Source organism: Conger conger, chromosome 12 (assembly GCF_963514075.1).
Source record: "Conger conger chromosome 12, fConCon1.1, whole genome shotgun sequence".
NCBI classification, from domain to species: domain Eukaryota; kingdom Metazoa; phylum Chordata; class Actinopteri; order Anguilliformes; family Congridae; genus Conger; species Conger conger.
In genome coordinates this window covers 44,156,680-44,228,768 of record NC_083771.1, presented here as the reverse complement: position 1 = coordinate 44,228,768, position 72,089 = coordinate 44,156,680, and the positions used below count along the sequence as shown (strand labels likewise).

General features: G+C 40.4%; 1 protein-coding gene across 1 annotated transcript; it reads right to left on the bottom strand.

Moving 5' to 3' along the window:
• Window positions 1–24,087: 24,087 nt before the first annotated feature.
• Window positions 24,088–63,182, bottom strand: LOC133141599 (uncharacterized). The gene is made up of 15 exons (XM_061262165.1): window positions 63,153–63,182; window positions 61,983–62,072; window positions 61,549–61,635; window positions 60,124–60,192; window positions 56,812–56,916; window positions 56,336–56,413; window positions 55,530–55,631; window positions 54,709–54,780; window positions 36,762–37,100; window positions 36,103–36,336; window positions 28,877–28,993; window positions 26,962–27,063; window positions 25,240–25,311; window positions 24,902–24,994; window positions 24,088–24,236 (listed from the first exon to the last, which is right to left on the bottom strand). The coding sequence occupies exons 3-15, from the start codon at window positions 61,592–61,594 to the stop codon at window positions 24,088–24,090; spliced, it is 1,578 nt and encodes a 525-aa protein (XP_061118149.1). The 5' UTR covers window positions 61,595–61,635; window positions 61,983–62,072; window positions 63,153–63,182.
• Between the last annotated feature and the right edge of the window lie 8,907 nt (window positions 63,183–72,089).

Genomic DNA, 72,089 nt, shown 5'->3' with positions numbered 1-72,089 from the left:
GTTTGAGATATCAAAAATCCTTTCGTCATTTAGGGTCAGGACTATTCTAAGATCATGATGACTACATTTGGTGTGAATGTGATGAATACCTTAGCAGGAACGCATACAAACATGATAAAAACCTCACGTCCGTTGCCAGATGGTGGCGCTATAACATTGATTTCTTTTTGGTATATGGATGTGATTACACTCTAACAGTGAACATATTTGTAAAATATCAGCCAGATAAGACAATGTAGACCATGAATTTATGGCAACTTCCTGTTGGCGCGGCGTGACATGAAAATTGTACGCCTCGCCATGACCATACCGTTTGAGATATCAAAAATATCCTTTGGAATTAGTATCAAGACTATCCTGAGACCACTTTGACCACATTTCGTGTGAATGCAATGAACCCCCTAGGAGGAGTACTTAAAAGTGTAGTACGTGTAAAATGCACAAAATTCAAAATGGCTGACTTCCTGTTCACATATTTGATTCGATGCGAATGAGAAATGTGTTTGTCCAGAGGAGCCCCACATGCATACCAAATTAGGTGAAGGTAGCTCAAAGTGCCTGTCCACAATAAAAGACAAAGCATTAGGGGGCGCTGTGGAGTCCCTTGGCCACGCCCAGGTCTGAGCATCTGATACATTCTGACAGCCAACACTTCTCATGTGTGTGCAAAATTCTGTGAGTTTCCATCCATGGCAAGCACCTCAAAAATGCAAAATACATTGAAAAAAAAGAGAATAATAATTATAGGGGGCGCTGTCTAGCCACGCCCCGATTGATATGTATATATCTGATATTGTACTGCTACAGTGAACATATTTGTAAAATATCAGCCAGATCGGACGATGTCGAAAAAAAAGTCATTTTTTTGCACGCAATATGTGTACTGTACGACTCGCCATTTCCATACCGTTTGAGATATCAAAAATCCCTTTACAACTTAGTGTAAGGACTATCTTACGATCATGCTGACCACATTTGGTGTGAATGTGCTGAATGCCCTAGCAGGAATGCATACAAATATGTTAAAGACCTCACTTCCTATTGCCAGATGGTGGCGCTATAACATTGACCTGTTCTTGGGATATGGATGTGATTACACTTCAACAATAAACAAATTTCTAAAATATCAGCCAGATCAGACAATGTAGACCATGAAATTATGGCCACTTCCTGTTGGCGCGGCGTGACATAAAAATTGTACTCCTCCCCATGACCGTCCCGTTTGAGCTATCAAAAATATCCTGGCAATTTAGCATCATGACTATCCTGAGACCATTCTGACCACAGTTGGTGTGAATGCGAGGAACCCCCTAGGAGGAGTACTTAAAAGTGTAGTACGTGTAAAACTCAGAAAATCCAAAATGGCTGACTTCCTGTTTGGATATTTGATTAGATCCAAATGAGAAATGTGTTTGGACCGAGGAGCGCTATTTGGCCACCAAATTAGGTGCAGGTAGCTCAAAGTGCCTGCCCACAATAGAAAACAATGCGATAGGGGGCGCTGTGGAGTCCCTCGGCCACGCCCAGGTCTGAGCATCTGAGAGCTCCTGACAGCAACCACTTCTGATGTGTGTGCAAAATGTCAAGACTTTTTACGCATGGCAAGGCCCTCAAAAAAGCCCATTTGCCTGAAGAAAAAGAATAATAATAATAATAATAATAATAATAATAATAATAATAATAATAATAATAATCCTTCCAATAACAATAGGGTCCTTCGCACCCTACGGTGCTTGGGCCCTAAATATAGCTGCAAGCAGCAATGAACGGGCCCAAGCACCATGGGCGCAACCGCCTTGGTGGCATAGTTGTGCCAATGACATGTTTCACAATATGTACACACTTTGGAAATAATCACCTTCCTGGACAACGTATAGTGTGCACAGGAATTCCCCTTTGATCAATGAAGATGTTTCTGCTGCTATTGGAATGCATCAATGATATAAGCCTCACTTCCTATTGCCAGATGGTGGCGCTATAATATTGAGCCGTGTATGGTTTATGGATTTGATTTCACTCCAATAATTAACATATTTGTATATTTTCAGCCAAATTGGAAGATGTCACGTAAAATTTAAGACACTTCCTGTTGCCAGATGGTGGTGGTATAATATTGAGCCGTGTATTGTTCATGGATTTGATTACACTCCAATAATTAACATATTTGTCCATTTTCAGCCTAATTGGAAGATGTCAAGTAAAATTAAAGCCACTTCCTGTTGCCAGATGGTGGCGCTATGCCATTGAGCCTTTCTTGGTATATGGATGAGATTACACTCCAAAAATGAACATGTGTGAAGTTTCTGCCACATCAGACAATGTAGAATGAAACAAAAATTACTTCTTGCTTGCACAGTGTAATAATATGCTCCAGTCCTGTATGGAGAGCAGAGATTAATTAATTTCAATAGATTTTACAGCGGGAGGCACAATTTACGCTTGAGAAGTCATTCGGTTATAAATATGCACTCAAAATAGAACCATTGGCGTAAAGAAACTATTCATCTTTATTGTGGCCGCACCGGGGATGGAACCGCGGACCTTGCATGTCTTAATCCACTGTCTGAACCATTAAGCTATGCTGCCCTCTTATACACGTGCGTTATCTATTGGCCAAAAGTTGTATGTTTCCTTTAATCCTGGTTAAATCATTTCTCTCCGAAGTGTCGGATAATATTGCATTAAACGTCGAGTTAGCCAGCATCATTCTTTTCCATTTCACCGGTAATTATGCTGCCTGAAACGCATTTGTTCAGCCAAATCTAAAGGAGATGCCAAGTCTCTGCCCTCAATCCGGTATTTTCATATTAAGTCAAAAATTCCTAGCGAAATTGTATGTTCTCTTAATTCGTGTTTAATGACAAGCAAAATAAACTAAAATATCTGGCGATTTAACTGAAAGTTTTCGATTCATGTAAACAAACGTAGCTGACCTGTTTTTTTGACTCACACAGACAGTGGACAGGCTGGCTGCTGTTAGCCAATGCGCGTCATCTCGCAACGACCTGCATGCCATACCTTTGTTGAACATAACGGTCTCATGTTAACACAGAGTTGGACCACAGCCATCTCAAACGTTAACGTTTCTTTTTGACTTTTGACTCTTTTAAATATATGCTACTCTCCTGCCAGTTAAAGACAGTCATTAAATGTCTTTAATATTTATTTCAGATATTCTATTCAAAAATGAAAATAGATGCAAAGAAACGTCGGGCTGGGTGTTGTCAATACATTTTGTCACGTAGGCTGCAGCTGTAAATCATACATCGTTATGCCTACTGGCTCGCTAGAAAAAAAACAAAAACCTATCGTTGAAAAATCACTTGAAGGAAGAAAAATATAAAAGTTCCACTTTCTGCCAATAAATGGAATCCCCGTATCAGAAATGGGGGGAAGTTACAGCGACGCAGTTAGTCTGTGAGTAGAATAGATTGTGTAGACAACTTCACTGTTTCCACAAAGGTGATGTGCTTTTTAACAGGACTTGGTCAGTGTAATGATATAAATGCTAGCATTCGATTATGGTCAACGGTACCGAAAATGCCCGTTGCACCAGCCATCATAACAAATGTCCCAATATAGGATCGATTTAAACCTCTATATATTTTTATTTCACGTTGACAGTGTAGGCTATTATGTGTATTCCGACGCGAATTACATTTAATTGGGTTACGGCATTCACTTCAACCGAATGAAGTCAAATAGAAACGGCTCGAATTCCTTAATAAGGCTTCTTGATTTTCAAGCTAACTTTCCGAACAGCTGTTTTGTATTGAGTCCTTAAAATGCTACAACACGGTTTTTTTTAAACCAAATAACATTGAACGTCATTGCAAGATATATGCAATACCAACTTTTGCCAGTAGATGGCAGTCGCGTATTAGAAATGGGAGAGTCATTTGCGACTTGCGTTGAAGTTTTAAGACTGGATATAATGAGTCTCCAGCGAAAATAGTGAACTATTATTGCTTAATGGATGTGATGACACTCCAACAATGAACATATGTGAAAAGTTGTAGCCTCAAAATCAGGCAATGTAGAATTTAATACCTTTATGAAATTATTTAATACATAATTGTATTAAAACATGAACTGTTTGGGCAGCATTTCAAGTTAATTTTAAGGCTGACCATAGCCATACCATTCCAAGATATTAAAAATCAGTTCATAGTTGTGTGTCAGGGCTATAATATCATGCTGACCACATTTTGTGTGAATGTGATGAACCCCCTAGGAAGAGTATTTCAAAGTTTGGTACGTGAAAAAACACTTAAAAACACACAAAATCCAAAATAGCTCACTTCCTGTTGGGAAAACTTAAGGGATGCAAATGAAAAATGTGTGTGTCTTGAGGAGACCCTTATGCCTACCAGACGTGGTGCATTTACCTGAAAGTATATGTCCACAATATTATAAAAAAGCCATAGGGGGCGCTGTGTAGCCACGCCCAGATGAATGTGGATATGGATGTGATTGCACTCCAAAAGTGAATATATTTGTAAAATATCAGCCCGATCAGATGATGTAGAACGGAATTAAGCCCACTTCCTGTTTTTGGGCGTAACGTGTGTATTATACGCCTCGCCATTGCCAAACCGTTTGAGATATCAAAAATCCTTTCGTCATTTAGGGTCGGAACTATTCTAAGATCATGATGACTACATTTGGTGTGAATGTGATGAATACCTTAGCAGGAACGCATACAAACATGATAAAAACCTCACTTCCGTTGCCAGATGGTGGCGCTATAACATTGATTTCTTCTTGGTATTTGGATGTGATTACACTCTAACAGTGAACATATTTGTAAAATATCAGCCAGATCAGACAATGTAGACCATGAATTTATGGCAACTTCCTTTTGGCGCGGCGTGACATGAAAATTGTACGCCTCGCCATGACCATACCGTTTGAGATATCAAAAATATCCTGTGGAATTAGTATCATGACTATCCTGAGACCACTTTGACCACATTTCGTGTGAATGCAATGAACCTCCTAGGAGGAGTACTTAAAAGTGTAGTACGTTTAAAATGCACAAAATTCAAAATGGCTGACTTCCTGTTTACATATTTGATTCGATGCGAATTAGAAATGTGTTTGTCCAGAGGAGGCCCACATGCATACCAAATTAGGTGAAGGTAGCTCAAAGTGCCTGTCCACAATAGAAGACAAAGCATTAGGGGGCGCTGTGGAGTCCCTCGGCCACGCCCAGGTCTGAGCATCTGACACATCCTGACAGCCAACACTTCTCATGTGTGTGCAAAATTCCATGAGTTTCCATCCATGGCAAGCACCTCAAAAATGCAAAATACATTGAAAAAAAAGAGAATAATAATTATAGGGGGCGCTGTCTAGCCACGCCCCGATTGATATGTATATATTTAATATTGTACTCCAACAGTGAACATATTTATAAAATATCAGCCAGATCGGACGATGTCGAAAAAAAAATCATTTTTTTGCACGCAATATGTGTACTGTACGACTCGCCATTTCCATACCGTTTGAGATATCAAAAATCCCTTCACAGCTTATGGTCATGACTATCCTAAGATCATGCTGACCACATTTCGTGTGAATGTGATGAATGCCCTAGCAGGAAGGCATACAAATATGATAAAGACCTCACTTCCTGTTGCCAGATGGTGGCGCTATAACATTGACCCGTTCTTGGGATATGGATGTGATTATACTCCAACAATAAACGTATTTCTAAAATATCAGCCAGATCAGACAATGTAGACCATGAAATTACGGCCACTTCCTGTTGGCGCCGCGTGACATAAAAATTCTACGCCTCCCTAGGACCGTCCCGTTTGAGCTATCAAAAATATCCTGGCAATTTAGCATCATGAATATCCTGAGACCATTCTGACCACAGGTGGTGTGAATGTGATGAACCCCCTAGGAGGAGTACTTAAAAGTGCAGTACGTGTAAAACGCACAAAATCCAAAATGGCTGACTTCCTGTTTGTATATTTGATTAGATGCGAATTAGAAATGTGTTTAGGCCGAGGAGTGCTATATGCGTACTAAATTTTGTGAAGGTAGCTCAAAGTGCCTGCCCACAATAGATGACAATGCGATAGGGGGCGCTGTGGAGTTCCTCAGCGACGCCCAGGTCTGAGCATCTGAGCGGTCCTGACAGCCACCACTTCTGATGTGTGTGCAAAATTCCGTGAGTTTTCATCTATGGCAAGCACCTCAAAAATGCACAAAACATTGAAAAAAAAAGAATAATAATAATAATAATAATAATCCTTCCAATAACAATAGGGTCCTTCGCACCCTACGGTGCTTGGGCCCTAATAATAATAATAATAATAATAATCCTTCCAATAACAATAGGGTCCTTCGCACCCTACGGTGCTTGGGCCCTAAATATAGCTGCAAGCAGCAATGAACGGGCCCAAGCACCATGGGCGCAACCGCCTTGGTGGCATAGTTGTGCCAATGACATGTTTAACAATATGTACGCACTTTGGAAATAATCAACTTCCTTGGCAACGTATAGTGTGCACAGGAATTCCCCTTTGATCAATGAAGATGTTGGTGTTGCTATTGGAATGCATCAATGATATAACACTCACTTCCTGTTTCCAGATGGTGGCGCTATAATATTGAGCCGTGTATGGTTTTTGAATTTGATTACACTCCAATAATAAACCTATTTCAAAATTTTCAGCCACATCGGAAGATGTTGAGTGATATTAAGTTTATTCAATGTTCAAGTTTCCAGATGGTGGCGCTATAACATTGAGTTGTTTTTGAAATATGGATTTAATTACACTCCAACAATATACATATTTCTAAATTTTCGGCCACTTCGGAAGATGTCGAGTAAAATTAAGGCCACTTCCTGTTGCCAGATGGTGGCGCGATAACATTGAGTCATTTTTGGGATATGGATGTGTTTACACTCCCACAACGAACATATCTGTGTAATATCAACCAGATCAGACCATCTAGAATGAAATTACGACCACTTCCTGTTGCCGCAGCGAGACCTCAAATTGTACGCCTCGCCATAGCCGTACCGTTTGACCTATCAGAAATATCCTTTCAATTTAGCATCAGGATTATCCTGAGACCATTCTCACCACATTTGGTGTGAATGTTATGAACCCCCTAGGAGGAGTATTTCAGAGTTTGGTACGTGTAAAAACACTTAAAAACACACAAAATCCAGAATAGCTCACTTCCTGTTTGGAAAAGTTAAGGGATGCAAATGAGAAATGTGTGTGTCTTGAGGAGACCCATATGCATACCATATTCGGTGAATTTACGTGAAAGTATATGTCCACAATATTAGAAAAGAACCATAGGGGGCGCTGCGTAGCCACGCCCAGATGTATGTGGATAAGGATGTGATTTTACTCCAAAAGTGAATATATCTGTAAAATATCAGCCCAATCAGACGATGTAGAACGGAATTAAGCCCACTTCCTGTTTTCGCTCGTAACGTGTGTATTGTACGCCTCGCCATTGCCAAACCGTTTGAGATATCAAAAATCCGTTTGGCTTTTAGGGTCAGGACTATCCTAAGATCATGCTGACTACATTTGGTGTGAATGTGATGAATACCCTAGCAGGAACACATACAAATATGATAAAAACCTCACTTTCTGTTGCCAGATGGTGGCGCTATAACATTGACTTCTTCCTGGGACATGGATGTGAGTATACTCACACAATGAACATATTTGTAAAATATCAGCCAGATCAGACCATGTAAATCACAAAATTATGGCCACTTCCTTTTGGCGCGGCGTGACATAAAAATTGTACGCCTCGCCATGACCATACCGTTTGAGATATCAAAAATATCCTGGCAATTTAGAATCATGATTATCTTGAGACCATTCTTACCACATTTGGTGTGAATGCGATGAACCGCCTAGGAGGAGTACTTAAAAGTGTAGTACATGTGAAAACGCACAAAATTCAAAATGGCTGACTTCCTGTTCGCATATTTGCGTCAATGGGAATGAGAAATGTGTTTCAATTGAGGAGTCACACATGCATTCCAAATTAGGTTCATGTAGCTCAAAGTGCCTGCCCACAATAGACAACAATGCGGGGGGGGGGGGGGGGGCAGCGCAATAGGGGGCGCTGTGGAGTCCCTCGGCCACACCCAGGTCTGAGCATCTGATAGATCCTGACGGCCACCACTTCTGATGTGTCTGCAAAATTCCAAGACTTTTTAGCAATGGCAAGGCCCTCAAAAATGCCCATTTGACGGAAGAGAAAGAATAATAATAATAATAATAATAATAATAATAATAATCTTTACAATAACAATAGGGTCCTTCGCACCCTACGGTGCTTGGGCCCTAATAATAATAATAATAATAATAATAATAATCCTTCCAATAACAATAGGGTCCTTCGCACCCTACGGTGCTTGGGCCCTAATAAACAATATAACATGACATGGCAAGACTAAAATGGTAACAAGAATTAAACATGAAACATGACATGACAATGAAACGTAACAAGAAATAAAATATAAAAACGTGGCGAGGCTAGACTAACATAATGTGTGACATGACAATAACGTAACTAAGACAATGACTAAACATAAAACATGACAGGACAAACATGAAACGTGACAATGTGAGCTGCTTGATAAATATGTTTTACCGACCACTTCCAAGCTGAGAGTGATTACACAGTAGCTACACTCCTAAGAGGTTTATTACGTCTCATTCTCCAGATGTTTGATACATACGGCCCAGGGCTCGATGAGTTTGAAAGAGGGTGGTTGTGGGAAGTTTTTCAGGAGATTCAGTGCTGAATAGCATACAGCTCGATTTACGGCGGTGTCATGGGGAAAAGTGTCTACGGCTGGCATTGAGCTGCCAGGGAAAGACATGAAAGGGCAGGTGTGGTGAGAAGCACCGGCGTCGTTAGGGTTCAGCTTTCCGGGCTAAACCCCCGAATGTTTTGAGCCTAGATCCCCGAATATCTTAGGTCTGAAAAAAAAAAAACGTTGGCTGGAGTTTAACTTTAAAGGCATGCGCTGGAAGCGAAGGAGATGTCTGCCAATAAATTTATTAACGGTTTCAATCATCTCATTTAACGGATTTGTCCGGTCCATTGTCTTTATTGGGCAGTTTACGTTCCAGTCGAGCCAATATCCACGATATACGCACAGCTAAATCTTTTAATATTACTCCGCGTTTGTAGATCATCGTGATGTACTTTGTAACCGAAATGAACGTAACTTAACGTTGTCATCCTCATCCTACCGCTAGTAGCTTACAAAAGCAAAACAAAATGAGTGATTTTAAAGTGTCCTTTGACCTTCTCAGGGATTTGGAAGGGAAAAGGAAGAACGAAAAAACATCCTCGGATTGAAATACCAGGAAGACCTCCGAAGCCCGGCGAAGCAAATGATGACTCATAACGACGCTATGAGTTATTTCAATAACTGCACGTTATCTGGCAGTGTCCAGTGGGGATAGCTACCATAAAACATTGTGCCATTAAAAATACATTCAATAATGTTTGTCTTGTCCTTTGAGACATTTTGAAAGATAAATGTGGTAAGCAGAAAAACTCGATTAACAAGTGACAATATATTAGAATAGTGTCCGGGATGTAACGTCTTCGGCACAAAACGTTGCTAACTTGAGTGTGGAAATGCGTAACTGGCTCTTGCTCTATAACGTTTTCAGTCCGCTGACAGTATTCACATAGGCTATTGGGCTTTATTTAGGATGGCAGACTGAGTGGTAACTAGTTTAAATACGTTTGATTGGCTCTTTATGCTAGTTCGAGCAACTAGGACTAACGTCAGGTTTTGAAATCGCGCGCTTCCACAGGTACTTTACCAAAATAATACAGTCCAGACTTTTTGGCTTGAATTGAAAGTTAGCACCCAAGTCCTTGGTCTGCCGTTCTACGTTTCATCCCTGGTCTTTTAGAATGTTTGTTTGTCTTCAGGTTTCTTGAGCATTTCGGAAGGAAACAGGCTGGGGTTTGGTATGTTCTTCCATTGATTTCCTTTGTGACTGTTATTTATAAAAGGTAAGGCTGGCATGGAGCTGTGAAGGAACGACATGAAAGGGCAGGTGTGGTCAGAAGCGCATCCTCCCGAACCCTACACTGAATTTCCGTGCATTCCGTGTCCCAATGATTTTGAACAAACCATAATCAGTGACACGCGGAAATAAGTCACACAATGTTTAATTGAGTTATTTCTTGTCTTCACAATCTGATTCATGCTATGAAGGCAAGGAAACAAAGGTAGCAGAAGTGGTTTCTTAACATTCAATGATTCCATTTTGGATTTCTTCATTGTACAGTGTACACACACACACACACACACACACACACACACACACACACACATTTCTTGCATGCCTACGCAGGCAGATGAGCAGGAAGTAAAGCTTGGTGTATACTTGATAAAAATTCAGCCAAAGTTAAGCCAGCCAAAGATGGGGCAGCATATAAAAAAAATGGTTGGCATTTATATAGCGCCTTTATCCAAAGCGCTGTACAATTGATGCTTCTCATTCACCCATTCATACATACACACACACACACACACCAACGGCAATTGGCTGCCATGCAAGGCGCTGACCAGCTCGTCAGCATTTGGGGGTTAGGTGTCTTGCTCAGGGACACAGGCCTTTATCCAAAGCACTGTACAATTGATGCTTCTCATTCACACACACACACACACACACACACACACACACACACACACACACGCGCACTGACGGTGATTGGCTGCCATGCAAGGTGCCAACCAGCTCATCAGGAGCATTTGGGGGTTAGGTGTCTTGCTCAGGGACACTTTGACACAGCCCGGGCGGGGGATCGAACCGGCAACCCTCCGACTGCCAGACGGCTGCTCTTACTTCCTGAGCCATGTATATACACAGACCTGTATAAGAACAGTACAACAATACAAGACTGAAAAGTTCACTTTAGAGTCTGGATTTAAGGACCAAATATTTCTGCTTCTAATGGGAACAGAGAGAGACACTGCAAGCTTGGAGCTCTATAGCTGAAGACAACCCGCTGGGTTTAGGTTTTTGACATTCCATAACATTTGTGTCCATGACAGACACTTTTATCCAAAGTGATGTACAATCAGCCCCGGTTCTAGACTGCTGTGATTGGGGGAGGGATCGATCAAAGCAATTGATTATTTTAAGTCAATGGTCAAAGTTTTGGGGGGGCACGGCCCCCTCTGGCTCCCCCCTAGATCCGGCCCTGTGTACAATAAGTGCACACCGAACAACTGGAATAACTAGGGAACATAGATCAGATAAGGTGCCATTTTAGCATCGGCATAAGCATAGGCCAAGTCAGTAAAGTTGTCATCGGCATGTCATGAACTAGAAGTGAGGCATGATTAGACTATCATTTAAATAATAGAATGTGTTATTTATCTGGTGCTTTTATCCAAAACGATTTAGAGTCAATTACATTTAGTGGGGGCCAATCCCCCTTGGAGAAATGTGGGGTTGGGGGCCTTGCTCTTTTTTCATTTAAATTTTTTTATTGTGCAATAAAGTGCAATACAGGGCCACAAAATAATCAGATATTCAAAACAGAAAAGAACCAAACAAACAAAATAAAACAAACCAGCAAACAACCAGAGAGAGAGGATGAAAAAAAATTATAATAAGGAAATTCAATGTAATAAAGATAATGATAACAACGGTGTGCATGTTTATTATGGATGGTGGACAGGCAAACATACATATATATATAAAATGAAAAAGAAACATGAAAAAGTTCAAGTCTGCAGACTAAGATGACAACATTAATTTGCAACATTTATTTGTCATCCAGTGAACTATTTCTTGTTTGATAAATAAGTTTGCCTAGGATTTTCTTATTTTTATCTTGTTGTGGCCCAGATTGAGATTCTTGTTCTTTGATCAACAACATCAAAATTATACAAGAATGATGTCACTTTAACACAGCACAACACAACATAAGAGCTTCATGTTGGAAACCACATGACATTCAGGAAACAGTGGTGACAGCTGAATATTCAAACAGGTCCACAGACTTAGTCATTATCAAGATTTTCTCATGTATTTCTGTTTTAATTTGTAACCATAAACCCTCTCTCTGCTGCACCATGTCTGTTTTCTTGATTAAGAATGAAAAATTTAAATTTATCGTAATAACACGAGGAGAGGTAATTTCCTGACACACCTGATTGTGCAGAGATGATGTAAGAGACCGGCCTTGTCTTCGGCTGCTCTGGACAAACATCCAGTCTCCTCTTATTATCAGTAAAAACAAAAAACAAATGTCATTGTTAGAACACACAGTGAAAGCTATTTAGAGATTGTCATAATTATTACCATCCATTTACAAGGTTTTATATGATCAATTAATTTCACTGCTCGGCTTAAAAATATCCTACAAGCAATTAATAGTAAAACATCGTTCCCATTTTGAAACATGACAACTTTCACATAGTATATTCTGAAATACTGCAATGAGTTATAATATGTTTAAAGGGATGTTATAGCTCATCATTTAGGCAGATGAATTTATTACAGCTAGTTTGTACTTACTTTTCTTTTTTTTGCACACCTCCATTCCAGAAAATAAAAAGATGGTCAATATTTTGTTAAATATGACTGTGCAAAGTCTGCATTAGCCTAATGTTCTTTTCAGCTTGAGTAATATTGAGTAATATGTGAGAAATATCAGACATACATGAAAATTAGGTTAGTAATATTTCCAAAGGATACTTACAGTATGTGTACACCTGCAAACCGAGCCAACAGGCCAAAAATAAAGATTCAGTGACAAAGCAATCACCCGAAGATCTTCCACAGTTCGCTCCCCTTTTTCTGTAAGTACATATTTACAAAAACCTTACAGAGAATCCCACAATTCGCTCCCATTTTTCTGTAAGTACATATTTACAAAAACCTTACAGAGAATCACACAGTTCGGCCTTTGGAGTTCCGGAGTGAGCTAAGGTACAATACATTTCTCAGAGACGGTCCCACTTAAAATTGATATTAAACACCTATGAATGAAATGGAAGTACAAAATACAACACAAATTAGGCAGTAGACTTAGATTTTAGATCAGAATACAGGAAGGGAACTATCAACACAGATGTAACAAGCATTTTCTCACCTGCTTTCAGAAACACTTCTGTTGCTAGAGCAACAGAATTAGGGACACTTAGGACAGCAGAACCAAACACGTACACTAGGATATGAGCTATATCTGAAAAGCAATGAGGGCAGTTTTAATAAATACAGTATGTTAGTTTTAGGTAAAAATACTTACTATGCCTGATTTTTAGAGGAAAGTGATTTTTCACTTGCATGAAAGTAATTAATTACACACATTGATTTATTCATTGTAGATGTCATTTTGAATTATTCGCCGTTTCGTTCCACGTTGTTGCGTTTTGTGTTCCCTCTGTTTTTCTGTTTCTACTCTGCAGGGGGCCAATCACAATTCCATCCGCTGCCCCACCTGTCCATCATCATTATCCTGGTCCCGCTTCCACCAATCACATCCCTCCTCCCCAAGATAAAAGCTGTGTGTTCACTCTCTCTCTGAGCTCTCATCTCCATCGGCTAGTGTGTGTGTGTATGAGTGTGTGTGTGTGTATATACGTGTGTGTGTGTGTGTGTGTATGTATCTATGTGTGTATGTGTGTATGTGTGTGTGTGTGTGTGTGTGTGTGTATGTGTGTGTATGTGCGTGTGTGTGTATATGTGTGTGTGTGTGTGTGTGTATGAGTATGTGTGTGTGTGTGTGTGTGTGTGTATGTGTGTGTGTGTGTGTGTGTGTGAGAGAGAGTGTGTGTGTGTGTGTGTATGTGTATGTGTGTGTGTGTGTATAAAAACTCCAGAACAAGCTAATCCCCTACTTGTGTGCATGTGTGGTTGTCTGTGTGTTTAGTCCAGGCCCTGGGGCAGGTAAGACAGAGGCCTCTATACACCATTGCTACACGTAGGCGGAATTCATGTTATGCATCTCCTCCCCCGGCACTGCGTCTCCCCCCCCCGCACTGCATCTCCTCCCCCCTGCACTGCGTCTCCTCCCCCCCACACTGCGTCTCCTCCCCCCGCACTGCATCTCCTCCCCCCCGCACTGCGTCTCCACCCCCACACTGCGTCTCCACCCCCACACTGCGTCTCCAACCCCCCGCACTGCGTCTCCTCCCCCCGCACTGCGTCCGCGCCGTTTTCCGTCGCGTTTTTCTCGTTACCCTCTGTTACCACGTAGTCTGTTTTCTGTCACAGTCATTTGCTTCCTTAAATATTTTTTGATTTGAAAAATGTGATATTTCCATTGATTCCACTGAATCATTAATAAAACATACTATTTTACGCACGTTGGAAAATAAAGCTTCAGTCAATAAGTATTGTATTTTGGTTTACAAAAACCTTTTGTGAAGCTTTATCGGGGGTGGCAATAATGCTGGAGCCCAATGTACAAGTGTACTGTATATCAATATATTTCATACGCTGCACATCAGGGGATTGTTATTTATCTGATTTGAATGGGTTTGAGCTTGACCTTTCCTATGGGGGTTCTCTGCATACAAAGTGCGTTGGTTTGTGGAGGGAATAATACAAATTGATATTCAGGCGAACATAATTTATACACAAATTATATATTGCAAAATTTGACTGATTAATAGAATGTGCTACATTTATCCAAAAACACTGCTTTCACACAAGAAAAACACACAACGCTATCACTCTCTGCCACAAAATGTTGCCAGACCAAATGTCAGAATGGGGAAGAAATTGTAGGGTCGGGGACTGGCGGAGAGCCAAGAGCGACTAAGGGTAATCCCTTAAAAGCGAACACGCGAACGTGTTCGCCACAAAACTCCGGAAGGTAAAATGAAACAGAAAAGGTCTGGAGACAACTCCGACCAAAATAAAAGGAACAGCCCTAAAAAACCGGCTACCAGAAAATAAAACAACCCTTGAAAACCAGGGCGAACAACCCAACGAAAAGGAGTGCTAAAACTGAGCACCGCAAAACCCCGGACCGGGGACAAAATAAAATAACAACCTAGTATAAAAGACTAGGCGAGAAAACAAAGAACCTTGAGTCGCAGCTCAGGAAAAACACAAACCAAAAATACAAATACCGGGGACAACGTCCCTCACCTGCAAGCTCACACGAGCTGAAAAGAAAAGAAAAGAAAACCTTACAGAAGGCGTCAGCCGTGCACACAGCACCAACTAGCTGAGCGTCCTCCTTACCCTATATATTTCCTTTCTTATTTCTTTCTTTCTTTTAAATCAGACCGTAAAACCAGAACTTGCACGATACCTGACTCATAACAGCTAGAGTCTTACCGCGTGCATACCGGCTTGGTATCAGAGCGCACAGTGAATACCAAAGCGCCGACGGAATGCCAGCAAGCGCTTTAAATACCCACCGGAGGTAGGCTCCCCTGGCACTAATGAGGGCCAGGTGAAAATAATAAGCCCCTGGTGGCCACACCCGGTGCTACCTCCCAACCCTGACAGAAATGTGATTTTAGTGACTTTGACCGTGAAATGATTGTAGTCACCAGACAGGGTATCTCAGAAACGAATGATCTCCTGGGTTTTTAACGCACAACAATCTCTAGTTTGCAGGGAATGTTGTGTAAAACAAAAAAACACCCATCGAGCAGCAGTTCTGTGTGAAGAAACGTGTTGTTAATGAAGGGCTGGACTGGTGGAAGCTGACAGGAAGGTGACAGTAACAAAAATAACCACACATTACAACAGTGGTGTGCAGAAGAGCATCTCTGTCACGTTAGACTCATTACCCTATAGCGCTACTGTGAGTGTAGGTACCATCTCAGCGCCGGTGCTGGTACCAGGCAATAGCGGGAGTCCAGTTACTTTCCTGGGTCATCTTCAGTCGTGCTCCTTTTATGTCAAAATAAGTTTCGAGCCATTTTGATACGATCTGATCTTCTCTGACAGGAATTGCACCAACAGGAAATGTGAAGTTTAGCCAACTTATCCTGTGTAGCCTATGGCGTGCATTAGCTCTCCCTGCTGAAAAACAGCTAAAGCTAGGTTTTGAAACTGCTGGTAGCTGGTTGACCAGTTTAGACCGGTAAACTTGACTTCTGTTGCTTCCAAACACTCTTCCCAAGCCCACGGATAGTCAGTGGGTGAGGTAACAGGCACTCGGTCCATATTTTTCAACAGTCGATTGATACAGACCAGCTCCATACTCAACATGGTTTGACCAGCTCAAGCTAGGTTTTGAAACACCTGGTAGCTGGTCATTTCAAGCTGGTCATAGCAGAATTTTACACAAGAAACACTATTATTAAATTATAAAGTGTAAAGCAAATGATTTCCCCAATATTCCGAAAACATACAATGTTTATGTCAATAACAACAGTAACATTATGCAAAGTGTTTTAATGAATTTAATTGAAATGTTTTAAGGTCGTTCTCATACAAAGCATTTTGCCATGAGCTCACCAGGGAGTGCTTGTAGCACCCTCAGCACCGCTAGTTGCCACACTCATGAGTACAAGCAGGTAACAAACGCATTCACACCGCAGTGTCACAATGCACTGCGTCTCCTAAATAAAGAATAAAGAAAATAAAGTGCCATTGAATTCAACAAAAATGGCCAAAAATTCAACATTTTCACAGCATTAACTAAAGCTCTGTTCGCTAGCTAGGCTTTCACCAGAATGTGAGAGAAATGTTCTTGAGAAACAAACAACCTGATTTCAAACAAAGCAGGAACATGTTTTCAGCATGGAGCAGTATTAGCAAAGGGAGAACTGATTTACAGATGAATGATGTCATAATTCAGTGTACCAATTAGCAAAGAACAATACTGCAAAGTGCATTGTGGGTACACATAATCTGGCCCTTAGACTGTGCCCTTGTGTCGACAACAAAGGATCCTTTACACGTCACTGAGACCATCTTCATAGTCCCTGTAAAACCACAGAGATAAAAAAAACCATTTCTAAAACAGTAACACAGATGACGAAGTTATGTGATAAACAGGATGACAGTATGTGAGCGTGGTGTGAACTCATCCCAGCCGTGGTGGGTTAGAGTTCAGTCTGATCAGTGCGCTGAACAATTAAATATTCAGTGATAATGAACTCTAACTGGCTCATATGAGGCCACACAATAAAAATATCCTCAGAGTTCATTTAACACTCAATGTTTCTGTGCACACATAATAATAACATATTCAACAATTACTTAATTTGGAATTAAGGGGTGACATTATGGGGGACATGGCTCAGGGAGTAAGAGCAGTCGTCTGGCAGTCGGAGGGTTGCCGGTTCGATCCCCCGCCCGGGCTGTGTCGAAGTGTCCCTTAGCAAGACACGTAACCCCCAAATGCTCCTGATGAGCTGGTTGGCACCTTGCATGGCAGCCAATCACCGTGTGTGTGTGTGTGTGTGTGTGTGTGTGTGTGTGTGTGTGAATGAGAAGCATCAATTGTACAGCGCTTTGGATAAAGGCGCTATATAAATGACAATTAAAAGGAAACACCCCGTCACAGGAATCATGCTGTGTGTATAATATACAGAGCACCACAATATTATTAATACCCTTGAAGATGAACAAGCCTATACAAATTAAATATCATGGGTACTGAACGTACTCTCATGTAACTCCATTTGGTGCTATAAATATTCACACCTTTTCAGTATTTTATATGGCTACCGAGGATAACACGACAGTCTTCTACAGTGTGTTATGAGATGGGTGAGTTTATTGGGGGATGTTTGACCACAGAATCTGTCAATTGGGTTTAAGTCGAGAGCATTTTCATGGTCAGTTAACAAAAATTTTCAGTCAGTCGACCATTTCTTGGTTGATTTTGAAATTTGCTTTGGATCATTGTCTTGCTTAAAAGATCCAATCATGGTAGATCTTGTTTTTTCACCCTTGATCCAGCTACACTCCATTCCGTTCTAAAAATATTAGATGATAAAATTAAGCTTACCTACACTACTGTATGGAACCATAGCAACTGGCCTGGGTAACATATTTCCAAGAATGATTCGTAAATGTAACTTCTTTGATGTGTTTCTACACTAGAATCTTCAGGACTGCAGCAAGGCCCCCTGGTGGACAGACTGGCTCACAGATAAATACCTCCTGCCTTTGTGCTGTACTCTGCTCAGGTGGAGAGAGGGTTCATCTCTAATGGTTCTGCTTGTCGTGTCTACAAAGAGAAACAATATTGAAATTATACCTGAAACTTCTGAACAAGAACAAGTTTGAAACCTAAATGTGCACTTGAAAGGATGAGTTGGAACATCTGAATATTTGAAAAATTGCAGATGCATGGATTTTAATTTGGGTTAGTGTCGCAGAATTCTAATTTTTTTTTTCATTTGAAACCATGAATGACTTTACCGTGTGTATAATAACATAATGAACTATAATGATAATTATAATGTTGATATCAAATTTTATTAGGTATTTGGTATTTGTTTTTTTAGACTACTACTGCAGTAGCCTGTCCACTTAGCATTATGATGTGTTGTATGTTCAAAGATGCTCTTCTGCACACAACGGTTGTAATGTGAGGTTATTTGAGTAACTGTCACCGTCCTTTTAGCTTTGACCAGTCTGGCCATTCTCCTCTGGTGTCTCTCATTAACAAGACATTACTGTCTGCAGAACTGCTGCTCACTGGAATTCTTTTGTTTTTTTTGCACCATCCTTTGCAAACTCTAGACACCAGTGTGTGTGAAAATCCCAGGAGATCAACAGTTTCTGAGATACTCAAACCACCCTGTCTGCCACCAACAATCATTCCATGGTCAAAGTAATTTTTTCCTCATTCTGATGGTTGATGTGAACATTAACTGAAGCTCCAGACCCGTATCTACATTGATGCATGCATTGCACTGCTGCCACACAATTGGCTGATTAGATAATCGCATGAATAAGTAGGTGTAATAAAGTAAACATTTTCCTAATAAAGTGCTCAGTGAGTGTATAATCAGCCAATCAAGTGGCAGCAGTGCAATGCATACACTCATGCAGATAGAGGTCAGGAGCTTCAGTTAATGTTCACATCAACCATCAGAATGGGGAAAAATGTGATCTCAGTGATTTTGACCGTGGCATGATTGTTGGGTGTTGGGATAAATAGTGCTATGGTTTCAGCGTGTTTGTTGCTGTGATTCCTCTCTGTTAGAAGTCTGAAATTACCTATTGTACCTTTAAATCAGTTAAATTCCTGGCTGATTTTGAGGTTTGTTTGGGATCTTGAGAGATCCAGTCATGGCCCAGATTGAGCTCGTTTTCCCCCCACCCCAGATCCCACTCGGTCTCTGACACCTGATCACGCCGAGATGACGCTGGAGATTGGACTCGTCTTCGGCAGCTCTGGGTAATGCGCATCAATTCATGTCTTATTCTAAGGACAAATCAAATGACAATATTGCAACAAACAGTGAAAGCAAATTAAAGATTCAGACACAAATAAATCCCCTAATTTAGAAGGGTTTACACTACATCTTGATTTTATATTTAACATCTAAGAATATACTTAGTCAACTAAAACATTTTTTAAAAAATTTTAAATGAAGATTTTTCACATGGTCTATTCTGAATATTGTAATAACCAAAAACAACATCAAAGAATATGCTCAAAATTATGTATACCAAATTATTGCACTCAATTGAGGCAAGTGAATTTATTACAAGTAGTTTGTACTTACTTTTCTCTTTTCCGCTTATCTACAGTCCAAAGTGACAAAAATGGTCAACATATAGCACAAAATGACAATATTGCATTAACACACGCAAGATGTTCTCTTCAATTTGAAGCAATTTTAGTAATATTGAGTAATATCTGAGAAATATCGGACATATATGAAGGGTACCAAATGTTAGCAATATTTCCAAAGGATACTTACAGTATGCATGCATCTGTAAACTAACCCAACAGGCCAAAAATAAAGATTCAAAAGGCAAGACGATCAACCAAAAATCCACAGTTCGCTCCCCTTTCTCTGTAAAGACATACATAATAAAAACCTTACAGAGAATCCCACAGTTCGGCCTTGTGATTTCCAGAGTCTGCACAAGTACAACACATTTCTCAGAGACGGTCACATTTACAATTAGTGTTTAACACTTTTGTGTCAGGGATCTTACTGGAGCTACACCGGGATTAGAACGACCGACCTTGAGGGCCCCAGTCATGTACCTTAACCACTACGCTAGAGGCCGCCCTTTCATATGGATAGGCGATTGGTCTTTTTGGTAGGATCCTATAGGTGACTGATGATTTTACTTTTATTTTAAGCAACACAGGTTTCTATAGAGCAGGGGTCTCTAACCCTGGTCCTGGAGAGCTACTGGGTCTGCTGGTTTTCATTCTTACCCTGCAATTAACTATAATCAACTGCTCTAATTTAATTAATTAACTCACCTCACCTGGTTACCTGGGTCTCAACAGGTGCTGATTTTAAGGTGAAAACAAAAACCAGCAGACCCAGTAGCTCTCCAGGACCAGGGTTGGAGACCCCTGCTACAGAGCCATTCCATGCCAACTCCAGGAGGCCGCACCACAGCACCTCTCAGTTCTTTCTCTTTTTCCGTGTGTTGGTAGATAATGGGCGGCACGGATGGTGCAGTGGGTAGCACTGCCGCCTCACAGCAAGGAGGTCCTGGGTTCGAATCCCCGTCGGCCGGGGCCTCTCTGTGCGGAGTTTGCATGTTCTCCCCATGTCTGCGTGGGTTTCCTCCGGGTACTCCGGTTTCCTCCCACAGTCTAAAGAAATGCAGGTTAGGCTGATTGGAGAGTCTAAATTTCCCATAGGTATGAGGGTATGAGGGTATGAGGGTATGAGTGTGTGAGTGTGTGAGTGTGTGAGTGAATGGTGTGTGTGCCCTGCGATGGACTGGTGACCTGTCCAGGGTTTATTCCTGCCTTTCGCCCAATGTATGCTGGGATAGGCTCCAGCCCCCCTGCAACCCTGTTCAGGATAAGCGGGTTAAGATAATGGATGGATGGATGGTAGATAATGATGAGATATAGAATTCCTGAACATTTGCTTCATATTCTGTTTGGTTTTGCCAGTAGAGCCATTTAAAGTCTGACGGGTGCCTCGACAAAAAACATGGCATGGCACGACATGATGTTTAGAGGTCCCTAACTTTGTAAGGAAAAGGGATCTAGGTGTAGTTATGGGTGTAGAATTCATATCGAGCATCAGAAAACATGCACCTACTTTCTATTATTTTGCCCTAAACATGCACTTTTGTCATTGGGGATCAATTCTGTAGGTAAAGATACTGTGGGGATAATTTTATACATTTTTAAATTTTATTTTATTATAAACATGTTACAAATTACATGTGGCTGATTTTACAGGGGGGCCTATCCCAGGACAGGTCGCCAGTCCATCACAGGGCACACACACCATTCACTCACTCACTCACTCACACTCCAATCAGCCTAACCTGCATATCTTTGGACTGTGGGAGGAAACCCACGCAGACATGGGGAGAACATGCAAACTCCACACAGAGAGGCCCTGGCCAACGGGGATTCGAACCCAGGACCTCCTTGCTGTGAGGCAGCAGTGCTACCCACTGCACCACCCGTGCCGCCCTAGGCTGAAATATGTGTAGCTCATTTATGTTCATCGGTTTGCCGTTATCACGTACATAGCCTGCACAGTAATCACACACGTGTTCTACTCCTAACCACAGCTAACTCTCCAAACTCCAATAATAACCACTAACGCACACTATACAAACACACCGTGTATTCTCCCCTCTCTTTGTCCAGAGACAAAATGAATTCTGGTACAATTACGCGCACACCCTCACCGACACACGCACACACACACACACACCTACATTCCTTGGTTAGCATCCCTTGTTAGCATTCATTAGATTAGATTATCCCTTGTGTACTTTCTTTGTAGCTTTGTTAAAAAATATATATATAATTTAAACCCAGTCTGTTTTGGTGTTGCGTGACATGAGAGCTGAGTTCCGAAGAACTCCAACCTTCAGATTATCTGTATATTTGTTATTTTAATTATTCATTAAAATACTAAATTTGTGATTAGATTAGATATTTCAGATAATGGTAATTTTATGACAGATTACTAATTGCAGTATACACTGCTTCCCGTACATACTGAGCGCCAACATGAGGACTGAAACGTAAACGTTTCAAATAGTCCTCCCCACTCATTCGTAGAACGTAAAAACCCTATAATTATCTACCAAAACACAGAAAAAGAAACAAGTCTGAGAGATGCTGTGGTCCAACCTCCTGGCATGGAATAACTCTATACATAGTTAGGTAAGGTAGCTCTGGCGAACATTAGATAGAACACAACTCTTAAAAAAAACCCTTGGATAGTGATTACAGTACTAGACAACAAAAAAATTTGGAAAATTGATGGATTTAATAAAATTATGAACAGTGGTTACATTTTTCAACTTAGTCACATTGCATTTAACATGTGTCCAAGGATGTATTGCTTTATTTATTTTTATGTAGATATCGGATAGTGAATGCTAAATTCAGTTTGCCGGTAGTTTGAATTTGCGTGTCAACAACAAGTTCTCCCAAAGCTCTGTTAATGTGACCCTTGGGTTCTTGGTCACCTCCCTGACCAAGGCCCTTCTTGCCCGGTTACTCAGTTGTCCTGGTGGTTCCAAATGTCTACCATTGTGCTCCTGGGAAGACTCAAATCATTAGAAATGGTTTCATACCCTTGCCCTGATCTATGCCTCGCCACAATTGTACTGCAGAGGTCGAGAGTTCCCAGGCCTTCATGGCTTGGTTTTGTTCTGACCTGCAGTCTGAATGTGTGTGCAGTGTACATAGGTGTGTGCCTTCCTAAACTATGTCAAATCAATTCAATTTGCCACAGGGGGACTACAGTCAAGTTCTAGACACAAGGATAAGGATAATTTGTAAGGTGGGGTTTGGGGTGTTAGGCCAAACGCAGACACCAGGGCTCCTAAAAGCTGTCCGCAAACAAACAACCACCAGATCTGCAAATCAGACTAAAGGGCAGGGAAACGAAAAGGTAAAAGGAGGAATAACCTTTAATGAAAACTACCCCACTGGGGAAGAAAAATTCTCACAAACAGAAGGATAAAGAAGGTGAATTTAAATTGATCCCAAAAAGTGAACTTGCAGGAGCAAATAAACTAACACAGTAGACTCCCACAAACACTATTCTCAAAGAAAAAAAAAGTATTCTAACAAAGGGAGAGTTAGACTCCAACAAACTCTTTTCTCAGAGACCCAGTGATAACGTTTACCAGCCGAAGCGTAACACAAATTACAGAGTGCTGTGAGAGGAGGGTTTATCGAGGGTGCGGCCTGACTGCACTGAAATGATTACACCTGTGAGTAAATAGGTTGACAAGTTTGTCAAATGACCAAACCACCCTCCAGTGGTCCAAACCTGTACTGCACACAATTAAAGCAAACAGGATGCACCTGACCACAATTTGGAATGCCATTATAGGTTATTGAGTGTAGATTGATGGGCAAACATTTATCAGTTGTTATCCATTTTTGGCAATTTTATCCATTTAAAACTATCTACAACACAAGAAAGTGTGCAAAAAGGGAATGCATACTTTGAATACTTTCTGAAGCCACTGTATCCACACACTTCTCACACACAAGGGGACAATCACCACAGATGTTTTCATTGAGATACAAAATGTTTTACTGCACTCACCTGCTTTCAGAAACACTTCTGTTGCTAGAGCAACTGAATTAATGACACTTAAAATAGAACCAAAAACGTACACAAGGATATGAGCTACATCTGAAAAGCAAGGAGGGAAGTTTCAGTATGCAAGTTAAGTAAAAATAACATGCTTGAGTTTCAGATGAAATCGGTTTCTTAAGTACGTTTATTTACTTGAATAAAAATGATTAATTACGTACACTGATGTGTTAAATGTAGTTGTCATTTTTAATTATGTCACTCTATCCTGGTTTTTACTAGTTGTACAGTTACTCCTGATACAGAAAAATAATTATAAAAACAATGACAAATAATTCAAATTGGTTGTTTATGTGGATAAAATAGGAATAAAAACCAGTCCAAATCTATCAAGCTCCACAATCAATGATAAAAAGGCATTTATCAAATGATACTGTACCCCATGCAACATCATCATAATCATCAGTGTTGTGCTGAAAGACCACTGTGGCAGTCTGGATGTAGAGGAATGCAAAGAAACACATCCATACAGGGAGTTCTGCAGTAACACACATATCAGCTCATTAAAGTTGTGAACAAAGCATTTTATTTTTATACTTTTTCTGCCCTATTTTTCATTATTTAGACAGGGAGAAAGCAGAGGATTTATCAGGAAGGAAGGTCGATAGGAAGGTAGGTGGTTGGGTAGGTAGGTAGGTAGGTAGTTAGGTTGATTGGTGTATTTATATAGCACTCAAAGCACTTTACAGTGGTAAAGGGGAACTGGTCTCAACCCCCACCAGTGTGCAGCTCCACCCAGAATGCTCTCCACACAACAGCTGAGGTGGAGAGGGAGAGGGCACATTTTTGGCCAATTAAATCAGACAGGTTGAATAAAAACCAGGGTTTGGAATTTAACCGGGACAAAGGGCAACTGCCTACTCTTTGCAAAGTGTGTCATGGGATCTCTAATGACCCCAGTGAGTCAGGACCTGGGTTTAACGTCTTGTCCGAAAGATGGCGTCTCCTACAACACAGTGTCCACGTCACTGCACTGGGGCATGGGGGTTGAAGACCAGGCCTACAGTCTGCTTATGTTGAATAATAATGTAATAATGGGGGTGAGAAGTCTCTTTATGAAAATGTGCAATACATCAGGGCAGACTAAGCTTAATCAACAGGACAAAAATTATTAAATATATCAACACAAACTAAATTCCATACCTTTATCGTTTTCCAAAGTGATGCCCAGAATTACAAAGCTCAATGCAATATCAAGAGTGAGCCAAAGCAGAAGGAAGACTTTCTGACGCAAATCTGAAAGAAAGCCAAAGAAATCCTGCAATCAGCATGAAATCAGCAATTCATGACAAGATGAGTCCTAAGAGCTGTGAAGAAAAACCCGAAAACAGCAGTCAGTGACATCACCAGCAGCCTCCATAGTGCAGAATGGGAATATCATAAGCCAGCATACACAAACGGCACTGCAAATTGTATGGATTCAACATCCTCATTACAAATGAAAAGCCCATCATCAGTACAATGTAGCAAGTTATACTTACATCCACATCTTTTCAGCAAGCATGACATTAAGTCTTGGGCAAAAAGCAGTGCAAATTTCACTGTAACCAACACTGAAAAACAGAAAGGAACACAATAAAGATGTGTTATTAACTGATGCTGGTGAATCCCTTTGATTTAGGATATACACTCAGTGAACACATTATTAGGTATTTTAGACTTATTTTTTTTACTTCTTTACTTCTACTGCTGTAGACTATCCATTTCATGTTATGATGCGTTGTGTGTTCAGAGATGCTCTTCTACCACTGTTGTAATATGTGCTTATTTGTTTTACTGTTACCTTCCTGTCAGCTTTGACCAGTCTGGCCATTCTCCTCTCACATCTCTCATTAACAAGATGTTTCTGTCTGCAGAACTGCTGCTCACTGGATTTTTAAAAGTTTTTTTGCACCATTCTTTGCAAACTCTAGAGATCAGAGGAGATCCGAGGAGATCAGCAGTTTCTGAGATACTCAAACCACCAACAATCATTCCATGGTCGAAATCACTTTGATCAAAACTTTCCCCATTCTGATGGTTGATTTGAACATGAACTGAAGCTCCTGACCTGTATCTACATGACTGCACTGCTGCCACACAATTGGCTGATAATCGCATGAATAAGTAGGTGTAATAAAGTAAAAATGTTCTGAATAAAGTGCTTGGTGAGTGTACATATCTTTTACATGTTAAATATAGTAAAACACCTCTATTACTGAGAGATCATCAGTTACACTAAGAATATCTATCAAATCCCCATACACCAGGTTTATGGTTTATATTCTTAAGGTTTATAATCTCAAACATGTCTGTGTTCATAGACCTTAACAACTTATAAGTGCAGTTAACACATTTTTGCTGTCCGTCATTTAATTAAAAAATTACATTGACAGATGTATGGATTGTTAAGAATTAAAAACCATGTTATAAATTGAAAAAACACATACTGTGATACCTTTCATATATCTGTGATGAAGAAAGACTAAAAACACTGTCCCCTATTCATGTGCAGATAGTGATCAAAATGTAAACAAATATAAGCCAATGAAATCAAGACTCTAGCAGTGTCTTCCATGGAAGTAAATCAACTTGTGCACACTCTGTTGTGACAGAATTTTGATATTCTTCGAGAATATGCCAGAAAAGCTCTGGAGACCGTGAAGGCTGTTATATATGGACAAATCCAGTGCCATGTGTCATGATCTGTATTTTCTATGTCTGTGGTTCTGTCCAAGTCCCCAGTGTTTCACCTTTTGTTTCCCTCTGTGCTTTCTGTAGTCTGTTCATTCATGTCATTCATTCGTGTCACCTGTGTCCCACTTCTTGATTATCATGCACACCTTATTTCTCGTTTCCCTTCGTTACCTGTCTATTTAAACCTGTCTGTTCTGTTCGTTCTTTGCCAGATTGTAATGTGCTCGTGCCATTCTCTCCAGCTGATTCTCTGTCTGATCTGCCTGTGCGTCAACCCGTTTTGTGTACCTCTACCACTGCCTTTTGGATTCTCCTTCTGTTCGTGTTTGACCCGCTGTGTTTGGACTTTGTTTGGATTCCCAGTTTGTGACTTTGGGTTTCGTTTTTGTTTATCTGCCTGTTTGGACTATCTACTTGTTACCAAACTTTTGCCTGTGACCGTGACTACGTTTTGGCTTTCCTTTGTCGGGTCTGTTAGCCCTGTATGTAGTAGGTTTTTTTTGTTATGAATTATAAGGTCAACTTACCCAGTGCAAGAAAAATTTGACTACTCATGAGGATCGTAATGCACACCAATTGGGCATTGATGGCGATTTGTAGCAACAGAACCATAAGGAGAGGTTCTGTCCCTGTAAGCACAGAAAAGAACGGTGTTTGACACTTCCGGTTACAAAAGCATGTGGACACACATCTCAGTCTTGCCCTTCTGCTGCACAAATTAACATCACTAGGTCAGATGTGCATTTGGTCATGCTGTATAGGGACAGGCGGAACAGTTATGTGCAGAAGCATAAACATGAGAAACAGATGGATATTAATGAGAAACACAGGATTCCACTCATACAATCCACCAAGACAACCAGATCTTTACCAATCGATTTCTTAATTTAATCACCCGACGAACTGAAAAAATAGATGATGCAAAACATTAAGCACTGTGCTACAGGACTGCATTGATAAAGTATAAACTGAATGTGATTCTGACATTTTCCAATTTAAAGGGACTATACAAACTAATTTCAAATAATGCATCATTTGCATTACTGTTCAATTGCCATACCATGCCTACCATAGTAATGCTTAACTTACCATGCCTACACTATAAACCTTTACCTTACCTATCCTATTTAGGGCCTGTTAAGCACAGCACTGAGGACTCTACGCAGACCATGGGATAATCCAAGACAACACCAAAAACAGCAAGCAAAAGAATAGTTGGGAAAACAAGCAAAGGGTCAAAATCCAAGTAATCAAAGGGCTAAGGTACAAAACCAGAGGGCAAGGCAAAACTCGAAAATCAAAACCAAAGCGGTGTCTTTTATGAATCTCAGAAATAGGCATACAAAAACTCAGCACGATCAATGATCAACGTTCTGACAATGGATGAAGCGGAGACTGAGGTTTAAATACATGAGGGAAGTGACAATCTAGGCGGGGCTCGGGAGAAGGTGGGCTGCTGAACAAATAGACAACAGGTGGGGAAACATAATAGGGTAATAACACCAAAACACGGGGAGATGAAAACGCGGACTGGATGCACTTTAACAAACAGGTAAAACATACGTCTCCGGATTAAGGAGTAGACATTTGCATAGAATGAAGACGTAGTGATAGTCAGAGACAGGTGCGGACACTTCGCTGAAACTAAGCGAGTAATCAGGGATAGCATAGGGAGGCGGAATTATAGAACAGTGTGGAAAAACTAAGAGATTGCGTTAGTGAGTTAGTTACGTGAATAATTCTAAACTACCCAATAAAAGTGACTGTTAGTTAGTCAGACAGACAGTAAGTGTATCAATCGGATTAGTACTGTACAATATCTAGATTAGTAGTAGATATTAGTAGTAATTAGTAAGAATAGTGCTTTGCAACATTTAACTACCGAGAGAAGCAGGAAGTAAGAACTGCGAGATTGGAAGGAATGTTCAAATCCCGAAAACTACCGTATAGTGGGACACGCAGACAGGGGAGTGACTAGGCTGGTAAACAATCAGACGCAGACATAACAGGGGATCACGAATGAAAAACTGTAATGGAAAACAATAACCAAGGATGTATGAAAAATGAATAAATAACGAGAATAAACACTAATACAAACAGGACGGACACAGAAACATTACAGGGCCTGATCGTCCTGCCTAATGCAGTGGCATGCTTTCACGGGAAGTTCAAGTTAATTATGATTGAAAAAAAGAAACAAACTTAAAACCACGCAAAACAAAATCCTTGTGCACGGATGTGGATCCCACGTGCGGAAATCTTGCCTATTCATAACACATAGCAAGTCAATTGTTTATAATAAACATACTTATTTAAGGCAAGGTATGCACTATTTCATAATGCTGCAAGATATCCCACTAGACATTTGCAGCCAATCACTGATAGTAAGAACATGTGTAACACATTTTGCAATATTGTGAAATGAAAAATGTATATTCTTACCAGAAGAGATCACTGCTGCGAATCCAAGTATTAATAGCAGCGTTCCAAGCATCATTCCACTGAGTACTTTATCTCCTGTTTTTACTGTAGGGTCTGTAAATAATGGCTGAAGAGCAACTGATTTGAAAAGAATTGAGAGATAATGAAATGGTGCACAGAACACTGACAGAACATTACAACAAAAGACAATGTAAAAAAGTTTGATTACCTTTCTTACACTGACCATAATGTCACAATTAAAATGAAAAAGTGCTCCATATACTCAGTATTTATTAACGTTTCCACCCTCAGGTTTTTGCTCAGGACAATAAGATCCTTGTTACAGACATTTCCGTAAAAAAATAAAAAAACAATTATTGGCAATTATTACATATTATACAATTATTCATTTATCATGTCAATTGTCGCCAATCAAGCATTTTAATAGAAGTTAAAATTAATAAGTGAATCATTCTTTGGTGAAAAGGCATATACTGGAATATACTGTACATTCTACACATTTGAACATTAGGGTCATCACAGCTGGGAAGCTGTATAAATATACAGTCTCTTCAAACTCCAGAAACCTTTATCGTCAGAACAATATTTATAATCACTTCACCTCCCCTCCAATACATTATTATCCAAAAGAACTATGGTGGTCTTTTTCAGCATTTTTACTGCGTTCACATGGATCACGGTAGGCAGCAAACCGGATGTTATTATAGTGGATGAGATCACCGTGGTACAATTTGATTCGGACAGCAAAGAACTCCATCCATGGCTATTGTAGGAATGTAGTCCTTTGTGAAGTAAAACTTATCGTCCAAAATTCAGTTCAATAACAATTCATTAATAGAGCAAAATAGTCTTGATTACAGTATGAAACATACCAAGTAAAAACAAGGCAGGGCAGTTACAACAAAGAAGTGTTGTGTGGCTACAAGCTTTATACCCCACAATGCAGGTTCCTGTCCCTGATTGGGTAACAGACATTGGAAACTGTTCATTGTCACCAAAGCATATCAGTAAACTCCCGTATGGTTGAGGTGTAAGGTGAGTATCCTAGAACACTGAAGCAGGACATTTATTCTTCCATCCATCCATCCATCCATCCATTATCTTAACCCAAACAGCTGTGACACAATGCAATTAGACCACACAAAACCTACAAGACGTGGAAATGTAAAATTACGAGGCCTTTTTTTCTCTCCGTGTCAAATCTGCCTGTATTATAGGACACATCACCATAGGAATGTACAGTACTGTGCAAAAGTCTCAGGCACCTGTTTAACATTCTGTACAGATAAGATTCTTTAAAAAAGAATTCAATGAAATAAACGTTCTACACAATTTACATTACATTTTTGTAATTTGGCAGAATAGTTAAAAACTGAATCAAATCAATATTTTTTGGGACCACCCTTTGGCGTTAAAACTGCATCACTTCTCTGAGATAGCCAACGCTGTCCAGGAGTTCTTTAAGACAATCAGCAGGGAGGTTGTTCCAAGCATGTAGTGGTTAAGGTACATGACTGGGACCCGCAAGGCTGGGGGTTCAAATCCAGGCATAGCTGCAATAAGATCCACACAACCATTGGGCCCTTGAGCAAGGCCCTTAACCTTGCATTGCTCCAGGGGGGGATTGTCGCCTGCTTAGTCTAATCAACGGTATGTCACTCTAGATGAGAGAGTCTGACAAATGCCATTCATGTAATGTAATGTTGGAGAACTTGCCACAGTTCTTCTGCCGACTTTGGTTGGCTCCTTGCTTCTGACAGCCTTGATAAAGTTTTTGTGTAAAAAGTAGTCAATTGCTTCCAGTAATATGTTACCTTTGAAAATTTAATACAAAAATGTCTCTGTAAAATTAAATCTTTTGGAAAATGAAAATCATGAAAATTTGGAAATCAAAAATGTGTTCTTTTATACTAACACACACACAAAAATTAACATATATATCATAAAGTATAGGGTGCCTAAGACTTCTGCACAGTACTGTATATATTATCCCACAGCTGGAGAGGGCCCTCAAAAATTCCAGTCGAATGGGGGACCCTAACAACAATCCTGCTACCATAATAATCTGGTCTACTTCAGCAAAGCCATACACAGCTGAAGGAATAATAAATTATTCAAATGTTAAAAATCATCCCGACAACTAAATCATGTCATATAATAAAGAAAATGCAACCCATGTTGTAAAGGCACTAAAATAATTGTATGCAGTATGTACTCACCAGAATTGAACCCTGCTGTAATGACAAACATCTCCAATGGCACAGCCAATTTCGAGACTCTAATGTGACATGGACCTGTAAAAAGAAACCAGTCATTTTAAAAGAGTAACATGGTGGTTTGAATGTGACATTTGCCAGTTGTCTTTAGGCAAAAATAACACAATACAATGCATACTTTTTTATTTTAAAACATATTTTTCTAAGCCTAAATTTCCCATAATAAAGGTTTACCCAACTGTCTTGGTGTGGAAACAAGAACGGTCAATTAGCTATGATTGACAGACTGTGCTCCCACTTTCCACACATTATTGTTTGTTACCATAGCTACCTCCATGATACACGCTTATCTTGGGAGACTGAATTTTCACAAGCTAGCTAACATAGTATATCAAGTATTAGTATGCGACATGGCTCAGGCAGTCAGAGCAGTCGTCTGGCAGTTGGAGGGTTGCCGGTTTGATCCCCCGCCCGGGCTGTGTCTAAGTGTCCCTGAGCAAGACACCTAACCCCCAAATTCTCCTGACGGGCTGGTCAGTGCCTTACATGGCAGCCAATTGCCGTGAGTGTGTGTATGAATGGGTGAATGTGAAGCATCAATTGTACAGCGCCTTGGATAAAGGCACACATAAATGCCAACCGTTTACCAAGTATTGATAGACAAGGTAAGAACGAATACTTATCCAATGATCATTTTTGCTAGATAACTCGACAAGTTAGGATAAAAGCACGACTATAATGTCCTTATGAAAACAACTAGCTAGCTAGATAATGCTACATGAATATAACCAGAAAAGGTCTACGGGTCCTTAAGTGAACCTAACCTTAGTCAAATATTTACATTGTCTTGCCTGGAGGCCAGCAGTGCAAACTGTGGGTCAGGAGTTATAGGGGAGGGATAAGGAGAGTGGTTATCCTCGTGACGCACTACAAGGAGCACATTCTGATTGACAATAGGACGATACATTTCAAAAGGCTTACTTCTCCAAAAAAGGGTTAGGTGATTGGTTCATCTCTGTACTTATTTCCAAATTGTAATCTTGCCTTCCATTGCATCTTGTGGTATAGTAGCTTCAAAATGGCTTGCTTTAATCCCAAAGACAGCTCTCTGGTCTTCATGCAGGTTTAAAATTAGCTCACTAAACAGAATGCCTCACTATGAAGGACTTTTGATAAGCCTTCATTTTTAAGCTAAGAAAAAAATATTGGATATGGACATAAAATCTTGTGATGTAGGAGGCAGAATTGTGTCATTATGATAATAAACTACTGCATTATGAAATAAAAACATACCAGGAGGTTTATATGGAGACATCTTAAATATCCTTAGGATCCTCATGAGATTCATAACAGAGCAAACATAAGCCTCTCGAAAGGAACCTGCAAAATAAAATGGACATCAGAACACAAGCAGTGCCAAGACTGCAGCTCTGTATTTCTTACTTATCAGTTTTATTCTTTTCACTTATTTTCTCGACAGTTTGGAATGGCTACTCCACGGGACCCTGCAGAAAGTATGGTAACGGTCAAGTGATTAGTGGTTTCTTATTAATCTGTGCATTCACACTGATGCTGCAATCTCTGCAGCTGATGCAGGGGAGTCTGTGGTGTTAAAATAATCAGGCGGGTGTTTTGGGGAGGATTGCATGTCTACACTCTCCATAGTCAAGGATCACAACATGAACACTGTTAGAAATAACTGCACAAAGCAAAGCAGGCAGACTTACCTTCAATTGTACCCCATAAGGCGAATGCGATGGATATCAGGATGCATGGAACTGAGACGTGGATGTAATATAGCAACAGAGCCCTGTTGCTTTCATCTAAGAAGTAAGAAAAAGTCAGAATGAACACACATGTACTTGCACACATTATTTGAGATATGGAACAATATTTTTATTAATCATGTGCTGGGTCATAACAGTGCTAAGATAAGTATTTAGGGAATATGAGGAATTCCCTAAAATATAAAATGTATTTTCTTTTATGAATTTATTTCAGATCTTTCCCCTTTTCTCCCAATTTTGTTGGCAATTGTACCCTATCTATATCAATTACGCATGTTATCCAGGATATACCGCACACATACGACCACGTCCCCCGGCAGCACGAACGGATCTAACGATCCGGAGAGCGACACGCCTTCTACTCCAGGCCGCATCGTCTCCATGTGACTGTGACTCCGAGGCGATCGGGGCTGTTGTTGTATGTGGTGAGCCTCCCCCCGCTGAGTCCTCCCTCCTCCCTCGGAGCGGCGAGCCAATTATGCCGCTCCCCGTGACCCGGCCAAACTCATCCTTTTGGCCGTGCGGTGTGCAACTGCAATGAACTGAACCGCAACAGCAAGGTTCGCTGCATCTTAGCCTGTTGCGCCACCGCGGCTTAAAATGTATTTTATAACCAATATGTCCGGTTGTTTATATTCTCAGAGGCTGGGTTACCTTCTCTTTGTAGAATGTCTCAAGAACGTACAAGGTTTGTTTGATTAAAATTAGATCATACGTCAAAGTAGATCTAATTGGCCCAAATGCAAAAAAAATAATCTGAAGGCAATAGAAAGTCAAATTCCCTATTTTATCCCAAAATTGTGCTCTTAAGATTCTGAAAAATTGCTTGTTTGTGTCAATCTTTTAAATATCATCACAAATAAGTGCACTCACAGTTCCCTTGCCTCAAGCTCCCGTAATTCATTGCAGGCACTATACACTCACTTAATAGCACTTTATTAGGAACATTTTTACTTTTTTACACCTACTTATTCATGCGATCTAATCAGCCAATTTTGTGGCAGCAGTGCAATCATGTTGATACAGGTCAGGAGCTTCAGTTAATGTTCAAATCAACCATCAGAAAATGTTTTACTTGGACCGTGGAATGATTGTTGGTGGCAGACATGGTGGTTTAAGTATCTCAGAAACTGCTGATCGCCTGGGATTTTCACAGAATGTGAATTCACAGGTTTGCAAAGAATGGTGCAAAAAACTAAAAACTAAATCCACTGACAGAAATGCCCTGTTAATGAGTGATGTCAGAGGAGAATGGCCAGACTGGTCAAAGCTGACAGCAAGGTTACAGTAACGCAAATAACCACACATTACAACAGTGGTATGCAGAAGAGCAGCTCTGAACACACAACGCATCATAACTCTGAGTGGATGGGCTACAGCAGTAGAAATAGAAAAAATAAGTCTAATAAATACCTGATGAAGTGCTCACTGAGTGTAAATTCATAAAAATGAAATAAGCTATTCGATAAGACTACTACCACAATAATGGTAAATAACAATATGTGGATTTGACTAGGTGCAGATTATTCTTCCATCAATTCCCAGTCCATTTGTGCATATTTAAATATACTGTATATATGTATATATTTCATGAAAAATATAGCAAAATACAGCAAGAGCTGTATTTTATCATACCTTCAGTTAGAAATTATATGAAGTGAGTTCACACCTACCTTGATTTCGTATACATCGAAGAACAGGAATGCAGATAAAAACTGCAAAAACTGCAGCAGCCATAGATAAAACCAGGGTGCAAATTTGCCAATTGGTAAAACCTGTGACAAAGAGTTCAATGAATCAAAGGCTGAACAGAAGAACGTCAGGTGGCATTGTTGGAAAAGGCATGATTTTGTCCTATTTCTTCTTCCTCTGTAAGGAAAATGTATTTTTACAACAACTTTTTATTGCCAAACCGGCAATGTAGCATGAGACTGAGTAAGATATGCTCATTATATCCAGTGGTTATAATGTCAAGACAGGAGTCTGTTAACAGTGTATAGTTATGAAAAATGGGAGTGGCTAAATTACTATTTACAGATTGCATTTGTATGTTTCTTGACTTTTTCCCCGACTGTGAGAAGATATGAGGTTGTGTGCTCAAAACTCAATTACAAGAGCTTGTCACAGAGGAATAGTCAAGTGAACAACATCCTGAAGTCTGATATACCAGCCTTTCTTCCATATGTTGGCAGACCTTGGATCTATACAAGTTGTAATTGAGCGGTAGAGACAGCCCTCCAGGTAATGTTTTGTGTTGGATGGTTTCTAGTTTCATTTTGGGATGTTTGCCTTTCCAAATAAAATTTTACATCAAAGTATCTCTAGGGGGGAGAGAGAGAGAGAGAGAGAGAGAGAGAGAGAGAGAGAGAGAGAGAGAGAGAGAGAGAGAGAGAGAGAGAGAGAGAGAGAGAGAGAGAGAGAGAGAGAGAGAGAGAGAGAGAGAGAGAGAGAGAGAGACTGTTCCAAGACTGAATTTCATTCAGTTAGAAATTAGAAATAGATAAGTTTAGGGTCCTATTTTTTGTTTTCCTTTGGGTTGGTTAGCTCCTGAGAACCTTCCCTAGTTTTGTTTCTTGGTTCCGCCTCTGTTTTGAAGGCTGTTTTCTTGACCATTTTAGTTCTAGTCACATTTTCGGTTGGCAGATCGCCGGGGAGTTTTATTCCCTTTTTCTGTTATTTTCCTCATCTATTTTAGTGGTTATCCAACTTATTGTTGGTAACTTTGTGATCCCTTCCCGGTCGCTCTTGGTCTCCCACCCCTGCTCAATCACACAATGATCTTTGAACAAATTTCAGACTGAGGTATAGGCCTATGGTTTTATAACTTGAACATCTGCATACATCACCAAAGCATTGCTTCATGAAGATCTTTCATGCTCAGTACACTGCAATATTGTTGTATGGTTTATGGATGGCTGACATTATTTACCTAACTTTTTTGCTTGACTGAAATGTTTTAATGATTAGTATTTTAATGTTAGACAGTAATGACAAAACATACAGGATGAGAAATATGCTTATTTCACTATTAAAACATTACACTCTATGTTGTTCCCCCTTTTCTGGTAAATGTAATATTTGGAATTAATTAGTATGTGATCACATTCCTTACCCACTTCTACGTTTGCCGTTGCACTGACTGATTCTCTGTCTGTATGGACTGTGCACATAAATTGTGCAGTGTCTTCAGTTTTTAGATCCTTCAGTTTCATTGAGAAGTTGCCTTTGGGAATCTCCTCACTGAAGAACTCAGCACGCCCTCTGAATCTTTCAGGCTGTGACTCCGGTCTGTACCGCCCCTCCATAAACAGCAGCACCTGGATTTCTTCATTTGTCTTCATCCACTCGACTTCTAACTCTCCGAGAGGAACATGTGTGTCCACTGAGCAGTTCAGAATCACATCTTCACCAGTATATGCAAATACGGGCACGTCTGCACCAGTCACCACCAGCCGTTCTGAAAAACACAAGTAACTTTTCTTTGCTATTTATTTTTAACAGGGTGTGGCAAATTTCACCTTCATGCTCCATTATGCATGTAAAATAATACTTCCTGTTCATTTTATTTTCAGCAAAATGGCAAATTCAATCCAATAAATTGAATGCACCATTGAAATAAGTAGCCTGTAGCCTAATGCCTAAGGTACGTGACTGGGCGCTGGAAGGTTGATGGTTCAAGTCCCGGTGTAGCCACAATAAGATCCACGCAGCTGTTGGGCACTTGAGCAAGGCCCTAACCCCGCATTGCTACAGGGGGCATTGTCCTCTGCTTAGTCAACTGTAAGTTGCTTTGGATAAAAATGTCAGCTAAATAACAAATTATTATTATTATACTTCTCTAAATGTTAGACCGCATGTATAAAAGGTGGTGGGGCTACTTACCAGTATCTATTGTCACATTTGTTTCACTAGACTCGCGGTCAGTGTGAACTACACACTTGTACATCCCTTTGTCTTCAGTGGTTGCATTCCTAAGCAGCAGAGAGAAGTTTCCTTTGGAGATTTCTTCAGTGAAAAACTCGGCCCTGCCACTGTACGCTGGGCTCTGTGATTCTGGCCGACTCTCTCCTCCCAGGAACAGATGCACCAGGCTTCCAGAATCCCTCATCCACTGCACCTCCAGCTCATGCAGAGGTATTGGGGTATCCACAGAGCAGGGCAACGTCACAGACGCCCCCAACTGGACAAGTAGTGGCATCGCAGGACCTCGCACGGAAAAACCTGAGACCAGAACAGATCACTTTGAAATTCCGTCAGAATATGTGCACTGCAAAAACCTCGAAATTCCTTGGTATTCGTTTTATTTCAAGAGCACGTTATGAAACGAAACATAATTTAGAATATATGTCACACAGCAATAGGCTATATTTGTTCTGTTAATTGAGGAATAAACAAACAGGAAAATAATGAAAAATGAAACTGAATTAATAATGTCGGAATCTAAACGTTTTTTAACAGGTTAAGGTTAATACTCTGTCGACATACAGAGATGATTAATTCCAGAAAACCCGAAAAAAATCGTTTAAATCTTATATGACATTTTTTGTATGAAACACCAGATTTCGCCGTACTATGACATGTCAATTACCTTCAGTCCTGATGGCGCAAATCAACGACACAAACCACGAGAGAACTCTCATCTTGATCTTCATCATTAGGTCTACATAAGCCTGTCCAAAATGCGTGGAGTATTATAATTTAGATAGGCAAGGCAAACGAATTAGGGACATTCCAATAACGCAAGATAAAAATGTTCTTTACTTAACTTTCACCCGTATGGCTCCCGCACCTTTGGTACATGCAGCCGACAGCGCCCTTCAAAGTACAGAAAAATACTTGCATGCAAAATTATCAACTTGATCAAGACATTGGAATGCCTATGTAATCTTTTCGTTTGGGGGTACCTATGATTGTCGCAATAACGCAATTTAGAATTACTCTTGAGAATATTTCAAGACTTATCTAAGAGAAAAAATGAGCTGCTTGATAAATATGTTTTACCGACCACTTCAAGCGGAGAGTGATTACACAGTAGCTACACTCCTAAGAGGTTTATTACGTCTCATTCTCCAGATGTTTGATACATACGGCCCAGGGCTCGATGAGTTTGAAAGAGGGTGGTTGTGGGAAGTTTGTCAGGAGCTTCAGCGCTAAATAGCATATAACTCGATTTACGGCGGTGTCATGGGGAAAAGTGTCTAAGGCTGGCATTGAGCTGCCAGGGAAAGACATGAAAGGGCAGGTGCGGTCAGAAGCACCGGCGTCGTTAGGGTTTAGCTTTACCGAATGTTTTGAGCCTAGATCCGCGAATGTTTTAGTCTAGCCCAGAATATCTTAGGTCTGAAAAAGAAAAACGTTGGCTGGAGTTTAACTTTAAAGGCATGCGCTGGAAGTGAAGGAGATGTCTGCCAATCAATTTATTAATGGTTTCAATAATCTCATTTATACAACGGATTGGTCCGGTCCATTGTCTTTATTGGTCAGTTTGCGTTCCAGTCGTGCCAATATCCACGATATACGCAGAGCTAAATCTTTTAATATTACTCCGCGTTTGTAGATCATTGTGATGTACTTTGTAACCGAAATGAACGTAACTGAACGTTATCATCTTCATCCCACCGCTAGTAGCCTACAAAAGTAAAACAAAATGAGTGATTTTAAAGTGTCCTTTGACCTTCTCGGTGATTTGGAAGGGAGTAAGAACGACAAAATACAACTAAGGCAACATCCTCGGATTGAAATACCAGCAAGACCAGCGAAGCCCGGTGAAGCAAATGATGACTGATAACGACGCTATGAGTTATTTCAATAACTGCACGTTATCTGGCAATGTCCAGTGGGGGTAGCTACCATAAAACATTGTTCCATTAAAAATACATTCAATGTTTGTCTTGTGTTTCCTTTGAGACATTTTCAAAGATAAATGTGGTAAGCAGAAAAACTCGATTAACAAGTGACAATAGATTAGAATAGGGTCAGGCACAAAACGTTGCCAACTTGAGTGCCGAAATGCATAACTGGCTCTTGCTCTATAACGTTTTCAGTCCGCTGACAGTATTCACATAGGCTAATGGGCTTTTATTTAGCATGGCAGACTCAGTGGTAACTAGTTCAAATACGTTTGGGGGGCTCTTTGTGCTAGTTCGAGCAAATAGAACTAACGTTACCTTTTGAAATCGCGCGCTTCCACAGATACTTTACGAAAATAATAGTCCCTCTGCCCGCCAGACCTGGCTTTTTACGTTTTGGTTTGAATTGAAAGTTAGCACCCAAGGCCTTGGTCTGCCGTTCTACTTTTCATCTCTGGTCTTTTGGAATGTTTGTTTGTCTTCAGGTTTCTTGAACATTTCGGAAGGAAACGGCGGTTTGGTATGGTCTTCCATTGATTTCCTTTGTGACTGTTATTTATAAAAGGTAAGGCTGGCATGGAGCTGTGAAGGAACGAAATGAAAGGGCAGCTGTGGTCAGAAGCGCATCCTCCCGAGTCCTACACTGAATTTCCGTGCATTAGTTTGAGGCGCAAACTATTATTCATGTTAAAATCCTTCGGTGTCCCAAATATTTCGAACAAACCATAATCAGTGACACGCGGAAATAAGTCACACAATGTTTCATTGAGTTATTTCTTATCTTCACAATCGGATTCATGCTATGAAACAAGGAAAGAAAGGTAGCGGGAGTGGTTTCTTAACATTCAATGATTCCATTTTGGATTTCTTCATTGTACAGTGTACACACAAGTACACACACACACACACACACACACACACACACACATTTCTTGCATGTCTATGCAGGCAGATGAGCAGGAAGTAAAGCTGGGTGTATACTTGATAAAAATTCAGCCAAAGTTAAGCCAGCCAAACATGGGGCAGCATATAAAAAAAATGGTTGGCATTTATCTAGCGCCTTTATCCAAAGCGCTGTACAATTGATGCTTCTCATTCACCCATTCATACATACACACACACACACCAACGGCAATTGGCTGCCATGCAATGCGCCAACCAGCTCGTCAGGAGCATTTGGGGGTTAGGTGTCTTGCTCAGGGACACTTCGACACAGCCCAGGCGGGGGATCGAACCGGCCACCCTCCGACTGCCAGACGGCTGCTCTTACTTCCTGAGCCATGTATATACACAGACCTGTATAAGAACAGTACAACAATACAAGACTGAAAAGTTCACTTTAGAGTCTGGATTTAAGGACCAAATATTTCTGCTTCTAATGGGAACAGAGAGAGACACTGCAAGCTTGGAGCTCTATAGCTGAAGATAACCCAGTGGGTTTAGGCTTTTGACATTCCATAACATTTGTGTCCATGACAGACACTTTTATCCAAAGTGATGTACAATCAGCCCCGGTTCTAGACTGCTGTGATTGGGGGAGGGATCGATCAAAGCAATTGATTATTTTAAGTCAATGGTCAAAGTTTTGGGGGGGCATGGCCCCCTCTGGCTCCCCCCTAGATCCGGCCCTGTGTACAATAAGTGCATACCGAACAACTGGAATAACTAGGGAACATAGATCAGATAAGGTGCCATTTTAGCATCGGCATAAGCATAGGCCAAGTCAGTAAAGTTGTCATCGGCATGTCATAAACTAGAAGTGAGGCATGATTAGACTATCATTTAAATAATAGAATGTGTTATTTATCTGGTGCTTTTATCCAAAACGATTTAGAGTCAATTACATTTAGTGGGGGCCAATCCCCCCTGGAGAAATGTGGGGTTGGGGGCCTTGCTCTTTTTTAAATTTTTTATTGTGCAATAAAGTGCAATACAGGGCCACAAAAGAATCAGATATTCAAAACAGAAAAGAACCAAACAAACAAAATAACAACAAAATAGATTTTAGATCAGAATACAGGAAGGGAACTATCAACACAGATGTAACAAGCATTTTCTCACCTGCTTTCAGAAACACTTCTGTTGCTAGAGCAACAGAATTAAGGACACTTAGGACAGCAGAACCAAACACGTACACTAGGATATGAGCTATATCTGAAAAGCAATGAGGGCAGTTTTAATAAATACAGTATGTTAGTTTTAGGTAAAAATACTTACTATGCATGATTTTTCACTTGCATGAAAGTAATTAATTACACACATTGATTTATTCATTGTAGATGTCATTTTGAATTATTCGCTGTTTCGTTCCACGTTGTTGCGTCTTGTGTTCCCTGTTTTTCTGTTTCTACTCTGCAGGGGGCCAATCACAATTCCATCCGCTGTCCCACCTGTCCATCATCATTATCCTGGTCCCGCTTCCACCAATCACATCCCTCCTCCCCAAGATAAAAGCTGTGTGTTCACTCTCTCTGAGCTCTCATCTCCATCGGCTAGTGTGTGTGTGTGTGTGTGTATGTGTGTATATACGTGTGTGTGTGTGTATGTATATATGTGTGTATGTGTGTGTGTGCGTGTATGTATGTGTGTGTGTGTGTGTGTATGTGTGTGTTAAAACTCCAGAACCAGCTATTCCCCTACTTCTGTGCATGTGTGGTTGTTTGTGTGTTTAGTCCAGGCCCTGGGGCAGGTAAGACAGAGGCCTCTATACACCATTGCTACACGGAGTGTCCCAGTCCTTTATCTTAACCACTACGCTACAGGCCACCCTGCTGTAGTTGCCACACTCACAAATAAACAGGTAACAAACGCATTCACCCCGCACTGCGTCTCCTAAATAAAGAATAAAGAAAATAAAGTGCCATTGAATTCAACAAAATGGCCAAAAATGTAACATTTTCACAGCATTAATTAAAGCTCTGTTCGCTAGCAGGCAGCACGGATGGTGCAGTGGGTAGCACTGCTGCTTCACAGCAAGGAGGTCCTGGGTTCGAATCCCCATCGGGCGGGGCATCTCTGTGTGGAGTTTGCGTGTTCTCCCCATGTTTGCGTGGGTTTCCTCCAGGTACTCCGGTTTCCTCCCACAGTCCAAAGACATGCAGGTGAGGCTGATTGGAGAGTCTAAATTACCCGTGGTTAAGAGTTTGTGAGTGAATGGCGTGTGTGCCCTGCGATGGACTGGCGACCTGTCCAGGGTGTATTCCTGCCTTTCGCCCACTGTATGCTGGGATAGGCTCCAGCCCCCTGCGACCCTGTTCAGGATAAGCGGGTTCAGATAATGGATGAATGTTCGCTAGCAAGGCTTTCACCGGAATGTGAGAGAAATATTCTTGAGAAACAAACTGATTTCAAAGAAAGCAGGAACATGGAGCAGTATTAGCAAAGGGAGAACTGATATTTACAGATGAATGATGTCATAATTCAGTGTACCAATTAGCGTTTTGTTAACAACAAAGAATCCTTTACATGTCAATGAGACCATCTTCATATTCCCTGTAAAACCAGAGATAAAAAAAAAACAAAATAACAACAATAACACAGATTACATTACAGCGACGTAAAACGAAGTGCAGATCAAACACAAGTACAAGTGCGAAGAGGACCTGAGAGGACAGTACAGTTCCGAGTCCTAGTGTAACCAGACAGATATAATCTGAACCCTTGAAGAATACATCAACTTCCAAACTAGTATACCACAGTTGGCAGCTAGAATACCCCGAGTACAACAATACAATAACTAATACAAAAAACAACATCTATACAACTATATAAGTGCCATTACAGTCTATGGCATATATAAGGCTAATCATGGTGGTGAGTTAGGGAGGGAAAGGTGTAGCCTGAAGAGATGAGCCTTCAGTCTGCGCTTGAAAGAGATCAGAGACTCTGCTGTTCTGACATCCACCGGGAGGTCATTCCACCACCGTGGAACCATTACATTATATTACATGGCATTTAGCAGACGCTCTTATCCAGAGCGACGTACAACAAAGTGCAAATCAAACCCAAGAACAAGTGCAAAGAGGACCTGAGAGGACAGTACAGTTCCGAGTCCTAGTGTAAACATACAGAAAATCAGAACCCTTGAAGAGTACAATCAACTTTCAAACTAGCATACCACAGTTGGCAGCTAGAATACAACAATACAACAGCCAATGAAAACAACAATACCTATACAAGTAACAATATCTATACATAAGTGCCATTACAGTCTAAGGCTAATCATGGTGGTGAGTTGGGGAGGGAAAGGTGTAGCCTGAAGAGATGGGACTTCAGTCTGCGCTTGAAAGAGGTCAGAGACTCTGCTGTTCTGACATCCACCGGGAGGTCATTCCACCACCGTGGGACCAGGACAGACAGCAGTCGTGAGCAGGAAGTGCAGGTGTGACGAGGGGGAGGCGCCAGACGGCACGAAGTGGCAGAACGGAGGGGTCTTGCTGGTGTATAGGTCTTGATGAGTGATTGAATATATATAGGGGCTGATCCCTTAACTGCCTGGTACGCGAGCACCAAAGTTTTAAATTTGATGTGAGCCATAACAGGCAGCCAGTGGAGGTTGCTGAGTAGGGGGGTGACATGTGAATGTCTGGGAACATTGAATACCAGACGGGCTGCAGCATTTTGGATCAGTTGTAGGGGTCTGATGGCAGATGCTGGAAGGCCAGCCAGCAGAGAATTGCAATTGTCCAGGCGGGACAGGACCATTGCTTGGACAAGGAGTGGAGTAGGTGGTGAGAAAGGGTCGGATTCTCCGGATGTTGTACAGGAAGAACCTGCACGCCCGGGTCACCATAGCGATGTTCTCAGAGAAGGACAGCCTGTTGTCCATCACCACTCCAAGGTTTCTTGCACTAGGGGATGAGGTCACTGTGGTATCCCCTAGTGAGATGGAAAAATCGGAAATGGGAGAGGTTAGAGCAGGGATGAAGATTACCTCCGTCATACCTGTGATAAACAGGATGACAGTATGTGAGCGCGGTGTGAACTCATCCCAGCCGTGGAGTTCAGTCTGATCAGTGCGCTGAACAGTTACATATTCAGTGTGAATGAACTCTAACAGTTCATATAACACTCAATGTTTCTGTGCACACATAATAACATATTCAACAATTACTTAATTTGGAATTTAAAAGAAACAGCCTTTCACAGGAATCATGCAGCGTGTATAATATACAGTGCACCACAATATTATTCCTACCCTTGAAGATGAACAAGCCTATACAAATTAAATATCATGCGTACTGAATATACTCTCATGTAACTCCATATGGTGCTATAAATATTCACACCTTTTCGGTATTTTATACACCATGGCTACCAAGGATAACACTACTGAGTCTTCGACAGTGTGTTATGAGATGGGTGAGTTTATTGGGGGATGTTTGACCACAGAATCTGTCAATTGGGTTTAAGTCTAGAGCATTTTCATGGTCAGTTAACTAAATGTTTCAGTCAGTCGACCATTTCTTGGTTGATTTTGAAATTTGCTTTGGATCATTGTCTTGCTTAAAAAATCCAGTCATGGTAGATCTTGTTTTTTCACCCTTGATCCAGCTACACACCATTCCATTCCATAAATACTAGATGAGATAAAATTAAGCTTACCTACACTGCTGTATGGAACCATAGCAACTGGCCTGGGTAACATATTTTCAAGAATGATTCGTAAATGTAACTTCTTTGACGTGTTTCTACACTAGAATCTTCAGGACTGCAGCAAGGCCCCCTGGTGGACAGACTGGCTCACAGATAAATACCTCCTGCCTTTGTGCTGTACTCTGCTCAGGTGGAGAGAGAGGGTCCATCTCTACTGGTTCTGCTTCTGGTGTCTACAAAGAGAAACAATATTGAAATTATACATGAAACTTCTGAACAAGAACAAGTTTGAAACCTAAATGTGAACTTAAAGGATGAGTTGGAACATCTGAATATTCAAAGAATTGCAGACGCATGGATTTTAATTTGGGTTAGTGCTGCAGGATAATTTAAAATATTTTTTTATTTGAAACCACGAATGACTTTACCATGTGTGCATAATAACATAATGATCTATAATGACAATTATAATGTTTATATCAAATGTCACTCAGTGAGCACTTTATTAGGTATTTGGTATTTGTTTTTTTAGACTTCTACTGCTGTAGCCTATCCACTGAGCATTAGTATGCATTGTATGTTCAGAGATGCTCTTCTGCATACCACTGTTGTAATATGTGGTTATTTGCATAACTGTCACCTTCCTGTCAGCTTTGACCAGTCTGGCCATTCTCCTCTGACGTCTCTCATTAACAAGACATTACTGTCTGCAGAACTGCTGCTCACTGGATTTTTTTAGTTTTTTGCACCATTCTTTGCAAACTCTAGACACTAGTGTGTGCGAAAATCCCAGGAGATCAGCAGTTTCTGAGATACTCAAACCACCCTGTCTGCCACCAACAATCATTCCATTAACTGAAGCTCCTGACCCGTATCTACATGATTGCGTGCATTTCACTGCTGCCACACAATTGGCTGATTAGATAATCGCATGAATAAGTAGGTGTAATAAAGTAAAAATTTCCCCAATAAAGTGCTCAGTGAGTATATAATCAGCCAATCATGTGGCAGCAGTGCAATGCATACGCTCATGCAGATATGGGTCAGGAGCTTCAGTTAATGTTCACATCAACCATCAGAATGTGGAAAAAACAAAAAATCAATGAGCAGCAGTTCTGTGGGCAGAAATGCCTTGTTAATGAGAGATGTCAGAGGAAGCTGACAGGAAGGTAACAGTAAAGCAACTAACCACACATTACGACAGTGGTATGCAGAAGAGCATCTCTGAACGCACAACACATCAAACCTTTAAGTGGATAGGCTACAGCAGCAGAAAACTTAATTTTAAAAAATTATTCTAATAAATATCTAATGAAGTGCTCACTGAGTGAGTGAAAAAAAAAACAATTTTTATATATATATACATACACATACATATTGTGGCACCCCTGCTCCTGAATGTTGTGCCACGTGGGTGGAGAACCCTGGAGGGGCCCGTGCCGGTCAACCGCGCAGACGTCACGCCTTGGGAGAGGTGTGTGAAGGGGTATATCTGCCTAGAGATGTGATGGGGAGATCAGCACCTTGGAGAGAGATCCCTCTACCTGCGGTCCAGGACCCCGGCCAGCGCACGTGAGTGAGCAGAGTGAAAAATCACTGACTCAGCTGCAGCCTCTTTTCCTAATGAGCAGGGAATGGGATTTAAGGCGCGGTCGAGGCTGCAGCCAGGCTCAGTTGGTGCCATTCCTGAGCGTGTGAGAGTGTGGAAGGCAGGGAGAGGAAGGACCTGCAACGCCCAGCCATACTGAACCTGAGGAAGACCCCACCTTCACGGAGGGCAACACCGAAGACCTGGAAACGGACGCCGGTCACGTGAGCCAGATAAATTACCTCCCTATTCACCCCCTGTCTTTGTGTTTCCCGCCAGCCCTGACGCGGCCGAAGAGGGGAGGAGGGAGGAAGCCCTGGAAAATACCCCGGTCTGGGAAGAATCTTCGTTTATTTTTTGCCTAAACAGCCACTTTGATTTCTCCAGTTTTCCCCTACCCTTGCCCTGAGGGGGGGCGCTATCACCGATACCCCGGAAAAAAAAAAACACAGAAAAAATAAAAAGAAGTATTTTTTCTGACATCTGCTATCTCCTGTGTTGGTTCCTAGCTGTGCCCACTCTCTGCACCTCAGGATTCACCCCGAGGCACCACAATATGTACATATATATATATATATACACACATACACATACTGTATAAAAATAAATACAAGTATTGAGATTATTATTTTAATCCCGAAATCTGGCAAATATTCAACTTTTAGTGGTTCAATAGAATCTATACCAAGCAGATTTCTCAAATTTTAAATTTATTTCCAAAAGAATAAGTGTTCATTCATTTGTTTTCAGTACTCTATACACCATGGCTTTGCAAGGATAAGAGTCTTCTGCTGTGCTTGTGAGATGGGTGAGTATATTGGGCCATCTTTGACCACAGAAGATACTTCAGAACATTAATTCTGCACTCGTACAGAAATCTTTGTTCAACTAATTTCCAACCATATTAACTACATTTTAAAACGTACAATAGGTAAGATTTGTGTTAAAGCATTGCTACAAGACCACTGTAAATCCCTTCCTATCATTGAAAAAGGCTCACTGACATGTTGACTCACCCTCTGCCTGTGTTTTCAGTCCTTAAATTTGTTTTTCAAAATATGCAGTTGACGGGCCGGCACTCTGTACCAAAACATTGTATAGCTGTACAATAATTCAAGCTCATTGGTTGAAAATTGGTTCTAACTACCACAGCCAATGGCGTTTCAACATCAGCCCGTTCACAGAGATAAATGGTGTTGGGATAAACAATGTTGTGATTTCAGCGTGTTTGTTGCTGCGATTCCTCTCCGTTAGAAGTCCGAAATGACCTATTGTACCTTTAAATCAGTTAACTTCCTGGCTGATTTTGAGGTTTGTTTGGATTTGGTGCTAGAAATATTCACACCTTTTCGGTATTTTATACACCATGGCTACCAAGGATAACACTACTGAGTCTTCGACAGTGTGTTATGAGATGGGTGAGTTTATTGGGGGATGTTTGACCACAGAATCTGTCAATTGGGTTTAAGTCTAGAGCATTTTCATGGTCAGTTAACTAAATGTTTCAGTCAGTCAACCATTTCTTGGTTGATTTTGAAATTTGCTTTGGATCATTGTCTTGCTTAAAAGATCCAGTCATGGTAGATCTTGTTTTTTCACCCTTGATCCAGCTACACACCATTCCATTCCATAAATACTAGATGAGATAAAATTAAGCTTACCTACACTGCTGTATGGAACCATAGCAACTGGCCTGGGTAACATATTTTCAAGAATGATTCGTAAATGTAACTTCTTTGAGGTGTTTCTACACTAGAATCTTCAGGACTGCAGCAAGGCCCCCTGGTGGACAGACTGGCTCACAGATAAATACCTCCTGCCTTTGTGCTGTACTCTGCTCAGGTGGAGAGAGAGGGTCCATCTCTACTGGTTCTGCTTCTGGTGTCTACAAAGAGAAACGATATTGAAGTTATACATGAAACTTCTGAACAAGAACAAGTTTGAAACCTAAATGTGAACTTAAAGGATGAGTTGGAACATCTCAATATTCTAAGAATTGCAGACACATGGATTTTAATTTGGGTTAGTGTCGCAGGATTATTATTTTCAATTTTTTTATTTGAAACCACGAATGACTTTACCCTGTGTGCATAATAACATAATGATCTATAATGACAATTATCATGTTTATATCAAATGTCACTCAGTGAGCACTTTATTAGGTATTTGGTATTTGTTTTTTTAGACCTCTACTGCTGTGGGCAGAAATGCCTTGTTAATGAGAGATGTCAGAGGAAGCTGACAGGAAGGTAACAGTAAAGCAACTAACCACACATTACGACAGTGGTATGCAGAAGAGCATCTCTGAATGCATAACACATCATACCTTTAAGTGGATAGGCTACAGCAGCAGAAAACCTAAGTCTAAAAAATTATTCTAATAAATACGTAATGAAGTGCTCACTGAGTGAGTGAAAAAAAAAACATTTTTTATATATATATATATATATATATATATATATACATACACAAACTGTATAAAAATAAATACAAGGATTGAGATTATTTTTATTTTAATCCCGAAATGTGGCAAATATTCAACTTTTAGTGGTTCAAAAGAATCTATACCAAGCAGATTTCTCAAATTTTAAATTTATTTCCAAAAGAATAAGTGTTTATTCATTTGTTTTCAGTACTTTATACACCATGGCTTTGCAAGGATAAGAGTCTTCTGCTGTGCTTGTGAGATGGGTGAGTATATTGGGCCATCTTTGACCACAGAAGATACTTCAGAACATTAATTCTGCACTCGTACAGAAATCTTTGTTCAACTAATTTCCAACCATATTAACTACATTTTAAAAGGTACAATAGGTAAGATTTGTTTTAAAGCATTGCTACAAGACCACTGTAAATCCATTCCTATCATTGAAAAAGGCTCACTGACATGTTGACTCACCCTCTGCCTGTGTTTTCAGTCCTTAAATTTGTTTTTCAAAATATGCAGTTGACGGGCCGGCACTCTGTACCAAAACATCGTATAGCTGTATAATAATTCAAGCTCACTGGTTGAAAATTGGTTTTAATTACCACAGCCAATGGCGTTTCAACGTCGGTGAACGGTGTTGGGATAAACAGTGTTGTGGTTTCAGCGTGTTTGTTGCTGCGATTCCTCTCCGTTAGAAGTCCGAAATGACCTATAGTACCTTTAAATCCGTTAACTTCCTGGCTGATTTTGAGGTTTGTTTGGGATCTTGAGAGATCCAGTCATGGCCCAGATTGAGCTCGTTCCCCCCACCCCAGATCCCGCTCGGTCTCTGATACCTGATCATGCCGAGATGATGCTGGAGATTGGACTCGTCTTCGGCAGCTCTGGGCAATGCGCATCAATTCATGTCTTATTCTAAGTAAAAAATCAAATGACAATATTGCAACAAACAGTGAAAGCAAATTAAAGATTCAGACACAATTAAATCCCATAATTTAGAAGGGTTTATACTATATCTTGATTTTATACTTAACATCTAAGAATATACTTGGTCAACTAAAACATTTTTCTAATTTTTAAAAATGAAGATTTTTCACATGGTCTATACTGAAATATTGTAATAACCAAAAACAACATCAAAGAATATGCTCAAAATGATGTATACCAAATTAATGCACTTGAGGCAAGTGAATTTATTACAAGTAGTTTGTACTTACTCTTCTCTTTTCCGCTTATCTACAGTCCAAAGTGACAAAAATGGTCAACATATAGCACAAAATGACAATATTGCATTAACACGCAAAATTCATTTTGAAGCAATTTTAGTCATATTGAGTAATATCTGAGAAATATTGGACATATATGAAGTGTACCAAATGTTAGCAATATTTCGAAAGGATACTTACAGTATGCATCCATCTGTAAACCAACCCAAAAGGCCAAAAATAAAGATTCAAAAGGCAAGACGATCAACCAAAAATCCACAGTTCGCTCCCCTTTCTCTGTAAAGACATACATAATAAAAACCTGACAGAGAATCCCACAGTTCAGCCTTGTGATTTCCAGAGTCAGCACAAGTACAACACATTTCTCAGAGACGGTCATATTTACAATGAGTGTTTAACAGGGAGTGAAGTTTAAATAAAATAAGTTTTCCAAATCCAGCGGTTTTAACGGCTAACACCTTCATTTAACATTCACCACTCTCAATACCGAAAATGAGCGCATCAGTTAAAACCCCTGACTTATCCAACATGTAAAATGCATGCGTTTTATTTGCTAGGGGTAGATATGGGTGTAGAATTCATATCGAGCATCAGAAAACATGTACCTACTTTCTATTATTTTGCCCCAAACATGCACTTTTTTCCATTGGGGATCAATTTTGGAGGGTGGTATCTCCAAACGTAAAGATATTTGGGGGGTAATTTTCTGAATTAATTAATTTATTTTATTATAAACATGTTACAAATAACATGTACAACGGGTGGCTGAATTTATCGGCCAATTGGACTCTTCCACTTCATATTATAGGGGAGTTATAGGCATCTAAAGATGAATGAGGTTAGGATAGTTGGAAGTGCTGTGTAAACCTATTGAGTACCAAAGCTAAATCTGTGCCAAAAATGGGCAAATTGATTTTTCCATGGGCCATATCTCAGCCAATGTTATTAGTAACAGGACTTTTCCTTACTGAGCTATGGTCCTCTAAACGTCACATTTCGTGCCGTGACACTTTTCATGGCAACACCCAAACGCTGAATGCTTCACAACACCGGCGTGACATCTACGTATCGTTAAGCCAATACCGTAAGGGCGGAATCAATAAACTTTCACATTATAAGAGCTAGGAGAATCCATTGTTCCTTTCACCCCATTGCTGCCCTCTAACCTTCCTGCCAGTTCGACAACGGCAGAGGTTCTCTCTCTTTCCCTCCTGCCCACTCGGACAGAGACCGAGATATGTGTAGCTTATTTATGTGAATCGGTTCACCGTTATCGCGTACGTAACCTGCCCAGTAATCACACACGTGTTTTACTACGAACCACAGCTAACTCTCCAAACTCCAATAATAACCACTAACGCACACTATACAAACACATCGTATATTCTCACCTCTCTTTGTCCAGAGACAAAACCGACACGCGCCCACACGCGCGCGCACACCTCTCCTTTATCCAAGACAAAGCGTTGGTACACACGTACATGCGCACGCACCCACACCTACATTCATTGGTTAGCATTGCCTATAGCATCCCTTGTTAGCATTCATAAGATTAGATTAGGCCTTGTGTACTCTCTTTGTAACTTTGTTGAATACATTTTCTTTTTTAAACCCGGCCGGTGTCTGTTTTGGTGTTGCATGACAAGAGAGCCGAGTCAAATCAGTCTTCCGAAGAACTCCAACCTTCAGGTTATCTGTATATTTAATCAGTAATATTGGTTATTTTAATTATTAAGTAAAATACTAAATGTGTGATTAGATTATATATTTCAGATAATAGTAATTTTATGACAGATTACTAATTGGCAGTATACACTGCTTCCCATACATAATCAGTGCCAAAGTGAGGACTGAAACGTAAACGTTTCAAATAGTCCTCCCCACTCATTCGTAGAACGTAAAAACTCTATAATTATCTACCAACACACGTGGTCCAACCTCCTGGCAAGGAATAACTCAATACAATTTGGCTTATATTTTACGTAACGGTAAATTTTGCCAATGCATTCGATTTTATATTGCGCAGGGCAATTATTGTGGTGACACGATCAATGCGGTCCATTTAAGGCAGGTAAATTTGACTTTCAATATTTTTGATTTGGATAATGATGCAACTGGTCTAAGGAGGTTTCTTTTATGGCAACAATTCTACTTGATTTTAGAAATAGTTAAAACTACACGGTTCAGGAAGATTTAGGTAAGGTAGCTCGGCGAACATTAGATAGAACACAACTCTTAAAAAAGCCCTTGGGTAGTGATTACAGTTCTAGACAAAAATAAAAGTTGGAAAATCGATGGATTTAATAAAATTATGAACAGTGGTTACACTCAATTTTTCAACTTAGTAACATTGCATGCAACATGTGTCCAAGGATGTATTGCTTTATTTATTTTTATGTAGATATCGGATTGTGGAATGCTATATTCAGTTTGCCGGTAGTTTGAATTTGCATGTCAACTACAAGTTCTCCCAAAGCTCTGTTAATGTGACCGTTGGGTTCTTGGTCACCTCCCTGACCAAGGCCCTTCTTGCCCGGTTACTCAGTTGTCCTAGTGGTTCCAAATGTCTACCATTGTGCTCCTCGGAAGACTCAAATCATTAGAAATGGTTTTATACCCTTGCCCTGATCTATGCCTCGCCACAATTTTATTGCAGAGGTCGAGAGTTCCTAAGCCTTCATGGCTTGGTTTTGTCCTGACCTGCAGTCTGAATGTGTGTGCAGTGTACATAGGTGTGTGCCTTCCTAACCTATGTCAAATCAATTCAATTTGCCACAGGTGGACTACAGTCATGTTCTAGACACAAGGATAAGGATAATTTGCAAGGTGGGGCTTGGGGTGTTAGGACAAACGCAGACACCAGGGCTCCTAAAAGCTGTTCACAAACGAACAACCACTAAATCTGCAAATCAGACTAAAGGGACAGGAAAACGAAAAGGTAAAAGGAGGAATAACCTTTAACTGAAAACTACCCCACCGGGGAAGAAAGATTCTCACAAACAGAAGTATAAAGAAAGGTGAGCTTAAATTGATCCCAAAAAGTAAACTTGCAGGAGCAAATAAACTAACACAGTAGACTCCCACAAACACTATTCTCAATGAAAATAAAGTATTCTAACAAAGGGAGAGTTAGACTCCAACAAACTCAGAGACCCAGCAATAACGTTTACCAGCCTCAGCATAACACAAATTTCACAGAGTGCTGTGAGAGGAGGGTTTATCGAGGGTGCGGCCTGACTGCACAGAAATGATTACACCTGTGAGTAAATAGGTTGAAAAGTCTGTCAAAGGACCAAACCACCCTCCAGTGGTCCAAACCGGTACTGCACACAATTAAAGCAAACAGGATGCACCTGACCACAATTTGGAGTGCCATTATGGTTTATTGAGAGTAGATCGATAAACATTTATCAATTCTTATCCATTTTTGGCAATTTTATCCATTTAAAACTATATCTACAACACAATAAAGTGTGCAAAAAGGGAATGCAAACTTTGAATACTTTCTGTATCCACACACTTCTCACATCACCAAGGGGACAATCACCATAGATGTTTTCATTGAGATGCAAAATGTTTTTACTGTACTCACCTGCTTTCAGAAACACTTCTGTTGCTAGAGCAACTGAATTAATGACACTTAAAGTAGAACCAAACACGTACACTAGGAAATGAGCTACATCTGAAAAGCAAGGAGGGCAGTTTGAGTATGCAAGTTAAGTAAAAATATCATGCTTGATTTTCAGATGAAATCGGTTTCTTAAGTACATTTATTTACTTGAATAAAAATGATTAATTATGTACACAATGTGTTAAATGTAGTTGTCATTTTTAATTATGTCACTCTATCCTGGTTTTTACGAGTTGTACAGTTACTCCTGATACAGAAAAATAATTATAAAAACAATGACAAATAATTCAAATTGGTTGTTTATGTGGATAAAATAGGAATAAAAACCAGTCCAAAGTCTATCAAGCTCCACAATCAATGATAAAAAGGCATTTAACAAATGATACTGTACCCCATTCAACATCATCATAATCATCAGTGTTGTGCTGAAAGGCTGTAATGAAATTCAGGACGTAGAGGAATGCAAAGAAACACATCCATACAGGGAGCTCTGCAGTAACACACATATCAGTTAATTAAAGTTGTGAACAAAGCATTTTATTTTTACACTTTTTCTGCCCTATTTTTCATTATTTAGACATGGAGAAAGCAGAGGATTTATCAGGAAGGAAGGTCGATAGGTAGGTAGGTAGGTAGGTAGGTTGGTATATTTATATAGCTCTTTTCTCACACTCAAAGCACTTTACAGTGATAAAGGGGAACTGGTCTCAACCCCCACCAATGTGCAGCTCCACCCAGGTGATGCAATGGCAGCCATTTTGTGCCAGAATGCTCTCCACACAACAGCTGAGGTGGCGAGGAAGATGGCAAATTTTTGGCCAATTAAATCAGACAGGTTGAATAAAAACCAGGGTTTGGAATTTAACCGGGACAAAGGGGAACCGCCTACTCTTTGCAAAATGTGTCATGGGATCTCTAATGACCCCAGTGAGTCAGGACCTCGGTTTAAAGTCTTATCTGAAAGACGGCGTCTCCAACAGCACGGTGTCCATGTCACTGCACTGGGGCATGGGGGTTTGAAGACCAGGCCTACAGTCTGCTTATGTTGAATAATAATGTAATAATGGGGGTGAGAAGTCTCTTTATGAAAACGTGCAATACATCAGGGCAGACTAAGCTTAATCAACAGGACCAAAAATTATTAAATATATCAACACAAACTAAATTCCATACCTTTATCGTTTTCCAAAATGATGCCCAGAATTACAAAGCTCAATGTAATATCAAGAATGATCCAAAGCAGAAGGAATACTTTCTGACACAAATCTGAAAGAAAGCCAAAGAAATCCTGCAATCAGCATGAAATCAGCAATTCATGACAAGATGAATGCTAAGAGCTGTGAAGGAAAACCCTAAAACAGCAGTCAGTGACATCACCAGCAGCCTCCATCGTGCAGGGGTGGGAATATCATAAGCCAGCATACACAAACGGCACTGCAAATTGCATGGATTCAACATCCTCATTACAAATAAAAAGCCCTTCATCAGTACAATATAGCAAGTTATACTTACATCCACATTTGTTTTGCAAGAATAATATTAATCCTAAGGCAGGAAGTAGTAAAATTTTCACGATAGCCAACACTGAAAAACAGAAAGGAACACAATAAAGATGTGTTATTAACTGATGCTGGTGAATCCCATTGATTTAGGATATACACTCAGTGAACACATTATTAGGTATTTATTACTTATTTTTTCGACTTCTACTGCTGTAGACTATCCATTTCATATTATGATGGGTTGTGTGTTCAGAGATGCTCTTCCACCACTGTTGTAATGAGTGATTATTTGTGTTACTGTCACCTACCTCAGCTTTGACCAGTCTGTCCATTCTCCTCTCACATCTCTCATTAACAAGACATTTCTGTCTGCAGAACTGCTGCTCACTTAGTTTTTTTACACCATTCTTTGCAAACTCTAGAGACTCTATAGAGAGTGTGTGTGTGAAAATCCGAGGAGATCGGCATTTCTGAGATACTCAAACCTGTCTGTTCTGTTCGTTCTCTGCCAGATAATGTGCTGTAATGTGCTTGTGCCATTGTCTCCAGCTGATTCTCTGTCTGATCTGCCTGTGCGTCAACCCGTTTTGTGTACCACTACCACTGCCTTTAGGATTCTCCTTCTGTTCGTGTTTGACCCGCTGTGTTAGGACTTCCCAGTTTGTGACTTTGGGTTTCGTTTTTGTTTGTCTGCCTGTTTGGACCATCTACTTGTTATCACACTTTTGCCTGTGACCGTGACTACGTTTTGGCTTCCCTTTGCTGTGTCTGTTAGCCCTGTATGTAGTAGGTATTTTATGTTATTAATTATTTTATAAAAGGGCAACTTACCATCTGCTATAGGAAATATAGTACGCCTGATGATCCTAAAGCACGCTAATTGGAAATTGATGTTGAGTTGTAGCAATAGAATCACAGTTGAAGGTTTCAACACTGGAAGCACAGAAAAGAACGGTGTTTGACACTTCTGGTTACAAAAGCATGTGGACACATCTCAGTCTTGCCCTTCTGCTGCACAAATTAACATCACTAGGTCAGATGTGCATTTGGTCATGCTGTATAGGGACAGGTGGAACAGTTATGTGCAGAAGCATAAACATGAGAAACAGATGGATATTAATGAGAAATACAGGATTCCACACATACAATCCACCGAGACAACCAGATCTTTACCAATCGATTTCTTAATTTAATCAACCGACAAACTGAAAAAATAGATGATGCAAAACATTAAGCACTCTGCTACAGGACTGCATTGATAAAGTAAAAACTGAATGTGATTCTGACATTTTCCAATTTAAAGGGACTATACTAACAAATTTCAAATAATGCATCATTTGCATTATCGTTCAATTGCCATACCATGCCTACCATAGTAATGCTTAACTTACCATGCCTACACTATAAACCTTCACCTTACCTATCCTATTTACCCAAGCCATATGTTAGGAATCCCTCCATCTGCTGGGAAACGTATAGATCAAATTAAGCCTATTGGTGCTGGTCGAACCGTAATGCTCCTAATTAGATTTCATTGCGGAGAGATTCCTAACCTAAGGTGTGTGCTGTGGGCCTAATGGAAACACAGAAAACTAAAAGGGCACAGGACACATCCACCATTTCCACAGGTCACTCACCTCTGTTGAAAAACGCCCACCAATTCCTGCCAGTGCTTGTTACGCACTGCACTGAGGACCCTACGCAGACCACAGTTCCTGTGGCACAGGATAATCCAAGACAACACCAAAAACAGCAAGCAAAAGAATAGTCGGGAAAACAAGCAAAGGGTCAAAATCCAAGTAATCAAAGGGCTAAGGTACAAAAGGGCTAAGGCAGGAAATTAATCATGATTGAAAAAACAAAACAAACAAAAAAACACGCAAAACAAAATCCTTGTGCACGGATGTGGATCCCACGTGCGGAAATCTTGCCTATTCGTAACACATAGCAAGTCAATGGTGTATAATAAACATACTTATTTAAGGCAAGGTTTGCACTATTTCATAATGCTGCAATATATCCCACTGGACATTTGCAGCCAATCACTGATAGTAAGTGCATGAATGTGAAACATATTTTACAATATTGTAAAATGAAAAATGTATATTCTTACCGGAAATGCACAGTGCTATTAATCCAGATAATAGCATCCCTCCAAAAAATATTCCAAACACTACTTTGTTGGTTGTAGGGTCTGTAAATGATGGCTGAAGAGCAACTTATTTGAAAAGAATTGAGAGATAATGAAATTGTGCACAGAACACTGACAGAACATTACAACAAAGGACAATATAAAAATGTCCAGAAATTCAGTACAAGTTTGATTACCTTTCTTACACTGACCATAATGTCACTATTAAAATACTAAATAAACTAATAAAAGTGCTCCATATACTCAGTATTTATTAACGCTTCCACCCTCAAGTTTTCGCTCAAGGCAATAAGATCCTTGTTAGACATTTCCAAAAAAATAATAATAATAATAATTATTGGCAATTATTACATATTATACAATTATTCATTTATCATGTCAGTTGTAGCCAATCAAGCATTTTAATGGAAGTTAAAATGAATAAGTGAATCATTCTTTGGTGAAAAGGCCAAGACATGGAATATACTGTACATTATACACATTTGAACATTAGGGTCATCACAGCCGGGAAGCTGTATAAATATAGTCTCTTCAAACACCAGAAACCTTCATATTTATTGTCAGAACAATATTTATAATCACTTCACCTCCTCTCCCATACATTATTATCCAAAGGAACTATAGTGGTGTTTTTCAGCCTTTTTTTGCGTTCACATGGGGCGGCCTGTAGCGTAGTGGTTAGGGTAAATGACCGGGACATGCAAGGTCGGTGGTTCTAATCCCGGTGTAGCCACAATAAGATCCGCACAGCTATTGGGCCCTTGAGCAAGGCCCTTAACCCAGGGGAGGATTGTCTCCTGCTTGGTCTTATCAACTGTATGTCGCTCTGGATAAGAGCGTCTGCCAAATGCCAATAACGTAATGTAATGGATCACGGTACACGGCAAACCGGATGTTATTATAGTGGATGAGATCACTGTGGTACAATTTGATTAGGACGGCAAAGAACTCCATCCATGGCTATTGTAGGAATGTAGTCCTTTGTGAAGTAAAACTTATAGTCCAAAATTAATTAATACAGCAAAATAGTCTTGATTACAGTATGAAACATACCAAGTAAAAGCAAGGCAGGGCAGTTACAAAGAAGTGTTGTGTGGCTACAAGCTTTATACCCCACAATGCAGGCTCCTGTCCCTGATTGGGTAACAGACATTGTTACCTATATATGTGACGTGGAAACTGTTCATTGTCACCAAAGCATATCAGTAAACTGCAGTATGGTTGAGGTGTTAGGTGAGTATCCTAGAACACTGAAGCAGGACATTTATTCTTCCATCCATCCATTATCTGAACCCGCTTATCCTGAACAGGGTCGCAGGGGGGCTGGAGCCTATCCCAGCATACATTACATTACATTACATTAATGGCATTTGGCAGACGCTCTTATCCAGCGCGACGTACAACAAAGTGCATACCCATAACCAGGGAAAAGTGCGCTGAAAGACCCTAGAGGGAAGTACAATCAACTGCTTGTAATTCAACTGCTACCTGTACAACAAAGATAAGGACCAGGGCCTATTCGAATTAAAAAAAAAAAATTTTTTTACATTGGGTGAAAGGCAGGAATACACCCTGGACAGGTCACCAGTCCATCACAGGGCACACACACCATTCACTCACACACTCATAGCCACGGGCAACGGGTAACTCACACGTCACACTCACACGTCACCCCCCTGCTTACTTCCCTCCACTGGCTGCCTGTCATGGCTCGCATCAAATTCAAAACATTGGTGCTAGCCTTCCAAGCAGTTAAGGGGTCTTCCCCAGCTTTCCTTCAAAAAATCATCAGACCCTACACCCCTGCCAGACCTCCTGTAGCACCTCTCCCCATCCCTCCCTACCTCCCTGTGATCCTTAATTGTTGTCTTTGTGATTTATGTAGTGTTTTGGTATTTTTAGTTGACTAGGTAAGCAGTATTTGGATAGTTAAGTTTGGTCACTTTTGCTTTGTTATTTGTTTATTTGTTGTAAAAAAAAAATAATAAAAAAATAGGCCCTGGTCCTTATCTTTGTTGTACGGGTAGCAATTGAAATTGTACTTCCCTCTAGGGTCTTTCAGCGAACTTATCCCTGGTTATGGGTATGCACTTTGTTGTACATCGCTCTGGATAAGAGCGTCTGCCAAATGCCAATAATGTAATGTAATGTAATGTAATTTAATGGGCAACGGGCAACAGGAGTACCCGAAGGAAACCCACACAGACACGGGGCGAACATGCAAGCTCCACACAGAGAGGCCCCGGCCGACAGGGATTCAAACCCAGGACCTCCTTGCTGTGAGGCGGCAGTGCTACCCACAGCACCATCCGTGCCGCCTTGTTTATTCTTCCCTACACTTCAAATCATTTCATTTTTACCATTATATTGAACAGAATTCCAAACAGCTGTGACACAACGCAATTAGACCACACAAAACGTTCAATACGTGGAAATGTAAAATTACATTATTAAATGTCATTTTTTTTTTCTATCCGTGTCAAATCTGCCTGTATTATAGGACACATCACCATAGGAATGTACAGTACTGTGCAAAAGTCTTACGCACCTGTGTACCATTCTGTACAGATAAGATTCTTTAAAAAATAATTCAATGAAAGGTCCTAAATAAACGTTCTACACATTTTACATTACATTTTTGTCATTTCGCAGAATAGTTAAAAACTGTGAAAAAATATTTGGCGTTAAAACTGCATCACTTCTCTGAGATAGCCAACGCTGTCCTGCAGTTCTTTAAGACAATCAGCAAGCATGTTGGAGAACTTGCCACAGTTCTTCTGCAGACTTTCTTTGGCTCCTTGCTATTGATCTCAGACAGCCTTGATCAAGTTTTTGTGTAAAAAGTAGTCAGTTGCTTACAGTAATATGTTACATTTGAAAATTAAATACAAAAATGTCTCTGTAAAATTAAATCTTTTGGAAAATGAATATATGGAAATGTGTTCTTTTATACTAACACACACAAAAAAATAAACATATATATAATAAAGTATAGGGTGCCTAAGACTTCTGCACAGTACTGTATATATTATCCCACAGCTGGAGAGGGACCTCAAAAATTCCAGTCGAATGGGGGACCCTAACTACAACCCTGCTACCATAATAATCTGGTCTACTTCAGCAAAGCCATACACAGCTGAAGGAATAATAAATTATTCAAATGTTAAAAATCATCCTGACAACTTGTTTACATTTTAAACCATGTCATATAATAAAGAAAATGCAATGCACCTTGTAAAGGTGCTAAAATAATTATATGCAGTATGTACTTACCAGAATTTAACCCTGCTGCAATGACAAACATCTCCAATGGCACAGCCAATTTCGAGAGTCTAATGTAACCTGTAAAAAGAAACCAGTCATTTAAAAAAAGTTACATGGTGGTTTGAATGTGACACTTGCCAGTTGTCTTTAGGCAAAAATAACGAAAAACAATGTGTACTTTTTTATTTTAAAACATATTTTTCGAAGCCTAAATTTCCCGCAATAAAAGTTTACCAAAACTGTCTTGGTGTGGTAACAGGAACGGTGAATTAGCTATGATTGACAGACCGTGCTCCCACGTTCCACACATTATTGTTTGTTACCATGGCTACTTCCATGATACGCGCTTATCTTGGGAGACTGAATTTTCACAAGCTAGCTAACATCGTATATCAAGTATTAGTATGCGACATGGCTCAGGCAGTAAGAGCAGTCGTCAGGCAGTTGGAGTGTTGCCGGTTCGATCCCCTGCCAGGGCTGTGTCGAAGTGTCCCTGAGCAAGACACCTAACCCCCAAATGCTCCTGATGAGCTGGTTGGTGCCTTACATGGCAGTCAATTGCCGTTGGTGTGTGAGTGTGTTTATGAATGGGTGAATGTGAAGCATCAATTGTACAGCACTTTGGAAAAAGGCGCTATATAAATGGCAACCATTTACCAAGTGTTGATAGCTAAGGTAAGAACGCTGACTTATCCAATGATCATTTTTGCTTGATAGCTAGCCAAGTTAGGATAAAAGCACAACTATAATGTCCTTATGAAAACAACTGGCTAGCTAGATAATGCTACATGAATATAACCAGAAATAGTCTCAGAGTCCGTAAAAGGCATTCTAATTTAAGTGAACCTAACGTTAGTCAAATATTTGCATTGTCTTGCCTGGAGGCCAGCGGTGCAAACTGTGGATCATGAGTTATAGTGGAGGGATAAGGATAAGTGGTTATCCTCGTGATGCACTACAAGGAGAACATTCTGGTTGACAATAGGACGATAAATTTCAAAGGGCTTACTTCTCCAAAAAAGGTTAGGTGATTGGTTCATCTCTGTACTTATTTCCAAATTGTAATCTTGCCTTCCGTTGCATCTTGTGGTATAGTCTCCATATTGCTGCTCACTAAGTCTTTTTCGAACGGTTGATTGAGATACCTTCACCCCTGCCCTGTGGAGATTGTGCTTGTGCAATGGCTCTGATCGATTTCCTCACTTTTCTAAGCTTCAAAATGGCTTGCTTTTCTCCCAAAGACAGCTCTCTGGTCTTCGTGCTGGTTTAAAATTAGCTAACTAAACAGAATGCCTCACTATGAAGGACTTTTGATAAGCCTTCATTTTTAAGCTAAGAAAAAAATATTGGATATGGACATAAAATATTGTGATGTAGGAGGCAGAATTGTGTCATTATGATAATAAACTACTGCATTATGAAATAAAAACATACCAGGAGGTTTATATGGAGACATCTTAAATATCCTTAGGATCCTCATGAAATTTATAACAGAGCAAACATAAGCCTCTCGAAAGGAACCTGCAAAATAAAATGGACATCAGAACACAAGCAGTGCCAAGACTGCAGCTCTGTATTTCTTACTTATCAGTTTTATTCTTTTCACTTATTTTCTCCACAGTTTGGAATGGCTACTCCGCGGGACCCTGCAGAAAGTATGGTAACGGTCAAGTGATTAGTGGTTTCTTATTAATCTGTGCATTCACACTGAGGCTGCAATCTCTGCAGCTGATGCAGAGGAGTCTGTGGTGTTAAAATACTCAGGCGGGTGTTTTGGGGAGGATTGCATGTCTACACTCTCCATAGTCAAGGATCACAACATGAACACTCTTAGAAATAGCTGCACAAAGCAAAGCAGGCAGACTTACCTTCAATTGTACCCCATAAGGCGAATGCGATGGATATCAGGATGCATGGAACTGAGACGTGGATGTAATACAGAGCCCTGTTGCTTTCATCTAAGTAAGAAAAAATCAGAATTAACACACATGTTCTTGCACACATTATTTGAGCTATGGAACAATATTTTTATTAATCATGTGCTGGGTCATAACAGTGCTAAGATAAGTATTTAGGGAATATGAGGAATTCCCTAAAATATAAAATGTATTTTCTTTTATGAATTTATTTCAGATCTTTCGCCTTTTCTCCTAATTTTGTTGGCAATTGTACCCTATCTATATCAATTATGCATGTTATCGAGGATACACCGCACACATACGATCACGTCCCCCAGCAGCACGAACGGATCTAACGATCCGGAGAGCGACACGCCTTCTTCTCCAGGCCGCATCGTCTCCATGTGACTGTGACTCCGAGGCGATCGGGGCTGTTGTTGTATGTGGCGAGCCTCCCCCCGCTGAGTCCTCCCCCCTCCCTCGGAGCGGCGAGCCAATTATGCCGCTCCCCGTGACCCGGCCAAACTCATCCTTTTGGCCGTGCGGTGTGCAACTGCAATGAACTGAACCGCAACAGCAAGGTTCACTGCATCTTAGCCTGTTGCGCCACCACGGATTAAAATGTATTTTATAACCAATATGCCCGGTTGTTTATATTCTCAGAGGCTGGGTTACCTTCTCTTTCTAGAATGTCTCAAGAACTTACATAATTGGTTTGATTACAATTAGATTATAGGTCAAAGTAGAGCTAATTGGCTCAAATGCAAAAATAAAATAAAAAATAGGACTTTTCAGTCTGAAGGCAGTAGAAACAGTGTGTGCAAGTCAAATTCCCTATTTCACAAAATTGTGCTCTTAAGATTCAGAAAAATTGCTTGCGTCAATGAACCATTCATATCTTTTAAATATCATCACAAATAAGTGCTCTCACAGTTCCCTTGCCTCAAGCTCCCGTAATTAATTGCAGGCACTATACACTCACTTAGAACTTTATCAGGAACATTTTTACTTTATTACACCTACTTATTCATGCGATTATATAATCAGCCAATTGTGTGGCAGCAGTGCAATCATGTAGATACAGGTCAGGAGCTTCAGTTAATGTTCAAATCAACCATCAGAATGAGGAAAAAAATTTACTTTGACCGTGGAATGATTGTTGGCGGCAGACATGGTGGTTTCAGTATCGCAGAAACTGTTGATCGCCTGGGATTTACACAGAATGTGAATTCACAGGTTTGCAAAGAATGGTGCAAAAACAAACAAAAAAAAATCCACTGACAGAAATGCCCTGTTAATGAGTGATGTCAGAGGAGAATGGCCAGACTGGTCAAAGCTGACAGCAAGGTGACAGTAACGCAAATAACCACACATTACAACAGTGGTATGCAGAAGAGCAGCTCTGACCACACAACACACAATAACTCTACGTGGATAGGCTACAGCAGTAGAAATAAAAAAAATAAGTCTAATAAATACCTGATAAAGTGTTCACTGAGTGTAAATTCATAAAAATGAAATAAGCTATTTGATAAGACTACCACAATAATGGTAAATAACAATATGTGGATTTGACTAGGTGCAGAGTATTCTTCCATCAATTCCCAGTCCATTTGTGCACATTTAAATATACTGTATATATGTATATATTTCATGAAAAATACTGCAAAATACAGCAAGAGCTGTATTTTAACATACATTCACTGGGAAATGATATGAAGTGAGTTCACACCTACCTTCATTTTGTATACATCGAAGAACAGGAATGCCGATAAAAACTGCAAAAACTGCAGCAGCCATAGATAAAACCAGGGTGCTTATATGCCAATTGGAAAAACCTGTGACAAAGAGTAAAATGAATCAAAGGCTGAACAGAAGAATGTCAGGTGGCATTGTTGGAAAAGGCATGATTTTGTCCTATTTCTTCTTCCTCTGTAAGGAAAATGTGTTTTTAGAACTTTTTATTCCCAAACCGGTCAGCACAGTGAGGACTGAGTAAGATGTGCTCATTATATCCAGTGGTTATAATGTCAAGACAGGAGTCTGTTAACAGTGTAGTTATGAAAAATGGGAGTGGCTAAATGACTATTTGCAGATTGCATTTGTATGTTTCTTGACTTTTTCCCCAAAAAGATGTGAGAAGATATGAGGTTGTGGGCTCAAAACGCAGAAGAGCTTAGAAGAGCTTGTCACAGAGGAATAGTCGAGTGAATAACATCCTGAAGTCTGATATACCAGCCTTTCTTCGATATGTCGGCAGACCTTGGATTGGGATCTATCCAAGTTGTAATTGAGTGGTAGAGACAGCCCTCCAGGTAATGTTTTGTGTTGGATGGTTTCTAGTTTAATTTTGGGATGTTTGCCTTTCCAAATAAAATTTTACATTAAAGTATCTCTAGGGGGGGGTGGTCCAATATTTATCTTATGGGGGTTGAGGAAAGATGGAACCATTTCTGGAGATCAGCCTCTATTTGTTGAAAAATATTTTGAAAGTTGTTTAGGGCATTGAACTGGAGTGAGGGATGGATATGAATACCAAGGCTTTAATTATTGGCATATGTGAGGGCAGGGCATTTTTACTTTAGTAGTTAAGGGGCATCATCGCAGATTTTGTACAGTTTATCGAGCAATGTGTAACATTTCATGGCGGCAACCTTTGCTTGTACTGTACTGCACTGGTTGACCTGTACTGTCCTAGAACTCCACTTATTATTTAAAAAATCGTAAGTCTCCCCTACCAACCCATGGTGAAGTGTCCTTAACAAAAAAAAAACACAGATTTCAGACTGAAGTATAGGCCTATAGTTTTATAACTTGAAGATCTGCATGCATCACCAAAATATTGCTTCATGAAGATGTTTCATGCTCAGTACACTGCAATATTGTTGTATGGTTTATGGATGACTGACATTATTTACATACATTTTTTGCTTGACTGAAATGTTTTAATGATTACTATTTGAATGTTAGTCAGTAATGACAAAACATACTGGATGAGAAACATGCTTATTTCACTATTAAAACATTACACTCTATGTTTTTTCCCCTTTTCTGGTAAATGTAATATTTGGAATGAATTAGTATGTGATCACATTCCTTACCCAGTTCTTGTACGTATGCCGTTGCATTGACTGATTCTCTGTCTGTATGGACTGTGCACATGAATTCCCCTTTGTCTTCAGTTTTTACATCCCTCAGTTTCATTGAGAAGTTGCCTTTGGGAATCTCCTCACTGAAGAACTCAGCACGCCCGCTGAATCTCTCAGGCTGTGACTCCGGTCTGTCCTGCCCCGCCATAAACAGCAGCACCAGGATTTCTTCATTTGTCTTTGTCCACTCTACTTGTAACTCTCCAAGAGGAACATGGGTGTCCACTGAGCATTTCAGAATCACATCTTCACCAGCATTTGCAAATACAGGCACGTCTGCACCAGTCACCACCAGCCATTCTGAAAAACGCAAGTAACTTTTTTTTGCCATTTATTTTTTACAGGGTGTGGCAAATTTCACCTTCATGCTCCATTATGCATGTAAAATAATACTTCCTGTTCATTTCATTTTCAGCAAAATGACAAATTCAGTTTGTTGTCCAATAAATTGAATGCACCATTGAAATAAGTAGCCTGTAGCCTAATGTAGCCACAATAAGCCCCAGTGTAGCCACAAGAAGATCCACGCAGCTGTTGGGCACTTGAGCAAGGCCCTAACCCTGCATTGCTACAGGGGGCATTGTCCTCTGCTTAGTCAACTGTAAGTTGCTTTGGATAAAAAGCTAAATAACAATTAATTATTATTATACTTCTCAAAATGTTAGACCGCATGTATAAAATGTGGTGGGGCTACTTACCAGTATCTATTGTCACATTTGTTTCACTAGACTCGTGTTCAGAGTGAACTACACACTTGTACATCCCTTTTTCTTCGGTGGTTACATTCCTAAGCAGCAGAGAGAAGTTTCCTTTGGAGATTTCTACAGTGAAAAACTCGGCCCTGCCCCTGTACGCTGGGCTCTGTGATTCTGTCCGGATCTTTCCTCCCAGGAACAGATGCACCAGGCTTCCAGATTCCCTCATCCACTGCACCTCCAGCTCATGCAGAGGTATTGGGGTATCCACAGAGCAGGGCAACGTCACAGACGACCCCAGCTGGACTCGTAGTGCCATCGTAGGACCTCGCACGGAAAAACCTGAGACCAGAACAGATCACTTTGAAATTCCGTAAGAATACGTGCACTGCAAAAACCTAGAAATTCCTTGGTATTCGTTTTATTTCATGAGCACGCTATGAAACGAAACATAATTTAGAATATATGTCACATAGCAATAGGCAACATTTGTTCTGTTAATAGAGGAATAAACAAACAGGAAAATAATGAAAAATGAAACTAAATTAACAATGGAACGGAAATCATGGAATAACGCGGAAATAATGATGTAGCGATCGAAACGTTTTTAATTCCTAGGTTAATAGCGTGTCGACATACAGAGATGATTAATTCCAGAAAATCTGGAAAAATTCGTTTAAATGTTATATGACATATTGTTCCTATAAAATACCAGTTATCGCCGTACTATCACTTGTCAATTACCTTCGGTCCTGATAGCGCAGATCAACGACAGAAACAAACAGAGAGCTCTCATCTTGATCTTCATCATTAGGTCTACATAAGAGCTGCGTGAAGTTGGCAAATGTTGCTGGCCACAATTGGAGACTTCCGGTTCGCATTTATCAAAATAAAAGTTCGGTGAATAAAATTATTTATGAACTGTAATTTTGTCCATTTTAATTGTTAAATTAATACAGTTGGATATGATTGTGATGTATTTGCAGAGAATATACAATTGTGCACAAATTTCAATAAAAACTGTTTGCCACCTGTTGTTGCTGTCTGTCAGGTGTGGTATGGGCATGCATTGCCATAGACTGTCAGTTGCCACCCAACTCATTTGCATAGCTCATAACTGAAAAACTATGAATTGTTTCAAAATGAAAGGGGGTATACATTTGTTATTTGGACCCATATCTTTAATATTCTACAGTCCTTTCTGCAAAATCCTGTTCCGAGCAATTGTTGCTGTGTTTCTAGTGTGGGGAGGCCATACGTTGCCATAGACTGTCAATTGCCACCCAGCTCATTTGCATAGCTGATAACTCAAAAACTATAAATTGTTTCAAAATGAAAGGGGGTATACATTTGTTAGTTGGACCCATATCTTTAATATTCTACAGTCCTTTCTGCAAAATCCTGTTCCGAGCAATTGTTGCTGTGTTTCTAGTGTGGGGAGGCCATACGTTGCCATAGACTGTCAATTGCCACCCAGCTCATTTGCATAGCTGATAACTCAAAAACTATGAATTGTTTCAAAATGAAAGGGGGTATACCTTTGTTAGCTGGACCCATATCTTTAATATTCTACAGTCCTTTCTGTGAAATCCTGGTCCGAGCAATTGTTGCTGTGTTTCTAGTGTGGGGTGGCCATACGTGCTAGACCCCCATCAGTCTGGCTTCAGATCGGGCCACTCGACAGAGACCGCGCTGCTCTCCGTCAGTGAGTCACTCCATGCCGCACGAGCAGCCTCCCTCTCATCTGTCCTCATTCTTCTAGATCTCTCTGCTGCCTTCGACACTGTGGATCACTCCATCCTCCTATCTGCCCTCTCAGCAACGGGCATCTGTGGCACAGCCCTGGACTGGATTGAGTCCTACCTCTCTGGTCGCTCCTTCCAGGTTGCCTGGGCTGGTTCGGTATCGACACCTCGGCCCCTCGCCACAGGAGTTCCCCAGGGCTCAGTCCTAGGCCCGCTTCTTTTTTCTCTTTACACTCGCTCCCTTGGCCCTGTGATCACTGCACATGGGCTATCCTACCACTGCTACGCGGACGATACCCAACTCTTCGTCTCATTCCCGCCGTCTGATACGCAGGTTTCAGCCCGTATCTCTGCTTGCCTGAGGGACATCCAGAGCTGGATGGACAACCACCATCTAAAGCTCAACCCAGGCAAGACTGAAATGATATTCATCCCTGCTAAAACCTCTCCCCATCTGGATCTCTCCATTTCCCTCGGGGATACCACACTCACGCCGTCACCCAGTGCAAGGAACCTCGGTGTGGTGATGGACAGCAGACTGTCCCTTTCCGAGAACATTGCAGCGGTGACCCGGTCTTGCAGGTTCTTCCTATACAACATACAGAGAATCTGCCCCTTTCTCACCCCCTACTCGACCCAGCTCCTGGTCCAAGCGATGGTTCTGTCCCGCCTGGACTACTGCAATTCCCTCTTGGCTGGCCTCCCAGCGTCCGCCATCAGACCCCTCCAACTCATCCAGAATGCAGCAGCTCGTCTGGTCTTCAACCTTCCCAAATACTCACACGTCACCCCCCTGCTTACTTCCCTCCACTGGCTGCCTGTCATGGCTCGCATCAAATTCAAAACATTGGTGCTAGCCTTCCAAGCAGTTAAAGGGTCTTCCCCAGCTTATCTACAAAAAATCATCAGACCCTACACCCCTGCCAGACCTCTTCGTTCAGCCTCCACAGGCTGCTTGGCACCTCCCCCTCTCTGAACCTCCACCTCACGCTCACGACTACTGTCTGTTCTGGCTCCACGGTGGTGGAACGAACTCCCCGTTGAGGTCAGAACTGTAGAATCTCTCCCCACCTTCAAGCGCAAGCTGAAGACGCACCTCTTCAAGCAGCACCTCTCCCCATCCCTCCCTACCTCCCTGTGAACCTTAATTGTTGTCTCTGTGATGTGCTTTGTCTATCGGTATTTTTAGTTGGCTAGGTAAGCAGTGTTTGGATAGTTCACTTTGGTCACTTTTACTCTGTTTGTTTGTTAATTTGTTCTCAAAAAAAAAATAAGGCCCTCGTCCTTATCTTTGTTGTACAGGTAGCAGTTGAAATTGTACTTCCCTCTAGGGTCTTTCAGCGAACTTATCCCTGGTTATGGGTTTGCACTTTGTTGTACGTTGCTCTGGATAAGAGCGTCTGCTAAATGCCAATAATGTAATACATTGCTATTGACTGTCAATTCACAAGCAGCTCATTTGCATAGCTGATAACTCAAAAACTATAAATTGTTTCAAAATGAAAGGGGGTATACCAGTGGAGGCTCCTCCATAGAGGTGGAGGAGGCCTGGCCTCCCCAATAATTTGAGAGAAGAGAGAGATTAAAAAAAAACAATAAATATAATTATTTTATTTATTTATTTTAACAAAAAACATATTTTTTATTTTTTATATTCATATTATTTTAGTTTTGTTCATAAATCTAAATTTTCCCATGGCTAAAACCCAATATTGCAATTGTAAAGCAACAGGCCAGATTTCCCTATCAGTTTGTATTAAGGGAGGCCAGGCCTCCCCTAGGAAATTAGCTTTTCATAGAAGTCAATGTAATGCATTTTTTTTCATGCCAATATGTGATTGGCCAGATCACTGAAAATGGGTGGGCAACGGAGGCCTGGCCTCACCATGCATTGTGTCTAGGGCTGAAAGATTGACATTTTGTTCGTCCAATCACATGCTACTGGTTCATTTGGAATCAACTATCCTTTCCTTTCCTATTCAACACAGAAGCCATTTTGAGAATTCGCTAGTCACTTCAGTCAAACAAACACTCGCCATAGTGGCTACGAGTGTCCTATCAAATTTAGAGAACACCCCTGGCTATCATCCCTGGAGTTTATAGCTCATTTGGCCAAACACTTTTGCTTAAAACTACCTCGGAAGTCGGCGAGATTCTAGCGCAATTTGAGATCTTGGGCTGGAGATATGCAGATTCCAGATACTAGGGAGTGAGAATGACATTCAATAGGTCATGTTAGACACCATTTGGGATTTATTGAACAGTTTTATTTTTAATGTAGTCCATTTCGTTTTATTACAAGTCAATTTAATAATCTTCCATATCAAATTACTGAATTGTTGCTCTGTGAGGATTCACTCTATTCACTCTAAATACGAATAGAGTGCTGCCCTCTAGTGGATAACGTTAACGTTAGATAAAGCCAACTGGAACCATATTTTTACATATTTTATATTAAATATATTGAATAAAACTACATATGATAAAGAAAGTGTTATCTTATCTTTTTTATATGCTAAACTTGATTAAATTGGTGATTACATGTTGAAGCTGTAGAAGAATGAAAAATGTAAGCTAAACAAAATTGTTTTTAACTACATAATTAAAATTCATGCCTTTTACACATGTTCACTTGGCATTTATATTACATCCAAATGTCATTTCTCAGCTTAATTATCAGGCAGGCTCATAGACTTACAGCAATGTCATTTCTTCAGGAAGGCACAAGGCTAAGCTCTGCACAATGAATTTCATCAGCCAGAACTTTCTGACTGTAGCTTACACTCCAAATAGTATGCCTTTGGCCAGCACAAAGACAGATAAGAGAACAGGGAACATTCCATCGCGAGTGAAGTGAGCAAGCGGAAAAAAATGGCCTCCTCAATTCTGGAAGTCACCAGCCTCCACTGGGGTATACATTTACTCTATATACCCATATCTGTAATATTCTACAGTCCTTTCTGTGAAATCCTGGAAACAATTGGCTAAATGATTCCATTATAAACACATACCTGTCATTTTTAATCAGAACAGTACCCGAAAAAATAATTCTTGCAGTCCCCTCTACATTTGTTAGCCAGGAACTGTATAGTTTGTACTGCAAGACAATTGAGGTCTTGCCAAATTTACCAAATTTAAAAAGAAATTGGTGGAGATTTAAATTTGTCCTTGTTCCAGTGAATTTAGATTTGTTACATTGGACCATGATTCATATTACAATGGAACATTGCAGGATATTAGAGGGAAAAATATTTTTAAAAGCAATATTAATGGATTCACTGAAGCACCACAACTCATCTTTATTAGCAGTTCTTGACCGTCTCTCACTCTATTTATCTTTACAGTATTTTGGCATTACAGGAAAACTACATCCAGTAAATTTTGTTTTTGAATATGCTCACCAATGTCCTTCCTTTCCAGGTCAGTTAGATGGGCAGCTGTGGACTTTACGTTTGTGTTTTCAAAAAGTATAATACTTGATAGTAATCAGTTAAATTGCAGTCCAAGTAAAATGCGAAAGGTTGTCCTGGATGACTTAACTTAAAATTAAATACTCATTAGAATTAGCCCAACAGTAAATCCTCCTTACAATTAAGGCCTCGGTTTGTTTCCAAGTCCCATTTGTGTCCCTACTTACTTCCCACTGCCATATTGTCATTTTTTTCCCCCTTGTCTTCATCACAATCATACTGCAGCTCTGAGACACCCCCCACATACTGCCCCAGGACCGCCACCTCCTTCATCTGCACCCTGCCAATCTCACACACATTCAAAACCCATCACATGAACAAATTGTTCATAATTCATTGTTCATTGTTTTATCTGACCATCATTGTCACCCGTAAGCCAGCCAGAGGAGGATGGGCCCCCCACTTAAGTCTGGTTCCTCCCAAGGATTCTTCCTTCTCCACCTTGGAAGTTTTTCCTTGCCACTGTTGCCCAAGGCTTGCTTTTGTGGGGGGAAAGGCTGGGGCTTGCGCTAAAGCTGTGTTTCTCAACTCTAGTCTTGCCAGAAGGTTTTTGTTGTAACCAGAAACTGAAACAACTAATTTAATAACTGAACCAATCATACCACCAAAAATGCCCTAAATTAAATAAATCAATTAATAAATTCCTGGTTGAGAAGCACTGCTCTAAAGCATGTACTGACAAATATAGCGTGAAATGTGCAACACAAATAAAGTTGATTTGACTTTAATTTCATTGTAAAGTTGCATGGTTTGGGTTTATCCCTGGGTATATAGGTCTATAATGAGCAGCTTGTGAATTGACAGTCTATAGCAATGAATGCCCACCCTGCACCTGACACACAGCAACAATTGCTGTGAACAGGATTTCACAGAAAGGACTGTTTCATATTAAAGATATGGGTCCAGCTAACAAATGTATACCCCCTTTCATTTTGAAACAATTCATAGTTTTTGAGTTATGAGCTATGCAAATGAGTTGGGTGGCAATTGACAGTCAATAGCAATGTATGGCCTCCCC

What these genes read in the sequence shown, in the direction of transcription:
- LOC133141599 (XM_061262165.1), bottom strand. Translation starts at nt 61,594, where the DNA reads ATGAGGATCCTAAGGATATTTAAGATGTCTCCATATAAACCTCCTG. An exon ending in AAATGTGACAATAGATACTG is followed by an intron (nt 36,337 to 36,761) that starts GTAAGTAGCCCC and finishes TGTGTTTTTCAG; the next exon opens with AACGGCTGGTGGTGACTGGT. An exon ending in CACTTTGGAAAACGATAAAG is followed by an intron (nt 24,237 to 24,901) that starts GTATGGAATTTA and finishes GTGTTACTGCAG; the next exon opens with AACTCCCTGTATGGATGTGT.